The sequence below is a fragment of the Gymnoscopelus microlampas genome (genome assembly GCF_963454915.1).
Source record: "Gymnoscopelus microlampas genome assembly, chromosome: 7".
NCBI classification, from domain to species: domain Eukaryota; kingdom Metazoa; phylum Chordata; class Actinopteri; order Myctophiformes; family Myctophidae; genus Gymnoscopelus; species Gymnoscopelus microlampas.
In genome coordinates, this window is record NC_139944.1 from 29,652,622 (window position 1) to 29,715,341 (window position 62,720).

Below are 62,720 nucleotides of genomic sequence, written 5' to 3' on the forward strand. Positions count from 1 at the left end.
GGTCTTCGAAGATTAACCACTAGCTCGTGATTTCCCACAGCCACAGAATGAAGACTAGGATGAAGGAGATGCACCACCTCACCTCATGTCCTGATAGACATGGCATTGACACTGTTATGGTGAGACGTCTCTTTAACATTGTAGGAGCCATTTTGATGGTAGTATATTATTTCTTAGTTAGCATTATTATTTTTCGACACTGGGTGGCGGGCTCTAGTTTGAGCAGCACTACTTGTTACTTAAGAGCCCTCAGGTGCACTCATTAGTTAGATCATAGGACTGAGGACACAGGGTGGTTAGGAGCCACACCGTTTCTACCAGTAGTAACAAGAGCAAACAGACAGACAGACAGAACCACAAGAAATAACCCTGCATTCAATGGTATGTTCAATTCAATATGCAAACTACAATAAATGCACCTAAACCTGGATTTTTGGACTGGACTTCCATCTGTTATGTGTTTTACTTTCTCTACTGCGTAGGATCACTCCATTCACCACCTGTGAAGTAATGTGCGATTTTAAAACAAAGGAAGAATGAAATTGCCATTACAAACATTTCAAATCAAAAGCTACATATATATACTACATATTATTTAGCCCTACCTATAGTTTTCTTTTGTTCACAAAACCGAGAGAATAAAGGATTAGAATAAAGATATTTCGCTGTATATTGCAGGATATGGGCTTATCCTGCAATATACTATAGTTTAGCGTTATCAATGTTCGTTTCATTAAATCCCCCAAATTCTACCAACAATTGAACTGTTTCAACGACTGTGACTGAAGATCGTTGCTTTTATAACAGAAATGTAGACAATTGAACTGTTTAAAAACGACTGTGGCTGAAGATCACTGCTTTTTTAACTGAAATGTAGACACTTTAACTGTCTAAAAACGAATGTGGCTGAAGGACGCTGCTTTTTAACCGAAATGCAGACACAGGCTGCTATACAGTCTACTGCGACAAGGTGGCAGCGTTCCTCTGTGAGAAACCAATTAGACAATTTGTTTGTCGTTTTTTTTTCCAGATAAACATTTAAACCAGCCAGCAACTAACAGCATGGAATAAAATAATATTTAGGTAAGAATGACAGTAAGTTGCTCTGACGGATAAGCAAAGTTTCACTACTTTTGATTTAAATGTGTACGTGTTTGTAAACCTGTCTGTTAGTCCAGGCAAACTAGCGTTTCACATCAAAGTAATTGTAACAGAATTCTTTTCACCATACATCATTTCTAGTCCTAAGAAATCCTAGCTGTGTAAATGTTAAATTGGATGTCCACCAATTGTCAAAAAGCCATCTATAAGAGATGCACATGCCAAAATAAATGTAATCCGTTGCACTGCCATATGCATAGAATGTAGTTGCCAGGAAAAAAGCAGATTACATTATCTATCATTTTGCATTTTCTTCAAAACACACTTTGCTACTAGTGATTGGTGGATCCTTTCAATCCCACCCAATGCAAGATGCCTTTGCAGTATTATGAGTAGTAGGTGTTAATAACTAACTGTGCGAGATGCACCACCTCCACCTGTGTGGAAACAAACGCACACTTGTGCCTGTTTGTTCACCGAAAATTGTAAATCTATAAGGCGGTGCGTTGTGAGCTGATAGATTGGCTATTTTCAGCACACTACGCTATCGTACGACGAACAAAGTATAAAGTGGTGCTTTAGGGCACGGTCACACAACACTGTTATTCTACCTAAGAGGCCAGATTCTGCCAATGCATTTCAATGGAAATGGAACGGTTTGCTGCCATTTGCGGATTTCTGCCAAAAAAACGCTCCATTCCCATTGAAATGCATTGGCAGAATCCGCACTCATAGGTAGAATAAAGTGCGGTGTGATTGCGCCCTAAAGGGATATTAGGCTTTCAAAAGAATTTGTACTCGGTCTTTTGTGAACACCCTAGACAGTTTTTAAGTTGCTCGATTCAGTAGTTAGATATTTGATATTAATTTTATCAGACACGCCCCCTTCCTATACAAACCCATTGTAACTTCAAACTCCATTTTAACCATGTTAGATTCATCAAGAACACTTGTCCTTGGTGACTCCCTAATATGTGAGGGGGCAATGTTTTTTCGATTGTAAAAAAAAAAGGTGAAATAACCCTTTAATTCTGTGTGCAGGTCCTATCAATGCACGAGCATACACGGTTCCTAACATTACGCTTGGACATGGCGGAGAAACTCAGTCGATGGTCAGGCATCCACTGCCTGACCATCGACTGCAAGGGGTTTTATGCCATTGAGGAGCCGGACACAATCACGGAGTTCATATGTGTGCTCTGCAAAAAAATCAACTGCACCCGCTGCAAGGTAACACAGTCAAAACCTTAGCGTTAACTCCAAAGGGTCCATTTGGTTGCCGTAAGGGTCCTTTTGGGTCCATTTGTACACTCTTATGTGTTAAACTGTCAACTCTAGATTCTAATGCATACTGTATGTGTGCACAGCCGATGTGTGCATGGAACGGTGGAGAGTTGGATCCTGGTACTTGTTATTATGATGCTCTAGTCACACTGTTAATACCAACTAGCTGTGTTACCAACACAAAGAATAAAGATCCATGTTTTACAAGTTTTTGTGATAAAAAAAAATGTGCATAAGAAATTTGACAGTGCAAGTGTTTGTAGACCACCCATAGACCCCTTAACAGACGACGTCATACTGGCTGCGTGCAGCCAGTATGCGCGCAACGAAACCCATTATATCAGGTCTCGTTAGGACGCGTCTCACTAGCCAACACACACAAGAGGGGGTTGGGGTGTGCTGAAACCAGTGCACCCCGAAACAGGTTGGGAATTGATTGCGTGAAACAATCACCTGTGCGTCCAGGCTCAATGTTAGTAAACAAATAATTGGTCTATTGTAGGGGAGGAATTAAGTGTCATAAAAGCTAAATTTGGAGAAGAAGGGGTTATGGTAAAATAATTGGCTACTCAAAAAAAAGAAAATGAAAAAAGATAGGAACAACACAGTAAGTGAGTTGAGAGTCAATGTACTGTTTGTGTGGTCGGCAGGCCATTCATAAGGACATGTTCTGTAAAGAATACCAGGATTACCTGGTCTACCGAGCAGAGTCCGAGGATGACAAGGCGGCCAAGCAAACTATGGACATGTTGGAGGTAGGTTGACCTTTTAAAGGAGTATTTAAATCTGGTGTGAATCTTCTGTGAATGTGTGATGCAGTTCTTCATAGTTCCATTAACCGTACTAGCAACCCTTATAGGTTGGTCAGTGTGCCTTTTCAACAGGGAGAAGAACTCCTTTGTATGTGTTACGCTCTCCTGGTGAAACTCCTCAGTCAAATGAAAAGAAGTAGTTGGTGACTTTGTTTATTGGAGGAAACGCATGCTATTCTATACGCTTCCACATCACAACTGTAGGGGTTAGCAGCAGTGACATGGACTACATGCGTGTTTGGAAAATTGGGAATTGGCATAATGAATACATACTGTAGGGAGAAAAAAGGAAAAAGGATGTGAAACATTACTTTCATATTATGTGGAGAAACAATTACTGTGATATTGAATAAAGCATGAAAGCCATAACAATATCTTAGATTACATTCTCAGAGCTTGCTACTGTTAAGTTAGTTGTTTGCTGGTGTCCGAGCCACACTATACAATATAATACAATATTTTTTTTATTTGTACAATAATACCTGGTCTGTACCTATTCTTTGTGTGTGTGTGTGTGTGTGTGTGTATATATATGTATTTATTAGGGGTGTGCATGACGGACCAAAATCATTTAAGAACATTCTACTGGTACATGGATATTCAAATATTATAAAATGAAACCTAATTATTGTCTCCGCCAGACCGAAGGCTGAGACTATGTTTTGCACTCCGTCTGTGTGTCCATCCGTCCGTCTGTCTGTGAACAGCTAATATCCGGCACCGTTGGCCCAAACAATGTAAAACTGTGCACACACTCCCTAGATGCCAGAGCAGAACATCTGCCCCACATTTTTCAGATTGGCCTGTTATAGCGCCACCAGGAGGACGATTTTTGCAGTACACAATTGTTTACTATTATTTGTAATATTGATATGTATCACTGTAGGGTTTGGTGCAGAGTGGGGAGGCCATGAGGTGTCCGCGCTGCGATGTCATTTTGCAGAAATTCGACGATGGGTGTCACTGGTTACAATGTCTGTGTAAGACAGATCTGTTGGGCTACAAAACAGGCTTGCTGGGGACCAGGGGTAAATGCACACGCACACTTTACACTCATTTTCTGTAGACAGTCGCATGTACACATATAAAGAATGTTAGCTTTCTATCAACAGTGTAACGTGTGTGTGTGTGTGTGTGTTTGTGTTTTCAGGGTAAAGGAGACACATCTGCTGGCTGCAGATGTGGAGTCAATAATATGCGCTGTCACCCCAACTGCAAAAAAAACTGCCACTGACAAGTGGACCGGTAGGCAGCGGTTCCGGTAGGAGACTCTTTGTGTCTCCTACCGGAACCGCTGCCAGTCATCAAATTATTGGCTTAGGAATGCGACAAAAACACACTTACCTGCAGCACATACAGTATCATCTACATGGGGTGAGATGTTCTTTCCCCCACCTCGCAAGAGCGAGGTGTGTACCGGTGATGCAGAAGACCAGAAGCCCTGCAAGATCGAACACCCGGATGTCATAGCAGCACGTCAAAAAGTGGAGGACGCACGCCACGCAGCTGGTCAAGACCCGTCCGCAGAACAACGCGAGACACTGAAGGAGGCCAAACGACTTCTCTTCGCTGAGTATGACAAAATCAGAGGTGAGGAGCTGATGCAAAAGGTCCGCAGAGTGGAAGCTGGTCAGGGAGAACAGTACAGCGAATCATGGAAGGTGATCAGTGAGATGTGTGGAAGGAAAAGACCGAAAGAGGGACAGGTTGCAGGAAACAGCCCAGAAGAGAGTGACCACCTGGTTAACTCACTTCAGGAACCTTGGTACACACCAGACAGTGGAAGATGCCGAGAATGTGAAAAAGACTTACACGTTGCCTAGAAATGTTATGACATGCCCTGAATAGGGACACTAGGGTTAATGCTGTGGGTTCACGTGGTTGAGTGAAAAAAAACTGATACTGTAACCTTGACAAATGCTGCAATAAAAGTTTGTGTTTAATTGCTTTACTCAAGTTTCAGTTCAAGTTGATTTTAATATCGTACTGAAATGAATGGGAAACATCTGGGAAATGGTCAGCGATAATGCCAAGTATACAGTGAAACAGTCGATAAGCTAAATATGCCAGATCACTGGTATGGTCCACCAGGGCCAGGTGATGAGGACAAAATCAAACATCGCAATTTTTAACCAAATAACTATTGTGATGATGATGTATTTGTGACAATTGTTTATATAGATATATGGAATCAAAATTAGCTGATCTACAAACTCTTTCTAGTTTTATTCATTTTTTAAAGCATTATATAGGACTTGAGCGACTAAATCCAGGAAAAGACGATACTTAAACTCTGCTTTACACATACTAGGCCTACTCATACTGTAGGCTAATATCCTGTCCCCCATGTTTTATACTGACAGTGTACACATGTATGTTGAACCTGGCACTAGTGTTTAGCATGGCAGTGACTTGACCTGTTATAAGGTTTTGTTGTTTTGACCTTTATCTTTTTGCTAGAGTTTTTTTGTTTTGTTTCTAGCTAACAATATGATTTTTTTTTTTTTTGTCCCATTTGAGAATGGGATCTCATTCACAAATATATATATTTTAAACCGTTCTTAAAAGTTGTTTATGAATAGCCTCAGATTTAATTCATACTTTGAAAAGCAGCTAACCTAGACACATATTTTATTGATAGTTTTTGTATTATTGAATGAGGTTTTAAAGTTGAAACAGGTTTGTTTTTATTACAGGCGATCTAGAGGCTATAATGCACACTTGCCTAAGTGTCCCTTACACACTGTCATGTAGAAAGTTAAGTCACTGACACATTCGAGGATTATGGATATTTCCATACAGTTTAGTACAGGAGTATCTAAGCTACTTTGACTTGAGTACAGGGGTTGAGTAGGCTACATTGACCATCACCACTGCTGGACTCGCATGGTTGTTCATACAGCTCCTGTGCTACCACATGAGCTTTCCAGCCGTTTCTAGACAGCGTTGGCACCATGGAGCCCCTTTTGAATTGCACTGTACTTCAAATCAATAATCACGTATTGCCAACAGCTTAGATGTCCAGGCAGAATGGTTGGTTGGTTTGTTTGTTCCATGTTGACGATCGTGCTCTCCAACATACACATTTTGGGATGGGGGGGCAGGTGAAAACCAGAACTTTTAAGATGTCTTTATATAATATTACTGTACACACATTTAACAGTTCTAGATGTTTTTCAACATTACACGAGTTTGGAAACGACAAACAGCATTTTTAGTCTCTGATTTGAATTCATAGGACATAAGAAACGGTTAAGAGAAAAAAATAATGCCAGTGATGCCAGAAATAATTTTATTTTCAGCAGTCATTAATCAGTAAACAGGATCCACACAGGCTTAAAATCATGGCACTTGAGAAAATTTAAAGGGTGAATGATCACAAGAATATGCCTCCATTTACAGAGGGAGATTCACTGAAAGTCAGAGGCTTTGATTTTCCATAACGGAACAGAAAAAGCAATATTTGTAAAGAAAAATACTACAAGACCATAAATAAAATAAGCACAAATCAAATTACAATCCACATTTAGTTGCAGGGTTAAACACAGTTGAAGTATAGGTGCAACGGTTGAATTCCAAGTGTTCCTAACACCCCCAAAACACACCTGTAGACCTTGATCAAGTATAGAATGTAGATGCACCTGCGAATGGCTTGGTGCAGTATAATTGTTTGGCTAGAATTAAATATTTTGTTAAGATTTAAACATGTAATATTCTCCGGGGTTTAGGAGACAATTTGGAAATCAGCACAATATGCACCACAGCAGGTTATATCTTCCCTGGCAGTCAAACTTTAAAGGCTTAACCACACGAATGACTGAAGATTCCACAGTGTATAAGACAACATTGCATTGACATAGGAATTTGGCACACGCACACATCTTTTAAGTAAAGACAAAGGAACTGAAATAACTAAAAAGGTACACTGTGGATTAGCTCAACCCCACAAGCCAATACGTGATTAAAGGTCACTGAAAATGATAAAATGATCAAACTATGGACAAGATATCACGCCATGTTTCAGATGCAACGTTACAATGACAAAATAGTAAAATAGTGTATGGTGAAATGAGCAATGACATCTTATGATAAAAGCTCAGTCCTGGCCTTACTGTATATCCTTGCAATCTGATTCCTGACCAGCCAATAGAAACATCCAGCTGTCAGTGATACTGGCCACTGATCTGGGATGCAGGAAACATTTCACAGTAGGATCAGGGTTCATTGATCATGATAAAAAATATTGAGGGCTAAATGTTTGTTTTCAGACACTTGCATTCCAAGCTGGTGCATGTGTATGTATGGTATATAAAGGTCAGACAGTTTGTTTATATGCCCATAGAGCCAGCTCTTTGCATATCAATGAGCTTAATGAGCTCAAAACATTGATCTAAACGGTGACAAAACACAGTTCTGTCACAGTCTAGCATATAACAGTTATATAAATTCATATTCTGATTGTTATAGCAACTGGCAGCAAGTGTGACAAAATCCCAGATAGGGATCGCTCCAGATAAAATACATGTAACCTGCTTCCAATCAAGCACACTGCAAATCGAATAATGCATTTGATCATAAAGCATGTTTTAACCCTCGACTCGACTAGAGGCAATGAGGCTGTGAAATTAGCCCAATATATTTCACGATTTCACAAGTCAAATAACATACATGACCAAAGTTTGAACAAATGTCTTGTTGATTCTTAATGATTTATAAGACTTAAGAAAAGACTGGTATACATGTGGACAGGTGCAGTAGTATCCCAAATCTTTACTTTTAAGCTGGAGCCAGGAAATCACTCCTGGCCAGCATTTTGGCTTGTTTAAAAACAAACTACACCAAATGTTAAACATGTATAACCATTATATTTATCTACATAGTGTATATATATACACATTTATTATCAACATACCCTTTATCAGACCCTTTATTTTTTACATAATATTGAATCTTCTTATGTAGGCAAACAACAAATCAAGGCAGCAGAAAAGAAGAAGTTATTATAGGGATGAAAAGTGTTGAGCATGTGAGTTAAGTTGCATGCTTTATACCTCCCTTATGAGACGTCAGCAGTATAAATCTTGACTGGTGAACAGTTTGAGGATTATTGCAAGATAATCAGAAATGGTTTAGTTGAAACATTGTTCACAACAGCACCAGTCCCTCTTTACTGTACCACTGATGCAGACAGCAACATTTACATTTCTGATACGGTAACTACTGAAAATTGAGAATGTATCTGGTTTTGTTTCCATAGGAAAAGCTTAGAAAAACAGGACCTGATATTTTGAGCACACAAAGTTGTAAAATGCACTTTTGGAAGTCTGAGTGAGAGATCTTCATGAGTTTGAGCTGGTCTTTTACTGTGAATAACCAAGGAAAAATAGAGAGGAAAGAGGAACAAAATAAACCAGATTTAATCTCCTGCATTTGTGTGTGTGCACCCAAATGGGTCTTTATGCATATATTAGCAATGGCACCGCAATAAGTTTTGAAACTAGAAAAATACATCTGTATAGACGGATTTCCGCGCGACGTCATCACGGAGCAGAATGCGCAATCTGCGCATGCCTGGGGGTCAGTGGGGGAAAGGCGCGTTCGAAAATACAGCCCTGAGCGGCAGTGAGCGCACTGGCCAATACAAACTAATAGGCGAGTGTGCTCCGGTGCGTAATTTCCAAACGCACCCATAGGCTTCCCCCCGCAGCTGCGCGGTCATATTCCTCTCATGTTTACTAACAGGAAACCTCCCTATAGTAGATTATTCCAACACTCACAGGCCAAACACTACTCAACACTGCCTTAGGTGTTTTAGAATTCTATGTAAACGCTTTGTGGTCCATGCAACTGACTGTGACACGCAGCTGTCTCAAACCGTTATAATCACCCTTGACCTAGGCTGGTCACATGATGCAGGGTCTGGCCCTGGGATAAGGGGGGAAAGAACACAATTTACAAACCATGGCTCTGAGCAAGACTAAAACACTACTCTTTCGCTCTCTCTTTCACGCGCACACACACACACACACACACACACACACACACAAAACACATAGGGGGATAAGATTCTTATTTTTTGCTTCACATAAAGAAATGATTTAGCATATCAAAAATCTCTTTGGGCTCTGTAAAAATCTCTGCCCTGAAAGATTGGACAGGCAGCTAAGTCCCTTCAGTAGCAAAGAGTCAGTGTCTGGGACTTTAGTTTCATCAGATCTGATCCACCACTCCATGTGGTCTTCTGTCCAAAACACTACCCCAATCACACACCCCTACATGCTACACATGTATACAGTGCACATACGAATATAGATCGAACACATGTACACACACGTACGCACACACACGCACACAAACACAAACACACACACACACACACACACACACTCTAACTGAATAGTTTAATGAAGCAGCCCTGGCAGTAGGGCTTGTCGTTCTGCTCCTTGAAGGTGCCCTTGTTGAGCTGTTTGAGGCAGAAAGCACAGACAAAATGCTCCGGGTGGAACTTTTTGCCCATGGCTGTGATGCAGCGGCCCGTGATAGGCTTCTGACAACCAGAGCAGAGTGAGCCACGGCGCTCATGGTAGTGGGCCTCGCAGTACGGCTGGCCCTCGTGCTCAAAGAAGCTGCCGTTGACAAACGGGATGAAGCACTCCTGGAAAACACAAGATGGCCCATTCAGGTCTAACGCGAGAACGTCTAAAACCTAATGCTGTATGGACATTATAATTATAGTCATGCACAAGAACTTACACAGACTTTTCAGATCAGTGGTTCCCAACCTTTTCTGGATCAGGGACCCACTTGAAAGTCTCAACAGCGCTCGCGGCCCACCCATCTGACCACTTAACGGCAGCCGGGGTCAGTGCATACTCAGAGCGTGTATATTTTAACCATCATTCAATCGATCGTGTTCCGGCTTGCACAAGTGGAACCAACGCAGTACACTCTAAGTACCTATTTATCGCGATCACAATGATTACACACTCTTCAAGGTTTTAAAGAAAAAAATATCAGACATTGTTTTGAACATTAACTTTTTTATATTAATGTTAAAGCTGTACAGTGCAAATTAAAAAAAAACATTTTTAGCAGCCTCTGCTGGTCATTACCGTCACTGCATGCCGTTTGTTTATTACTGCGTTACCCAGAATTCCATTCGTTTTCACCGGAAGACGGAAGCGTTTCAAAAAGCGTTCTTTTAATTGTTTTATACGATCTGTGGATCGTTTCTCTTAGCCAGTGGAGCTTTAGTTACCGTGAGCTGTGTTTTCTTTTTCTGTTTTTTTTCGTTCTTCAAATCATACAATCTGTTAAAATCAGCGTGAGTTTCCTTTTTGTTATTAGCGCGGTAGTTCCTGGCCAAACAGGAAACCGGTGCAGTAGTTCCTGGCCAAACAGGAAACCGGTGCATTTCCGCTTCCCTTTTCCGGCCAGATGACGTCATTTTCGCTGGGCAGTCAACCCCGACCATGTTCAATAGAAAATATATAAATAAAAGGCTTTCGGGGGTGAAATTCATGGAGTGGGTGTTGTGAAACATTTGCCACTCACAAAAGATATACAATTTAACTTTAGTTTTATTGAAAAAGTTACCTAGCATTACTTTAAATTAACATTCAAATCTTATTTTTTGCCAATGATTTGGGGGCCCACTAACAAAACCCTCACGACATACAGGTTGGGAATGGCTGTTATAGATGGTAGGTAGACACATGAAGCCACTCACCCTGCAAACAAAGCACTCAGGATGCCAAAGGGAATTGAGAGCTGAGATGTAGTTCTCCAGGATGGCACGAGCACAGCCACCACATTTAGGGGCAAACATGTCAAAATAGTCCTTTCTGCAGAACGCCTTTCCATCCTTCTCATGGAAACCTACAGGACAGACATGACATGTACCGACTCTTTACATGGTTTTAAAACAAATCACTTTCAATTATATTTTCTGTGAAAGAAAACGTTAAAGGGATAGTTCGCCCCCAAAATGACTTTTTTTTCCTCTATGGATTAGTCACCCCATGGAGACTTGAATTCATGAATATTTTTTTGTTTTTGTCACATTCCTAAGCCAATAATTTGATGACCGGCAGCGGTTCCAGTAGGAGACACAAAGAGTCTCCTTTGGGTCGCCTACCGGAACTGCTGCCTACCGGTCCACTGGTCATAGAATTATTGGCTTAGGAATGCGACAAAAAAAAAAGAAATCCCTGAATTCAAGTCTCCATGGGGTGACTAATCCATAGAAAAAAACTTTTTTTTTGGGGTGAACTATCCCTTTAAAGCTCTATATTCTGATAATTTCTAGTGTTTGTTCAGTAACAGGGTCCTGTCTCTCCAGCTCCTTAATAAACAGGAAATACATTTTCAGATGAATTGCCAGTTTCATCCAATCAGGAGAGAGTACCCATTTATCAGCTTCAATTTCATAGTGTTCCAGTACTATGGGAATATAGTACAATTTAACACTTATTTTAACAACAGAATGTCACTTACTGCACTTTTAAAAACAACACATAATTCAACCCTGCAACTCACTCTGTTATCTACATCTCCCATCTCTTCAGCACAAGGCAGTTGTGGAAGAGAGAGCTAGTTTGATAAAGGGCCTCATCTCAGTTCAATCACGTGTCCAAATCTATTGTAGTTTTACCAATACACAGATATGAATTACGTAAGCATGGTTTGGGATCATGAATATGTTGCTTCAGAAGTATTAGGTACCTTCTGGTCCAAAGAACGCTCCACACTGGGCACAGAAGAAGTGCTCTGGATGCCAAGTCCTGTCCAATGCAGTCACCACTTTCTGTTACACAACACATTGACAGGAGTCTATGATTAGACACTCATTCATAGTTGAAAACACAATGGCTCTCTTCTGCTAATCTCTCAGGATCAATGAAGATCGATCGATCAGTCGATCATGATCTATCGATCGATCGACAGATTGATTGAGATCATCTATAGTATCTATCCATCCATCTCAATTTTGCATGACAGCTGCAATTCATAACATCCAGAAACAGTTAGAAGAGGTGTCCTACAGTATTTAATCTAATGGAAGGAACGTAACCCCCACAGCCAGGATAGGACAAGTGAACAGATTTGATTTAAACTTGGAGTACATATATTGTCCACAAATGCCAGCAGAGGGCAGCAGAGTTTTAAAGAGAGCGCAAGGACAGGCAGAGTGGGAGGGGCTGGAATGCGAGGAGTGTTAGCTCATGTTTTCCAGTCCTGATAGTATTTCCTAGCAGCTTCAACTGTAAACACACATACATGTACTGTACATGCTATATAGACTATAGAGCAGAAGTTCCCACACTTTTCAGCTCAAGACCTAAAAGATACAAAATTACAATATGCATTAACCACTTATGCCCTATTTGAAAAATAGGGCAATATTTTTGAAATATATATATATTCTTAAAGAAAACTGACAGAGAGAGATGAGAGAGAGATAGAGAGAGAGAGAGCGTGTGTGTGTGTGTGTGTGTGTCACTAGGACAGGGACGAGTGAGAAGGCAGTGACTCATGTTGGCCTTTCCCCAGGCAGGCTAAAGACCACAGTCTGCTTCACTTCCCCTGTGTGTGTGTGTGTGTGTGTGTGTGTGTGTGTGTGTGTGTGTGTGTGTGTGTGTGTGTGTGTGTGTGTGTGTGTGTGTGTGTGTGTGTCAGACAGAGAGAATAGAACGTTCACTAATACTCATATGAGTTAAGGTCAATTTATACCTCATCACACTACATGTTGCTTGTCTAAACAAAAGAAAATACAATCTTTTTGAGTGACATGCCATGGTCGTGCAACCAAGTATAAATTAAGCCTAAGGGTCCATGTGGACAAAAGCTACTTCCCCTCCAATGCCCCCAGCACTGTGTGTGTGTGTGTGTGTGTGTGTGTGTGTGTGTGTGTGTGTGTGTGTGTGTGAGAGAGAGCCTATGACTAGAACAGATACTGTCTTAGTTGACCGTACAGATTTTTCCAGGTAGCCATTATTCCATTAGGCTTATGAATAAATAAACCACATCATCCATTTCCTCTATGGTGCATGCATTACACATCTCTGAGTGTGCGACTGTGTGTGCGTGTGCGTGTGCGAGGGTTACTAACATCCAGTATAGGTCCATTGCAGTAATGGCATCGTGGGGAGAACAGGTTGTGATAATCTTTCTCACAGTATGGTTGTCCATCTCGCTCAAAGAAGTTCTTGGAGCCTATCTCCTCCTGGCAGTGGGTGCACACAAAGTGCTCAGGGTGCCATGTCCTTCCCATGGCAGTTACCACCTGGCAACAGGGACACACAGGTCATTAGGTTAACCACTTGCAACCTGCCATTCATATTTTGGCCAAGTCATTATAGGTAATAAAAAAAAACGCAGATCTACATACTCAAAAAATTGCGAATCGACAAGCTCACGTTGTGAGCTGCAACACATTGTGAGCTTGTAGAACGGCCATTTTTGTCACACAACACCTTCATATTCTGTATAAACCAGGCCTGAAGTGGTTTAAATGTGCAGGAAAAAACAAGACAACTCAGTTTGAAACGCCAAACGGCATCTTCCATGATGTTAAAAGCCTGTTTGTTTTCCTGTACAGGTTAAAAAACTACAGAAGGTTAGAAACATGGCAGGCTGACCTTGTACTACCCTGCGATATGAGCAATATAAGCAACACAGCTCCAGCTGGTAAAACTAATAATAATGGGTGTGTTAGATTTAGGTGTGCCAATGAGCAGGCATCGTCAGTAGTCAACAATATCGTCAATGCTTGCACATTGGCACACCTAAAACTAGGAACAAGTCCGTTTTATTAGCTGTGGCTGCGTTGCTTAATAGCCTGCCATGTTTTTACCCATCTGTAGTTAGGGAAACGCACTAGAAATCCATCCTCAGGTTTCATGAGGTAGAGCGGCCATCTTGGAATGGGAAGGTTTCTAGCTCCTCCTGGCTGCGTGTCAAAGGTCTTGTTCAGGCTGGCAGCCCGAATCAAGCCCAAATCTGATTTCCTATCCAGATTGAAGTCGGACTGGCTTTATGTAGTCTGAACAAGACTAAGGAATGTGATTCAAATCTGATTAGCAAAAATCAGTTTCAATGTGTTTTTTTTGCTGTTCAGTCTTGATAATTCCAATCTGGATAGGCCAAAAATCGGATTTGGTGTGCCAGTGCTGAAGAGTATTTCAGTACTACACTCAAATTGTAACTTCTCCCAATGAACAGGTTGGTACCTTGCATGTTTGACTGACTCCACCGCCACTGTGTGAATGTGTACCGCAATGGCGTGTAATGTGTATCTGTGCCGTTGCGTGTGCAAATGGGTGAATGTGGCTTTGACTTGGTGGAAAGACAAGAAAGACACTTAAACCATGCACACAAAACCGTGATTTTATACCTGCTGCAATTTCATGTGATTTTATACCTTTTGTTTTTATTTGTATTAATTAATTTATTCGTTAAACCACACGCATGAAACTGCCATTTTATATACAGGTACCTGCTGCTATGTTTGTATGCTGGATATGTTTTCCATATGCATGAGAGGCGTTTCTGCCTTCCGTAGTGCCAGTCTATTCATTGCTATTTTTTCTTTTTTTATCTTAATGTATGTATATTGGACTTTTACATTTGATTTCACTGTGCTTCCTGTTATTATATTTGCTTTGCGTGTTATGTGTTCCTTGCCTCTCAAGCCTCTTCCTCCCTATTCTAACTCTCCCTTTAACTGAAATGCTGAGAGTTTGCACACATACATCATAATTTCACCCACTCTATTCCACCTGTTATCATGTGACGTGACAAAGTTCCAAGTAATTTCCAAGTTAATGCCAGTGGAATTCAGTTTCAGGGAAGGGTTTCATTGCAACAGACCCAATGAGCTACTTTGTGCATTCACTTGGTTTAATTGGTGTTTTCTTAAATATAATTTGATGCCATACATGACCCATTCTTAGAATTCAGCATGCATATACTGGATATAAGCTATTAGGTAGCAGCTTACAGTCACAAGGGCTATAGAGCATTAGTACCGATGGTCATTATCACAATATGTTTGTCTTCCTCTTCTCGTGTGTCTTTAGACAGGCACTATTTGACTGACACATCAAAATCTCACATGTGTCATCTTTAAGATTTCACATTCATACATTTGCCAGTTGCCACAAGCATAAATTCATTAAATGCAGGAAGCCCTATTATGCATATTATATAAGCTTGCACTGTTTGGTAGGCAATCACATTAAAGCAAAAATTATTCATAGACTGGGGCCTGAAGCTATCAGCAAATACATGCAGACTATAAGCCTAAAGTGCATATTCATTCACCATATCCTGTTGAACTAGCATAAACTAGGACAAAATTATCTAGAGTACTTTTTTAAATCTATGGTGTTGAATTAAGCTTAACTGCACAAAAAAAGTAATATGTATACGTGACTGTATGTCACTCACCTGGCCCACAATGGGCTTCTTGCAGGCCCCACACACCCCCTTGGCCACAGTCTGGACTCCCAGTCTATTGAGGTCAGATTGCAGGCTTCCCAGCATGTTGTCTAGTTTGTTGGCTGGTTTCGGGGGGCCAGTTGGTGACGTCTTCCCCTGGGACTGGATCTGATAGAGGCGGAAGACCAAAATGGTTCTGTTACTGATGATCATGGCGGGTGGAGAAAAACAGGCTGTGATCATTCTGACACTGTTTACATGACAACACACCGAAGACGAAAATGATCAAACCCATTTTGGTCTCCATGTCTTTGATGATTGCTTTCTAACGTCACGATCTGTAGTATGGAGTATGTGTGTGGTAAACATTAGGTAAAGTGGTGCAGGACGTCTCAGATGGTATGGTTATTGGAGCTACATGACCCTTTCACATTCCACTGAGGGGAAAAAATAGCATCTCTATATGGTCCATATATTCTCACACACTTAAGTATATGTACACACACACACACACACACACACACACACACACACACACGGTCCAGCTTCTAACCTGCTCTTTAATCTATATAACATGGCAATGTCTGCTCCATAGGCATCCACCATCTTTAGTTAATCTGTTTTATTATTTGTTATTTGTTAGAAACAGATTTGACATTTCCCTTTCACAGAGACAAATGTGTCCACAAGCAAGTGGGCCCTGTTGACGGAAGACCTGGAGGAGGTGTAAAAACAGTGATGGTAACTGCTCTGTCATGTACCAGATTAGGTTTCGGTTGTGCTACAAGCCTCCCATTCCTTCACATGGCAGGATAGTTAGTATGGCTGGGGAAATAGGAGGCACTCCCTGTTCCCCCTATCCTCTCATCCAAGCCTTTCAACTCTCTACTGCTGCCCCTGATCTGAAAACACCGGCCTGTGGCGCCGCCAGACCTCAGGCTCAGAAAATGGAGAGCAGCTCAGTCTCCAGCCAGAAATGTCAGCCACGCTCGTAACCTGGACAGAATGGGCTTCACACAAAGCCTAAATGAGACTCACCGCTACCGTGTAGCATGACTGGAGATCAGCAGCTGCAAATAGAACCAGTCGTCAGACAGGCTCCAGCACACTCAAAATGCAACTCGAAACTCGAATGCTTAGATCAGAGCTAAATGAGCACCAAACACACTCATTCACCAGCACAGGACCATTTTGAAAGTTATTATACTCTAAAACAGAAAGACAACAGTTGGACAGCATCAGAGTTTGACACAAGGTGGTGAAATGAAAAGCAAAGGCAGGACAGCATGAGGTAGAGAGTGAGGGAAGAGTGACAGAGAAAATGAGAAAGAGAGATTTCGGTCCATGCCTGTATCGGTGGAAAGATGGGGTCGTACTCAGTCTGACAGCCCACCGACACAAAAACCTTGGGTGGGGGAGGCGGTGTGACAGGCTTGGGAGGGGGGCTGGGTGATGGGGGGGGCTGAACAGGGGGAGGAGTGGGTTCCTTAGGGGGTGGAGTAGGCTCGCGGGGGGGAGGAGTTGGCTCCTTCGGGGGAGGTGGGGTGGGTTCTCGAGGAGGAGGTGGGGTTGGAGGTGGAGGGGGAAGAGGAGGGGGTGTCTCCTTCACTGGGGGAGGTTTTTTGGGTGCTGGGGGAGACTGTGGAGGGGGGAGGACTTTTCTCTGCGGAACAGGTGATTCAGGGGGGATGATGATCTGGGAGAAACACAAGGAAACAGAAAGCAGAAAGACGAGACGCAAGAGAAGAGAAACAAGCACAGGAGTCAGCATTAAGACGACTAGGAATGAAGGATATGTTGAATAGGAGAACAGGCACCATTACCTGAACAGGTTAAACTAACCGCCAGTGATATAAGAAACTTATACAACTAAATAACATGATCAACCAACTTAATAAAATACTGCTATTAAATCAGCTGACCAAAGTCCAAATGTATTTAGCATCGAGTCATACAAACTTGAATGAAACTATCAAAAGCAGATATGATGTTGTCCCCGAGTGACCGATTGCTCCTGCCGTGTCTCAAATCTCTACCTTATCCACAGATGGAGGGACCCCCTCCTCCCGCGTTCGCTGTGGGTTGGACATGACGATTACCCCTTCCGTCAGCCAATCGTCTGGCTGCTGCTTGCGCCGGCGCTCCACTACACGCCCAGGGATGCCCAGTTTCTTCTGAAGTTCCTCGACGAGACGGTCCTGCGAGTTGCTCTTGTTTACGATGATGGGCCCCATTTTGCGTCGTAACAGTCCATCCCGGAACATCGGGTGCACATTAGAGGTCTCCTTGGTGCGGCGGATAACTGACTTAAGCTGGAGAGCGGACGATAAGGAGTCGTGGGTGCCGGGGATACGTCATTCACACTGATGTGCATGTTGGGTTGCAAGCACAGGCAGGACAAGCCCATCACAGGATCCCTGTCACTGCAAGTTCTGGCTGCTGAGCATGTTTGTCAAAATGCACTAGGTTTGGGAAAAGTTCCCTTATCCACTATTATTGTCACAGAAGCCTACTTCCATTCCAAATCCATTCGCTAGTATCTATAGCAAGGCATGCTGGATAATTGAAATCAAGGCAACATGTATTCACAACAAAAACTGAGGCGTTCATATCTCTTAGCTGCTCATGCTAAAGGCAGCAGAGAGTGGAGAATCACATTGTTATAAGGCTCTAGTATGTCACTGTGGTGAGCAATGAACATACTGTTTACATCATCCTTCTGTTGCATAAAAATGAAAAGCCAAGCCCTAATGAATAACACAGACACCTTATGCAAGTAGAGACGTGCAGACATCTTTCAGCAAAGCTTTTAAAATCAGTCATCATGATAGCCTTATAGCTTCTCTACTAGCATAGAATTCTGCCTCAAGCTTTTTATAGTCACTAAGCAATGGGGAAAAGGCACACTTCATGCACCACACCTCAAGCTACAGCTCCTTGTGTATTTGTAGCATCTGACCTCCCAAAATAAGCATTTCATCCTCTGACATAACATTGATCAATCTTGAAACCCCGTAATAATTGTTATTGGGGGTTATTGTTTCGGCCCCATTGGATGTGATTCTTGAGAATGGATCGACAAATATTCTGAGAACTTGTTGGGAATAATCATAAGGCTGCCCCAAAGAGATTATTAACTTTTGGGTCAAAAAGGTCAATAGTAAAGGTCACAATAAAGGTCAAGTAAAAAAATCAAGAACGGATGGGCACTTTTTCATTAAACTTGGTGGGAATGATCAGTTAGCTACCCTGAAGAGATTATTAACTTTTGGGTCCTGACCTTTGGTTAAGGCCAAAATGAATAATCTTAGGTAGACACAGCAGATGTTGAAAAAAGCACTCTACTGTCTTTTTAGTTTAAAATGCAATTAATATCAGGAATAATTAAGTAATGAATCTGCGTCACACTTCTTAGTGTTTACAACACTGTTGGTGTCAACAGCAGATTAAATGTTTTGCAACAGGTCTAATAATGGAAAAACCAAACGGGGCCAGGAATGCTTCCAATCCTGTGCCAGTAGCTTATTTTGGGAGACCCTAGATGCGCCTCCTACTTGGCCAGATGCAGATAGTCGCTCCACAGCAGACGGCTGCTGCGTTGGTAGGTCCATGATTACATCTGGCGTCCCGGGGCAGGTAGAGGGAGTCGGACAGTCGTCCATCCAGCTGCACTCAGTCATGGGTGTCAGTGTCCCATCTCGGCTAAGGCTAGGATAAATCCCTTCCTCCTCCCAAGTTCTGTCCTCATCTCCTAATACAGAGGATCCTGCATACATGGACAGTGAAGAAGGAGGCTGGCTCTCCATGGAGTGCTCTCCTGCCCCCTCCGCTGGTGATGTGTTAAAGGCCAAGAGTTTGTCCAAGGCATCGTCCAGTAAAGGTTCTCGGCATGGCCAGCTTAAACCCAGAATCTCGTCTGCCTGGTTTTCTTTAGGAACAGGGGACTGGCTACTTGGTGGTAGAGTGGTCTGTGAAACTGGTGATGATGTGGGATTGGTATTGGCTGGAACTGTATATGTTCTTCTGATAACAGTTGGACTTTCACTCCTTGGAACCATCACTGGACTAGCACACTTTGAGACAGTTAATGGACTAGAAATCCTGGAAACTGTCACCGGGCTAGCACATTTTGGCACCGTTTCTGGACTCCTGGGAACCGTCATCGGACTAGCACTTTTGGGGATTGTTACAGGACTACCTATCCTAGGAAGTGTTAGTGGACTAGCACTCTTTGGAACAGGACTAGAAAGCCTAGGAACGGCCACCGGACTAGCACTCCTCGGAACGGGACTAGCACTCTTTGGAACAGGGCTAGAAAGCCTAGGAACTGTCACCGGACTAGCACTCCTAGGAACTGGACTAGCACTCTTTGGAACAGGACTAGAAAGCCTAGGAACTGCCACCGGACTAGCACTCCTAGGAACAGGGCTAGCAGCCTTGGGGACTGTTAATGGACTCTTTGAAGGTGGAGAAGGGCTGGAGCACTTCATGTCCACTGGACTAGGACTTGTTACATGAACAGGGCTTGGACTTTTACAAACAGTAACAGGACTATTGCTCTTAGGGACAGTAACTGGACTGAGGTCCCTGGCAACAGTAAGTGGACTTGAGCTTTTAATAGCAGCGGTTTTAGTGATTGCTACATGAGTAGGGCTCTTGGTTCTAGTTTGATCGGGGGGCTTTAGCGGGCCGGAGACACTGAGGCTCTCCGCACCAGAGGTCACAGTAAGGACATTATCACCACTGTCATTGTGTTGGATCTCAGAATCCCGAGGGGTCTTGGAAGCCGTCACCGGCACGGCGGTAGCAGTTGAAGAAGCTGGGGCTGAGCCGAGTACAGAACCGTCTTCATCTATATGAAGTTCTAGTGGGAGAGGGCTAGAGGAGGGGCTGTTGTCACTGCAGGGCAGGGGAGCATCCACTACATGAGGGTTAATAGGTACAGCTGTCACCACTGTCTCAGCAGAATCAGCTTCAGTCACCAGTAAGGGGTCAGCCGTTTCCATATTCACCGACCATTGAGAGCCAGACTGGATAACGGGTCAAATGACCACAAAATACACATGGAGACATACACAATGGTAGAAAAGAAGAAAAGAACAAACAGATTGAGTCGGAAGAGAGTGGAAAGTAAATTTGTCCCATATACAGTATGCACATCGAGACAAGCTCCTCATCCGGCATATTTCAAAAGTAATATTAAATAAAGACCTAGGACCTGTGTGATGAAACAACTGTGTGCTGCCTCAGTAACTTAATATTCTCATTCTACCACATTCTCTCCACTAGTGCACAAAAAGAAAGGAAAAAACGGTATACTTCGAAAAAAAAAGGTGATACTGGAATTCTTATCTAAAGAGTGACAGCCGTGGCTATTCACTAATGCATGCCAAGTAATCAACAATATACACTAGAACTTGACATTCCACTTTCAATTTGAGAAACCTGATCCTGCATGTATGCCTTTGCTCCAATACATGTACCCTTCTTCTGAGCCATACTCACATTGCTCTGGACTTTAAAATCAGACAGGGAGGCCATTAGCTCATCCAGCTCTCGTGTGGCAGAGGAGGCAGACATTCTGGCTTGTTGTTGTGCTGGTGTTTCCTCTTGTGCATCTGTTAGTTCATCTGACAACACTAAAGGTGTGGGGCTACAAACAAACACAACTTGGTCAGTCCTCAGGGTCCCTTTTTCCATTTGTAACTCAGAGATATTTTTGTTTCGTTTAGCCTGTATCCTGTCTGAGTTCTCTCTCCTGATTGGATAAAATTGGTATCCTGACCTGAAAAGTTATTTTATGTTTACTTAAAGAGCTGGAGGGACAGGTAGACCCCCTGTTACCGAACAAACATCAGAATGTAGAGCTTTTTAGACCTGAGGCCGATTAAAAAAACGCCTGACATAAGTTTTCTGAAAAACGCTTTTATTAAAAAAAATCAAAAAAACTAAAGCATGTTGCTATATACATAGGAACATATAAAATTGCACAGATGCTTTACCGGATGAAAGGGTATAAGAATGTATAGGCTTGCCAGGTCTTCATGGGTTAAATTAACACATGAAGACCGGGAAAGCAACCACTTTAACCATTATTTTAGCTATTCAAAAATAGCAGATATACAAGCTCATAGCGTGGCTACGAGCTTGTAGATCTGCTATTTTTGAAAAATCATGAACATCTTTGCAAATCTTATATATATATATATTTTTTTTCTTTCTTTTTTTTTTCTTTAAAGCAAACATTTGTAACTCAAATCTTTGCTTCTGGGGGTCCCTGGAACTAAATATTTTGAGATGGGGGGGTCCGCGGCCAAATACATATCCTTTTTGGGTGGTCTTTGACATGAAAAAGTTTGAGCACCACTGATATTATAGCAACATAAGTGTTTCAGAAATCTGCTAGGACCTAGAAGACATTGTAGAACCGGCCTCAGGTCTTAATGGGTTAACAATACTACATAAAATAGCATGGAATGCATGCTGGCTTCTACCTGGGCGAGGGCACGGAACTCTCAAGCTCGTCTAGGAGGCTCTTGACGCTGGGTCGGACATCCTCGATGCCTCTGCCTGCGGCGTTGCGCTTGGGCTTCTCCATAACGGGCGGAGGGGCCGTGCCCGGCGGGGAGACTCCATTCTCGTTTACGTAGTGGCTGGTTGTGCTTGGAGGCAGTGGCGGAGCAGCCTCCTCTATGACACAAAAGATAACAACATGTTATTTGGCCGCGGTCCCCATCTCAAAATACTTTGTTCCAGGGACCCCCAGAAGCAAAGATTTGAGTTACAAATATTCGCTTTAAAAAAATATACATATGTTCAAAGATTTTCACTATAAAAAAAAAATAGCCAAAGTATAAAATATGGATAAAGGGGTTAAAATGACGCTTTATTAACAAATGTTTCTGGGGACCCCCTGGTAACCCCCCCCCGCCAGGACCCCTGGGGGTCCCCGGACCCAGGGACGTGCACAGATAGACTCTAGGTGGTGCTAGAGCACCTGCCCTTTGCCCTCTTGAACAAAAGTGCCCTTTTGAAAAAAAGACAAAAAAAAGTTGTTGTTTTTTTCTGTTTACAGCAGGGGTCTTCAACAGGGGGTCCTCAGAGTTACTACAGGGGGTCCGCCAAATCTTTATGTGATATGATTTTTCTTTTTACCATAACCACTCGAAACCTAGCATCCCTTTTCTGAGGAGAACTTTAGCCAAGAATAGCAGATCTACAAGCTCACAACGCCTCGCGCTGCGAGGCGTTGTGGGCTTGTAGATCGGCTATTTTTGGCAAAGAGGTATAGGTGTAGAGGGAAAAAAGAGCAGACCAAGTAAACAAAAAAAAGTATAATTTACTTGAGCACCTGCCCCTCAAAATGTCTGTGCACGCCACTGGAACCAATGCTGTAATGTACCTTCTATAGGAAAGCTAGGGGTGCTGTGCTGGACGGCATTGAGCTCCAGCAGCAGGAGGTCCAGCTCAGACAAGTTGCTGCCCAGAGGTGAGCTCATGGCAGCGGCCGTTGCCTCGCCGCTCTTCTGCTTGTTGGGGAAACTATCAGAAACAGCACAGAGAAGTAATCCTTATTATCAACGTTAATTCAAACCAGTGCTCATTTTGACAGCAAATGTTTGATTTAGTTTTAGTCATAGTCTTTTGAATAACATTCCATTAAGTTTTTAGTCATCTGAAATGTTTTAGCGTTAGTCTAGTTTTAGTTGACTAAATATCATACACTTTTAGTCGACTAAAGCTACAGTTAATTTAGTCGACTAAAATGTAACTTAGCAGGCCGTGATGTTGTCGTAATGCCTGATTTATATTTAGCTGCATGCCGAAAATAGCAGATCTACAAGCTCACAACGCGTTGAGCTGCGACACGTTGTGAGCTTGTAGATCAGTTATTTTCGGAACGTGACACCTGCTTGCAACCAAGCATAAAACGACTTCTTGTCTTAGTTCTAGGATCTCTTCTCCACAAGTCCCTCCTTAACATATTAGTCAAGTTTTTATTTGTTGACGAAATTGTCAATATATTTAGCCTTAGTTTTAGTCATCATAGCCTCATTTTCATTTAGTTTTCGTCAGTAAAAAAAGGTAGTCGACAAACATTTTTCGTCATAGTTTTAGTCGACGAAATCAACACTGAAACCAGGTTACCAGGTTTTAGTCAATGTCTCCCCTGTGGAAGGGGACCAAACTTCTACCGCTCCATCTCGGAGAGATTGCGCTTATGACCTTCAGGCAATACTACTTCATCAATTAGTAGGTGTCTTACCTGACACCAGGGTCTAAATGTAAGAGTAGAGACCACCTGCAACCACTGCAGATGTACTAATTATATTGTACTACTGTAGTTATATTGTATTAACATACTCTCTATGTTATACTACACCATTTCTAAAACTTGACCTTTATTTCAACATAATTCTACATTCATACCATGTCCCATATTGGCATTCCCATAAAAAGGGGAATGAATTTGTACTGTAGCTCACAGCTGATCCGCAGCAAACAGTGTTAAAAATTGATGAGAACACATAGTAAAATGACAAAAACATGTGAATATCAATTACATTTTTCTCAAATCTCAGAAAGATAACATTTTAGAGAATTAGGGTTGCTGCTAATCCACGTTCGTAATGTCCTACCTGTATACGTGGTCTTCTTCACTGAGGGTCTGGGTTGGACTGTTACTGTCCCGAGACCAAGGACTTATCTGAGCACAGCTGAGAGACTGAGAGGACAAGATATTATATTAGATTGATTGATTGATTGAATACTTTATTAGACAGAAATGTATACAGCACAAGGTACAGTCAGCCAGGCGTAGGCAACCTTAGGCACGGGTGCCAACATTGGCACAGGGGAAGGTAATCACTGGCACACTGGCATAAATCTGAGTCTTTTTTTTTAAATGCAGTCAATTAAATTAAATGTAATGTATTTTGATATGGCTGGATAAATAAAAACATGGCACTTCATGTCAAAAAGGTTGCCGACTCCATGGCTAAAAGGATAACACAATAAAGTCCATTGTGGTCCTACTGTATGATAGTATAATACCAGGTTTCCACCCGACAGAGATGATATACTATATTGAGTGCAAAAGCCATATAAAAATCCTTATTGACTGAATTATTCTTGTGAGTCATTGTGTTAAAGAGGTGGGTTATGTTTAAGGATATATAATGTAATGTATCATTGTCTATTATATTTTTTCATAAACTATTATTTTGTTTGAAACTAATATTTTTCATATGCATATTGCTACAGTTTGTAGAAGAAAATCGATTAAAAGAAATTAAAGGAAAGAGATGGGTCTGTGATCTACTATTGCACATGTCCATATGCCCATGAAGGTGTGTGTACAGTATGTTTGTTTTTTTCACCTGTGTTTCCTCAAGTCCGTTCAAGGCTTGGTCAGAAGGCGGAGGTGGTACTGGGGGCGGAGAGCAGTCTAGGTCCTCCTGGTGGCCCTGACCTCCAGTGGGGAAAGAGTAGGCCGATTCGTCGGACAGGAACAGCGGGCGCTGCTTGGAGATGTGGGACGTTGTGGACTCAAGGTCCGCCAATAAAGCATCTAGAGAGGACCACAAAACATAGAAACAGTTCCATCACGCTGTTTGCTTAACCCATTAGAACCGCATCTGTGTCATTTTAGATTGTACCGTTGGCTAATCAAAAATAGCAGATGTACAAGCTCGCAGCGTGGCACGAAGTGACGCGCTGTGAGCTTGTACATGAGCTTGTACAGTCGACCGTACATCTGCTTTTTTTTGAACATTTTTGCATTTTTTTTAGCACAAATCTTCTCTTCTGGGGGTCCCGACACAAAACATTCTCAAATCGGGGTCCGCGGTCAAACATATCATTTTGGGGGTCCTTGGCACAAAAATGTTTGAGAACCACTGATTTAGAAGACATTTGTAGTATCGGCCTCAGGACTAATTTTACCAATAATAACATATCAACGCTCATACTCATTGCCCAGTGGGGCAGGGGCGATATGGACAAAATCAAATATCATGGCATTTATGACCAAATATATTAATGATAACTTATATCATGATATAGGTTCATATCATATTGCCCAGCCAGCCCAACCGACCAGGTTGGACACTTTTATTGCATTATTGCCTCATCTAGCAGAGCTGCAAAACTTCTCATAGTTTTATATCTCAGCCTGTATATCAAGCTCAGTGATGTTATATACACGACCAAGACCAAATTGATTACAGTTTCTCTTAGTGTTGTGCTACTAGTGCTTCACACACACCCAACACATTAAAATTAAGGACCACAAAAGAGCACCGTCCCAGGGGGTTCAACAGTGAAAACACAAGTTATAACTATAATATGTCATACTAGCTCCAACCACAGGACCGGAGGACAGAGAGAGCCCTATAGGCCATGATTTCCCAGTCTATTTCTTCTGTGATCAGCAGCACAGACTAACTCTAACGGCATGGGAGGAGCAGCACAGTTGTAACTCATGTCAGCACCAGTCCTTTGGTTACTCATTGACCTCCGTTTGCCAGGAGTCTTTGTTGATGCCTCTCAAAGACAAGACTGCCTGTCACACCCACCAACTACTACTACACATTACACAATGAAGTCCTATGTTAATTATACTCTAGCGAGTATAAAAAATGTACCCATGGGTCCATTTGGGTCCATGTTTGTTTACAGTTTCAGAGCTAAATTCACACAGAGATTTTTACTGTCTGTAGGCTATATACGTGCAAACGGCTTCTAATATACAATTATTTATTATTCTGAATGAAACAGGGTACGATAACATCTTCTAGTTCAATAATTCTAACCAGTGGGAAGGAGGTGACACTTATGACAGTGTCGGGATTTAGTGAAGCACACACACACAGGCTGTATTACTGAACACTGGGTCTATTTTAGCATCACTCACCAAAGCAGTGTTTAGTTTCTCCTGCAGAATTTCACAAGCATAACGACAAGACTCTAAATGAAGTAACTTACTCGTTACTTTGTCTATGTCTCACACTTGAAGCAACTATTAGTACAAATATAATGTGTTTGCTAACGGAAGATTTAACAGAATGCTAAATAAGTATTAACATCTATGTACAAAAGTTAAGTTATTGCACCAGCATAAACGGTCAACAGTAAGAAGAAGCTACTTATCCACTGTTCTAAAAACCTCCAAACCTCCAAGGTGTGAAAGGAAAACTGTAAAGTTACAATGGTAAAGCTCCATCTCAACAACACAACACGGTTCATCTAACTATTAACAATATACAGTAAGTGGTGTTGGCTTCATCTCTCAAGCAATGCAAACCAAAATAACAGCAAAACAATTACTTTCTGAAGTGCAACAAACAAGCCCTGCCGTACCGAAACTCCACAGTAGCATCCAGAAAGACAACACGTCCGTAGAAGCAACAACACACCTGTGAGACGTAGCCTAAGCCTACCTGTCAGAACCAGTGTGTATATCCAAAAAGCCCAGGGAGGAACATACCTGTCAGAACCAGCAGATAGATACACAAGCCCAGGGAAGGTGGGAATAAAAGCAGAAGGAGCGGGAACAGACTGTCTGCCAGGCAGGAACTGCCTTTCTTAACTCTACCATCAGCAGAGGGGAATGAGAGACCAGGGGGACGGAGCTGAACGGAGGGCAGCAGAGCGAAGGGGGGAGGGTGGGGGCAGGGGTAAAAAAAAAAAAGTGAAGAGGGGTTAATTTTAATGGCAGTAGGTTTAGGGTAGGAGGTTCACCTTCCGACACCCTGTCCCAACCTATCTGCCAGAGAGCAGGAGGAAGAGTCGGTACTCACGCAAACGATGAGCGAATGTGGCAGTTGTCTGCGGCTGCTGATGTCCAACTTTGGTTGTATGGGCACCGCAACACAGCCAGAGTCACACAAGCGGTTGTCCGTTGTGAAAGAGGTGAGGAAAGCAAACAGGTAGACGAGGACTCTTATCGAGTGTGTCATGCCCACAAAGGGAGTGGTATGTCAAAAGTCTGAGGGTGTAATCAGACGTCTGTTGAAGCCATGCTTTGGCTTTCATGACTCATCCTTCTGGCACGCCTATGGTAGACTTTTATTTAATTTAAGTTGAAGGTATATTTATTTTATCTACATCTAAATAGTCCATGTACTGTTTTTTTCTTTTTTTTTTATAGTCCTGGTCACATAATGTAGCATGATGGTTGTGTTATTTTGAGGTGACCTCACAGATATGCAATTTCATCTATTCAGGATTCTCGCAATCACAAGTAGGAAACTGGCAACTTTGTAGTAATAATTATGTAAAGTATACATACATAATTGTTATTAGCAATTATTCTATTAATTACTTTTGCAAAAAGCAAGCGTGCTCTATTAGCTCAGCTCAATGGTAAACATTTTAGTACTTGCGTGGGAGACAAGGGTTCGAATACCCACAAGACAAGAAAGTTACAGTTACAGAAATGGCTAATCTACATGCTCAGAACGCAATTCATTGTTGTGACATGTTTTGAGCTTGTATATCTGATATATATATATTTTTTCCAAATCAACTTTTCCCCCTCAATATTTCTTATTTGATTAAAATGTATTGTTTTTATAATAAATTAGTTCCATTAAAGGTAGGGGAAGTGATTTGCTTTGGTTAAAATAAGTGTTAAATAGCTCTATATTCTGATAGTACTCATTGCTATAGAGTGTTTGTTCAGTAAAAGGAGTCTCCTTGTCTCTCCACCTCTTTATTAAACAGAAAATGCATTTTCGTTTCAGTTTCATTTCCAATTTTATCCAACCAGGACAGAGAACTCAATCAGGATATAGATTAAACAAGTGAAATTGGAAGTGATGACACTAAGAAATGAGCAGACAAAATTGGAACTGGAACACTATAGAAATTAAGTTTAAAAATGGGTACCTTCTCCTGATTGGCTGAGATTTTGACACCTACCGAAAAATGTATTTTCTGTTTATTAAAGAGCTGGAGAGACAGGGAGACATCTGTTACTGGAAAAACACTCTACAGCAATGATTACTATCAGAATATAGTATTTTAACAAAATACTTTTTGTTTTAACCAAAAAATATCACTTACCCTACCTTTAACTCTTGCATCACTTATCTACACAATGTATACATTCGTATCATCAGAAGCAGCGTGGACCCAGTAGAGAATAACCTGACAGAGGATTCTATGAAAACACCTTAATCAAAAAGCAATGTTATCTGTATTTGCTTTAAATTTGTTTTACCTCGTGAAAAAAATGTCTTTCCCTCACTAACTTGCAAATCGTGTTTTGAAAGGTGCGATGCAAATAAAGACATTATTATTACTATGCTTTGGCCCCTGGCCGCAGACAGAAAGGAGACACAGCAGAGGAGGCTGAACACCAGATCCCACTTGGACTGCTTTGACGTTAGCATGGTTGACATGGTTAGCATGGCTAGCATGCCAGCTGACAGGGTTTCACAGCAGAGGTTTCTTTCTCCACATGGACACCGGGCAGGACAGGCACATTCCACAGACCTTCATTATGGACACAGCACAGCCTCCTGTTTACACTACAGCAGCCAGATAGCTGTGTGTGTGTGTGTGTGTGTGTGTGTGTGTGTGTGTGTGTGTGAGACTATACAGTATGAGGACCATTTTCCTGGTCCTCGCCAGAAAAATTGCTGTTTTATGGTTATAAAAAGGTTAGATCTAGGCTTGATTGATACTTTAGTTGTGCGATGGTGTCGCACAACCAAAATCCTATTTACAAGCACAAAACACGTCGCAGTGCGAAGCGCTGTGAGCTTGTAGATCGGCTATTGAGGTGTGCAACAACGGCAGGCAATTAAACTCAGGCTTCAGGGTTCGGGTTAAAAATGTCAAAAAGTGGGAAAAACAGCATTTATAAAATGACTGTCCTAAAATGTTGATGTCCTCACTAGTATATTATACAAACGTGTGTGTGTGCCTCTCTATCTCTCTAGAGACAAAAAACAAAACAAAAAACACTCCCATAGATGTGAGGGAGAGAAATAAAAGACCCCAGCATCATTATTCATACCAAGTATGGTGCGTTATAAAAGCTGCTACTGAAGAAGGCACACATCAAAGAACGTCCGCCACACAGACAAAAAACACAGATAATTATTCACCTACTGAGACTGTGAAGAGGCTTTAACTGGGCTTAAAACCATAGGTGTTTTCTTTTTTTTAAACTGTTTTCAAGACTTGAAAACTGTCTGCAAACAACTGGATAAATATACCAGAATGAATCCCAGGTAGCCCGTCCTTCATCCGGTTCCCTCTCTGTGAGTTCTTTTAACTACTATAACTTTGTTGATCGGGATACCACAGGAGTCTATACTTGGTCCACCTCTACAACAAATCTCTTCGCAGAAAATAGCAGACCTAAGCTTGCGTTGCGACATGCTGTGAGCTTGTAGATATTTTAACTAATATGACATGCCCAGTATAGGGACTACAGGGTCCATGTGGTTAACTCAGAGAGTGTAAACATTGACCCAAATTGACCCTTTCGATCAGTTTTTACACGTTCAGAGTTAAATGAACACAGATGACTTTACTCTGTAGCTTTGATTACATTTGATCAATCTATTTTGAGTTTACATTACACATTCAATTGTGTTGTTCACGTAAGGTCAGATCATTACTGCAGCGGTGCCAGTGACAAGTTCAAGCAACAGATGTTTGTCCAGATGGCTTATGTAACAAGAGATTAATCAACTCAGCCCTTACAGTTCAGCGAGATTCATGCAAGCGCAAGACAATTCAGCGCTCGCAAACACAAGTCAATGCACAACCCTGAAGGTGCCTCTAGGGCACATCAAATATGTGTACATGTTTTGTAATTCTTTGGTGCGGGAGACATGAAATGACTTGATGCTGCTATGAGGCCCTATGTCAAACCAAACAAGGACACGACCGAGCTAGACTGACAGGGACTCTTTCCCTGGTACAACCTGATGAGAATATGGGCTTAATGTCTGCACAGTGCACTCTCACCAAAGTAAAAGCACACATTTTGACATGTCTGTCCTAGTGTAGATGGTTAAATACAAGCTAACGGAAATAACATTCATCCTGGGTCCGTTTCATTTAGCTAGCTGTACCAGCATTGTCATTTCCTGTACAGTTACCTTCAAGGCGGCAAACAGAAACACCTCAAAATGAAACAGACCCCCCACTAATGTTCTTGGCTTCAGCTGTGTCTGCTGAAAAAAGGTCTGTAGAGGTTAGAGATGCCTTTATTCATTGAACACTTTATGAGCCAGGCATGCTCTGGCCCATCCTCACACTCTAAACACATCCACATTGCAATTACATGAAGTCTGCTCGGAGGTGTGTCCATACTCACTGCCAAAGGAACATGCAACGGCACAGTATTCTATCCACGGCAAACTAAGTTTTCCATGTCAAGGACCCCCAAATTGATATAAATTTGGCCGCGGACCCCCATCTGAAAATGTTTTGTGCCAGGGACCCCCAGAAGAGAGAATTTGCGTTCTTTTTTTCCCAAAAATAGCAGATGTACAAGCTTGAGGCTCGAGGCACGAAGTGACGCGCTTTGAGCTTGTAGATCTACTATTTTTGAACAGCTAATATATAAATGGATAAAGTGGTTAAAATGATTGTGATGCTGTATTAACAACTTTTGCTGGGGACCCCTAGGAACGCCTCCCCCAAGGACCCCTGGGGGTCCCCAGACCCCACTTTGAGAACCACTGACCTAGATCCCCAGTGGTTAAACATGGAACTGCATACTTTAATTACTGCCGTCGTGAATGAGGAGGAAACCTTGTCTGACTAGTGGCTGCCTGCAAGTTGGAGATATACACGTTCTCAATTTTAAACTCCAGTTAAAATCGACCATCCTTTTTCGCTGAAAAGAGAGACCTTTGAAGATATGTTTGATGAGGGAATATGGAGCACAGCTAATTTAATTCAATGATATCCCATCAAAGGGAGCCTTTCGGGCAATCTAAGTGTGGTGTGAACCTCTTTGCATGATTTCCATTTGGCAAATGTTCGTTTTGAAGTATTAGAGTGAGAGCTATGTGTTACGTAAAGCCCCCAGAGACCCCCTGGCTGGCAGGGGTGAGAGGAGAGATTTGAGCCCTTAGACCCCCCCACCCACCCATCTAAAATAAGAATCCTAAACCCTTAAATCTAACATACCCTCATCCATGCTCAAGCACAAACCTGTATGAAATCATAATAGCTAGGGGTGCAACAGTTAATCAAACTAATCAATTTAATTGATTATAAGAAATAACAGATAATCGATCATTTCATAAAATAATTGATTCATAATCAATCCCTATTTTGGGCAAGTCATTTTAGGCAAAAAAACGCATGACATTTTTGAATGACACCATTGTGCAACAAAGTATAAAGTTGGGCGTAACTGATTAATCGTTTTGTTGATGTATACAAAATAAAATGTCTTAGATTTCTTTTTTAACGTGCTGGATTATTATTAAAATAATGTAACAGTTGCAGTCCTAAACACAACCCTATCATTCAGGATACTTATTGTTAAGCTTATTTATACCCGTCAACAGTCCAACACCTAAAATGTTATTTTGTGATGACTTTAGTTAATCCCCCGTTTGATAGCCAGATATTTTTGCTGCATGTCACTGTCCTGCTCTCTCCGTGTTTCCTGTCTCTCTACACTCTTAATAAATGATGAAAAAACAGCCAACATTTTTTTTATACTGGGTTTAATTGACAAATCTTTCAAATGTGAGTGCCAAGTTCAATATAAAAGTCGGGAATGTCTTTAAATCTCATACTTACTAGAAAGTGATTATGTTATTATGTTTCAGTAAATAAAAATACAAATAAAATATTTTCGTCTCACAATATCTCGCATAACAAACACCAAACCAACCGATTTATGGACTATGGGGGACACCCTGATTAAATAGCTGCAAGACAGTGTGAAGGGATAGCGAGGAGGACATGTGTGGCACAGATATGTTCCCTGACTAAAATCTGGGTTGACGCAGATTGAGGATACTCCCTTCCTCCCTTCCCAAATGAATGCCGTGTGTTTTAATTACATGAACACTTCTCCACATGGGGCTCATTATGAGAGAGAGAGAGAGAGAGAGAGAGAGAGAGAGAGAGAGAGAGAGAGAGAGAGAGAGAGAGAGAGAGAGAGAGAGAGAGAGAGAGAGAGAGAGAGAGAGAGAGAGAACATAAAAGGGAAGCAAAACGGATGATGAAAAAGATGGAAGAAAATAGACTGAAGAGAGGAGGATATTGAAGGGAAAAGAAGTGGGGGGTTGGAAAGGAAACCAGTTAGCAAGCGTAAAATGTGTGAGCTGAGAAGTACAGAGCACTTAAAGCTTCTATCCAGGACTTATATTAATGAATAAAAGGTTATTTCACCCAACCTGTGTGGTACAGTATGTTAATGCAATGTAACTAGCAAGCATACTGTACATCTGCAGTGGTTGGAGGTGATCTCTCTACTCTTCCATTGAGACATTTTGACCATGGTGTTGGGCAAAGACACCTACTGGTTGACAATGTTAACGTTATTTGAAGAATGGGACACTTAGATGTGCTGCCATCTTTATTGTAGTCCAGACGTCCTTGCAATTAACTCTCTCCATCGGAAGAGACATAAAACATATGATTATAGCTTTAACAAACTTTTTTTTCTATTTATATCAGCCTTGTTGAATGCTACTTTCAGATTACAATAAACAAAAAGAATGAATGAGATGAAATTAGACCAAGTGATCCTGCATGTGTACTGCAAACGTACTCTTGTGAGGTTTGGGCCTAATCATTTAAACAACAGAGGGGAAAGCCTCCATTATCCCTGACAGGATATCCTGCCATAACAACTCTGCATCCTTTTCACTGCACAACATGCTTCCTGAATCCCACCGTTAAGTCCATCACTGCAGACTACAGCAAGAAATGATTAAATGATGTCTACACTGAACACAAACTACTCCATCAAAGCATTTTCGCTGCAGAGTAACCAATGATAGTTGAGGCCTACTGGTAGCAGCTCACTTAAGTATATGAGCTCTACTGGGAGCACATTAGTCTAATCGATGTTTGGTTCTTTAGACCTACCTCATGGACAGAACCTTGTCAAACCTGGAGAGGGCAGTGTTGAGTTGTTGTGTATGTACTGGCTGTGTGTGAGTGCGAGTGTGAGAAAGAAGGGGGAGAGAGAGAAGAGAAACATTTTGCATCCTAGATGGGCATTATCTGTGAGCTACATAAATGTCACAGCATTTACAGACACAGGCTCAGTCACTGGAACCCATTATCACCAGCGCCACATGACAAGCATCAACAATGCCAACAGTCTTCTTTCTGTGCATCAGTGTTACCTTTGGCATCTGCCTTCCATTTCTATCCTATCTGCTTTCCTTCCTCCCTTTCATCTCTCCTTCCCTTCTTCTCTTTCCCTTCTTCTCTTTCCTTATCTGATGGGCAGCAAGGTGCACAGGCTGGCTGACAAGAATTCCAGACGTGCCACAACAACGTTAAATACTTCCATATCAAGCATAGTATGTGTGAAAAGAGAAGAGGTGGAAAACAGATAAACGTAGAACTGAAGGAGATTGAGAGATAAGACAGTGAAGGAGGAACAGGAGGCAAGACAGAACATATGGGGGGCAGAAACATTTGCTTAATGCTCTAGAAGACTGTTCTTTGGAACACAGGGAGCAGCTCAAACCCTATTTTATACTTTGTTTTTCCACCGAAAAGGTTTTTGTTGTTTGGGTTTAATTTTTTTCACTTGAAAATGTGTTCTTTTTGGTTAGCAAAACGGTTTGCGGTTTAGTAATAAGACTTTCTCTAACATTTTGTGAGACAGGAGCTGGAAGCAGGTGAAGCTGAAATGACAGATCTTTCTGATTTGTAGCAACCTTCAACCTGACAGACCGCCACAATGACCAGCATGCCCTTCTGCATGTACCAGAGAAATTCACAACCAACACACACACACACACACACACACACACACACACACACACACACACACACACACACAGTCTGTGCTTGTTGTCATTTTCAGCACTTAAGTGGGTCCAGCTGTTTCAGAGATGACATACATACACCCAAAAACACACCCACTTCTTTTTTTACTATAAATCTTTACAGCTAGTAGCCCCGAAGACCGAAACATACTGTATAGATGCCCCTCAACACACATTTCCACCACCACCTGCAAGCACATGTGCACATACAAGCACACACACACATGCGTGTGCACAAAACACGCATGCACATATGCAGAACAACACACTTGCATACAGGTGTAAGTAGGCTACATGCCATGGAGTGAAACATGTAGGCCTCCTATAAATACCTCTGCGACCATGACCTGTAAGAGCAGAGAGAGACCCACAGTAGATGATGGATAGCAGCACTGGTCAACACGGCACAGACCACCCAACCACTGATGAGCTATCCACTGCCATAGAGGAATTTCATGTCATATTTTTATCCCACATCATTACACACATGTCCTGTACTATGTCACACTGTTCTCTGCTGTATCGTATACCGTTTCCTAGGCTGAATTTCCCCTAGGCTTGGACGAATAACGCTTCGACCGCTACCAATGCTATTAAATGTAAATAGTACGACCACAGGTCTGGCAAATAATTATGAATCAACTGCTTTGTTACTGTATATAATTGTGACATATACTCTTCTGCCACAACATCAGACAATATTCTATATTTATTATTGCCCTTTTCTTCTTTTCTTTCATCTTTTCAATCAATTTCATCGGTCAAGAATGTGCCTGATAACCTGATATGTAATAGGAATATGACAAAAACAAATACATTGATTTAATCAATTACACTAGTGCTAGTTTATCCCCTTTTCAATATTTGCTTGTCTTAATGTAGTTAACCGAGCCATTCTACTTATACATCGAGTTGGCAGTGCCCAGGATCGAACCTGAAACGTGTCCAAAGCCAGGTGAGTGCTCTACCGACTGAGCTACCCGGTCACTAAATGGGCAGCCCCAAAAAGCCTGTTTATCTTTGGCAGCACAGGATAATTATCCAGGCTGAGACATGAAAACTGGATCAGAAAACCCTGATAATTACATTGGGAGAATTAATTACATTTTACACATTAGCTTGCTGCTCTTATCCAAGAGGGGAAAAGGAAGCCTTGAGAAGCTCAAGACAAGACGTCTACGACTATTATGATAAAGAGAGATATATATATGTGCATGCGTGCATGAATGATTTCAAATGTGCTATGGTTCAGTGTCTTGCTCAAGGACACCTAAACGGGGCACACAACTATTAAAAGGCACATTTGGTGTTAAGGGGATTGAACCTGCATGGGATTTTTGGGTCACAGGACCAGTCACTATCTTCTAGGCCACTAGCCTCCAGAGTTTTTGAAAAACTAACATTTCTGTAGAGAACCAGCACCACTGCTACTGAGAATGTAGCCTATTACACTTGAACCATCTAGTCTTAGTGAAATGGACCCGAGTTTCAACTGTACTTGGACCGCTTTTACTCATCCGTCTACAGCAGTAGTTCTCAAACTTATGTCAAGGACCCCCAAAATGCTATGTATTTCGCCGCGGACACCCCCATCTCAAAATATTTTGTTCCAGGGACAACTAGAAGCGAACATTTGAGTTACAAATGTTCGTTTTCAAAATATATGTATATATTCAAAGGTTTGCACTAATTTTCACGAAAAGAAATAGAAGATCTACAAGTTGTATATCTGCTATTTTTGAATAGCCAAAGTATAAAAGGTTAAAGTGGTTAAAATGATTGTGATGCTATATTAACACATTTTGCTGGGGACCCCCTGGAACCCCCCCAAGGACTCCTGTGGGTCCCCGGACCCCACTTTGAGAACCAATGGTCTACAGTACACCAAATCTCCCCCCCCCCCCCCCCAAAAGAAAATAGCAGATCTACAGCTGTGAGCATGTAGATCTGCTGTTTTGGGTGAATACAATAGGGATGCTAGGGTTCAAGTTGTTAATTACAGCATCATGTCATGCAGCTTCAATGAGGCTTGGACAGATTGTACTTTCATACTCCATGTTAACCACTTAAGCCCTTAAGTATATACCTTGCAGTACGACAAATAGCGAAATAGTTGATGTACAAGCTCACAATGTGCCACGATGCTTGAAGAGTTGTTATGAAAGTGTATACGTATCTTTTATGTATGGCATCCCTATTTGCCCCAAATCATTTTACCCACCAGGTTTTAAGTGGGTAAAATGATCATATGTGCATATAGTAGTGTAAAATCATACACTCATATTATGCTGACAGACATACTTTAATGATCAAAGGAACATCCGTGTGTCGCATATACTGTAAGGTTAGCTATTCTTAGTAAAACAATCGCCGATCAAAAGGATTATCACTAACTCATAACAGAATAAACCTTTTCAAATCCGGTGCACTTACCTCCTGATAAAGGCGCTGTCACATAGTTAGTTTCTGTTGACTGTAGAACAGTCTTGTGGTTAACACTTCATCTCTCGTTTAGCTCCACCCAGACAGACGGACAGGGTTTCTCAATAACATAATTTCTGGCCTAACTCTGTTTTACGTGGAACATACACTATATTCTGGTTCTTCACCGCCGAACGTAGCGAAGCAGGCAGGATACCAGGCTAGAGAGAATCCTCTGGGGGTTCAAAACTATATACAATATTATTTGATTGATCAAACTTATATTTCTTATTGACATAATGTTTGCTGTGATATTTCTGTGATCACAGAGGGATATAAAAGTGATCCCAATGCTGGGTGGTGGTTGTTGTTTTTTTACAACCCAAAATCCAAATCTGATCCACATGGATAGGGATTAAACGTTCTGAACTCTTCCGTCCTAACGATGACTCTGATTAAGAACTAGGTCTTTAGATTCTGATGAGTATAAGGAAGATATCAACTTCCGGGAAATATAGATAGAGGTAAAGTGGGCAGCACGTTTTTTTTTTCCCCTCACGCCTCACCAGGAAACTGGTTGCACTTAATATATCTAGTGTCCAAGAAAGGGCACATCAGCTGTTTTCCTCCAAAGGCTGTCAGCCAGTCTGACCACAGGGTCCAGATTCTATCTATGCCAGTCCATCAGAGTATGGCCTCTACTCTGCACCATTAAAAAGAAGAAAAATAAATAAATCACAAAGGAAATCCTGTATCTCCAAAGAGCCAGCCCTATCAGGCCTTACCACTCAGTCAACCTAACAAGATAGCAGAATGAACGTGCTCTTTTAACATTGAAGCCACAGGCTTTCACTTCTAATGATAGTATCAACCTACCTACCTTTACAGGCCAGGCTTCAATCAATGGTGTCTTTGCATCAAACCCACTAGCTAACCAGATTGCATTGTCTACCATCTTTCAGTCTACCAAATGCTTTGCCACGTAGTCAAGCTGTCTGAAAGAGCGACAGTTTGGTCAAACATAAGCTCTCCTGTGAACTACTCACAAACCACACACAGGAATGGCAGCCATCAAACAATAGACCAAAAACTGTTCAAACAATTGCATGATAAATGTTCGACGTTACAGCGATCTTTGTCGCTGCACTAGCAAATCCTATGGCTGGGGCGGAGCCTGTCCAGCAGGGGTTGATGAACAGGAGCATTGGGACAGAGACACTACGTCTTCCTGGCAGGTGGTACAACAGCAGGCAACACAGAAATGTGTGTGGTGTGTTAAGGCATAACAACAAATTGTGATAAAAAAAGGGGCAAAAATAATTGGCAACTAAAAAAAAAACATTTAAATAAATAACAGCCAGACAATGAAGATGGACCAACCACCATTCAAAGATGAGGTGGAGATATTTTTTGATAAGTCTTAATATTAATAATCATTCAAACTAAAACGATGTTGCCACCTCAACATCTCTCTCGATTTATGGTCCCATGTTGTCTATCTCTCAGCACAGAAAGTACATCTGTAGTGTTTGACATGAGTGGCATTACTCTATAAGCAATATCACACCGACTCAAGTTGAGGTGTTCATTCTGTCCATTATAATTTAATTTGGCATAAGAGTAGACTGGGCAGAACATTATTGGATTATTATTCAACATAGTGTAGTAACTACTAAAATTAGGGTTAACCCATTAAAGCCGGGAACACACGAGTGCCACTCAACAAGCTTGTAGATCTGCTAATTTGTTTTAATCTTGGAAAAATTGGTGCAAATCTTTGAATATATATATTGTTTAAAGCAAACATTTATTGATTAAAATCTTTGCTTCTGGGGGTCCCTGGAACAAAATATTTTGAGATGGGGGTCCTTGACATGAAAAAGTTTGAGGACCACTGACAAAGAAACAAAGGTTTTTCAGAACCACAGTCAAAGAAGTATTTTCTTCATAAATCCCCCCAACAGCCACCCCACCTTCATCTACCCCACATCACAGCGCATAGAAAGGAAATAACACACATATAGTTTGCTTGCTTGGTTTTTCCTGTGGTTATTTTGGGCTCTAGCAAGCAATGCATGCAACAATGTTGCAAGCGTAAGTGAAATGAAAAATGACAAGAGATGCTCATGTATTTAGTCCACTGACACTGATAGCAGTGGGCCATTGTTTTACAGCAAACATAATGCACAATTAGCATTGTTAAAATCATCCACATTGTTCTAGGCCTGATGTTTTCACATCCATATCACGATAACTTTTGCATCGATTAATGATTGATTATGAGCAAAAATGTATATATAGTGAAAACAGCAGATCTACAAGCTCACAATGCAACAGCTATTTTCACTATTTTTGTATGCCACCTTTGTGCAAAAAAGTGTAATATAGGGCTTAATCAGATAAATCAATTTAGTTGATTATACAATATTTCGATTTATTGATACATAAAGGGGGGAAAATTGCTTCTCGATTATTTGAATAACCTACAGTACTACAGTAAATGTCGGTTTTGATTATTTTCGGTTAATTGCCCAGCCCCACCCTGTTCCACCACTGGGTCAGACTTCTTCTGCATGTCTCAGGGTTGGTATGGGTCATAGGACCAGGGACAGGCCACTCTTTGTCCCCCTCTGGCAGGACAATCAGAGGAGGCGGAGGGATAGAGGGAGCAGGAGGGAGTGATAGGGGTCTGGAACGCATTCCGTCCACCCAAATTATTCCAGTGATAAACAATCAGCGCTGTTTGAGAGCCAGAGTGTGTGTGCGCGTGCGTGCACGCGTGCACGCGTGCACGCGTGCGTGTGTGTGTTGCACCCCGACTACACTCTACCCTTATAAACCTGTAGCAGGCTAATTCTCACCCAGCATCATGGAGTTGTCATTAAACTGACTGAGGTTAACTGAACATCAGGCCTTTTGAATGATCCTCTTTAACGAGCCACGCGCTGATTGTCCAACTAAAAACCCAAGCACTCTGTAATTTAGAAGCGCACGCGCGCACACACACAGTCTTGTGCTCACTCTCTCTCTCCTCTCTCACATGCACACGCTCACGGTCTTTCTCCCTTCCTCGTGCACGCCTCATCAAAGGGCTGCATTGTGCCGTCTTCCTTGCTTTATTTCCCTAATAGGCCAGTACCAATACCAACTGTCTGTCAGTGACTGCTATTAAAGGCTAAGCCAAGGCCACAGGAGACCTGTTTGGCCTAAACCCCTCCACTGATCAAACAAAATCCATGTTATCTGAACCCTCAATCCATCCAGTCAATTAGGGCAGCCTTTTGTTTACGCTTTGGACATTCTGCACATTTTCCATGCAAATATTTGAATACTTTTTAACTTGTTAGCCTTTAAATCAAAGGTCTTGATGGTGAAGGCGAGATTGCGATCTCTGCAAAGGGTAAATAAATACGACGTCACGTCTAGAGAGCTAATCATATCGACACAACAGGATGCTGCACTGTCATCTTTTTCATTTTAAACCATGACAAGACAGCTCACGAAAGATGCATTGTAGTTGATAATCTAGGCATGTAAAAACATATTTTTCAGCAAATATCTTTTGTTACACCAACATTGTTCTTGTGAAGTAGATTTGTTACAAGTTGCATCAACGTAGGCATTTAATGCAGAGACTGTAGCGCCTCAAGAAGCTAGGATCTCAGGCAAACCAAGAATCTAGCATCAGTCTAAACAAGCTATTGAAATAATCTGTGAGTTGAAACAATAGGATACTAGGAAAACAATGAACCTGCTAGCATCCGTTTAAATAAAATTAACATTGTGGTTAGGAAAACAAACTTAAGTAATCATCAATCGAGGCAGAAGGTGTCAGGAAGGGGTACAGGGAGAGTGAAGTGCTAGGGGGTGAGGTGGGGTCTGAAGAGGTGTGTCTTCAGATTACGGAAAAGGGTTGTTTTTGTTGTTACTGGTGAAGATTATAAAGATATAAGATATATCCGTTGAGAGACAAGGTTGTTCACCTATAAACAACTACACAGGAACCATGTTAGTGCGAGAGATTCACTGAGGAGGAATTAAGAAGAGAAAAAAGGTTTTACATGCATACATTTGATCGACTACAGTACACACAGCAGGTTCTGTCTCCAGGAAACAAAATGAAAGTCATTAAGAGGATGTGAAACTTAGGCTTCTGTAGTTCTGTTGATGACTGTCCATGCATATAGTGAATCTTAGCCGGCTGGTTGTGATGCAAGAGATTCAACTTGGTCCAGTCGCAAGCAACAAGTTGCAACTCATCTCTGATCAAACAGAAACGCGTTGCTCACACGAATCTGCCATTGTAATGTTACATGTTGTCACCGCTCTCTCCGTCTCTCATTCTCACACCCAAATACACACTCATTCTCACACCCAAATACACAGTCTAGTGATGCGTGGGTCAGTCTTTTTTTTACCACATGCACCTGTGTGTGAGAGAGAGGGAGTGAAAAATAGACAGAGCGAATGAGAAAAAGGAAGAGACTAGGAGAGTGTATAGCTATTTAATATGTTATAAATATATTAGGTGTTATGGAAACGGCAAACAATCTCCGATCACCACCTTGATGTTGACCATCACTGTCCAGTTTTAAGGACATCTGCTGTTTATTATATCCCATTATCCCGGAGGGACTGTGACAATACCATTGCTATGGAAACGGCTCAGCACCCGTGTGGACTGTCCAGTTTTATAATGTTGCAATGCATACCACAGTTTTGGGGATTCTGTTGCGAGTGGTTGCAAGCTGCAACTTGTCTGGAATCTTTAGTCTGAACAAGGCTTAACTGACGCCAACAGGATTGTTCTAATGAAGCATTTTTGTTCATAGTGGTGACACATTTAAGATGGCTATGGCGATTCAGCCAAAGGGAACAACAACCCTAGACACTAGTCACTGTCACACAATACTAGCCAAACCACCCACAAGCAGCCAGCGGCAGCCGGCAGATGCACCTGAGCGCATATTGAAAGCAGATACTCTCCTTTTCAACTGTGTGTGCACGTGTGACATGGCTGTGTAATGATTAAAATATTCAAAAGAAATATTAAAATCGTTCGACTACCAACGTGTTGAACCAACATGTGAATAGCCTATTCAAATACTTGAGGCCAGCCGTACCAGTCAAAATTGCACTGAAGATTTTTTGCCAGAAGGAAACACAAGCTAAAAGATTATTTAATGCAAGTACAGTACATTCTCCCAAATGGTCACCAGGCATCAAAACACTTCCATTTGATTTGCATTTCTGCAACTGCAGTAATCTATAAGGATAGCTTTGGCTTCAAATGTATACTTGTAGGTCAGTCTTTCTTTGTTTGTAAGCATTGTTTGAGCTTCCAAACGAGATAAACAGCACAGAGCTGTCGATCAAGAGTCAACCAAGCAGAGGGATGTGAATTTAATAATTTAGTGCATTGGTTCTCAACGTGGGGTCCGGGGACCCCCAGGGGTCCTTGAGTGAGTTCCAGGGGGTCCCCAGCTAAATGATAGATTAGGAACCAAATACACCCTTATGGGTCTGTAACTCAGAGAGTGTACAAATGGAATGTGTACACTCTCTGAGTTAAATTAACATTGATTTTACAATATAAATTGGGGTCCGAGAGATATAGAAATGCCATTAAATGGGGTCTGTAGCCTAAAATGCATGTCAAACAGGGGGTCCTTGAAATTAAAATGGTTGAGAATCACTGCTAGAAAAATCTTCTCTTATGGGGGTCCCTGGCATATCTTTTCAAATGGGGGTCCGCGGGCTAATAAGTGCCAATTTAGGGGTCCTTGACATGAAAAGGTTTGAGAACCACTGATTTAGTGCACACTCCTTTGAGGTATTTTTTGTCAGTGTACATATTATGATAAATGTGTCCTCTGCATTTACTCATCCTATCCTGTGGGCACTATTAATACAGCACCCGGGGAGCAGTTAGGGGTTAAGTGTCTTGCTCAGGGATACTTCAACACTCACCGACCAGGGGGGAATTCAACAGGGAACTGAATTCATCAACTCAGCAGGATGATAGAAGGCTGAATACAGCTCTAGGCAATACAACAAATATGACAATTTTCAGGATATGTCACAAGTAGCTGTAAGGATAACTTGTGATAAGCTGCGACCACCTCTCAAGATATTGGGCCGACATACAGTACAGGCAGACAAAGTACAGGCAGACCAACAGAGTTGCTTAAATGCTTAAAAACCTGTTCCAGAAACCCTGAAATTGCCTCGAGCCCTCGACACAGTGGAGTTCATATTACAAATCAGTCATTTCCCTCCTGTTCAGGAAACCAACAGGACTGACATGAGGCATGTCGACAAGGCATCTCATGACTAAGACCTTGGCCTGCAGCAGTCAGCATCTTCGTCACTGCTACTGAAACACAGGTCACTGGCAACATTTCCTGTCTTGAACTCGTCTCTCCAGCTCGCTAGATGTTGGTCAGTGAAAAGGCTTCATTGAACTTGGCTGGGAACCAAAAGTAGTAGTACAAATGAAAACTAGCACATACATCTTTACAGTAAAGTGTGACCGCATCCAGAGCCATTTATTTAATGACCAAGTCTACATAGTCTCAATCTGAACACTAGCGTCCCTATTGTGGGCATGTCATAATATGCTAAAGAAATAGCAGATCTAAAAGCTCACAGTGCATGGCAATGTGAAATACTGTGAGCTTGTAGATCAGCTATTTCAAATAGATTTGATGTAGAAGGGGCCAAGGATAGACCCCTGGGGGACCCCGGTCAACGATATAGGGTTTAAGTGGTTAACGGGAAAGTGCATTGCCCGTGATGATGTCGATGCCCGCTGACACGAAACGACACTATAGTATGTGTATGCCTTGTGTTGAAATACACTACATGTTTTCCCACACTACATACACACCTCCTCACATCAGAACAATGGGATTTAGGTTTAAATCAAAACCGGTCTCTTTAAGCATAAATATCAGTCTTTTCATAGGAGGTTATCCCTTCACTTGACGAGTTCCACTTCCCTCATTGACCATTTTCACATGGTAGCCATGTTGCACATACATCATACTCTGTCACCCCCCCCCCCATCCCATCCCATGATGTATGAGAAAAATGGCTTCCATGTGAAAATGCTCGAGAGCAGACCTAGGTGCTAGACTCTTACTCATCTAATCTATAATTAAACAAACTTAAACATTAAGAGGGTTGTTCCATACTAGGCTATGTGATGTTGGACCCTGTGAGAGATGACATGGTGTTCAGCTGTGTGCAATGCTGTGGCTGTTTAGTCAGCTTCCCCTTCCAAGCTAACCCTCCACACCAGCAGTCTGCGAGTTGGAGCATGTACAGTGTGTGTGTGTGTGTGTGTGTGTGTGTGTGTGTGTGTGTGTGTGTGTGTGTGTGTGTGTGTGTGTGTGTGTGTGTGTGTGTGTGTGTGTGTGTGTGTGTGTGTGTGTGTGTGTGTATGTGTGTGTGTGTGTGTGTGTGTGTGTGTGTGTGTGTGTGTGTGTGTGTGTACACCATATGCTTCAAAGCCTAGTAGTAGCATTTAAATTGGACAAACCCTAGACTTGAGGCCAGGGTTTCTTTCTCTCCTCTAGGGCCTAGAGCTTGCAGATTCTATAATTCAGTGCACGGTGTGAACTGATAAGACATACATATTCTCATGCTCATGAGGAAGTTCAGTGTATATTTTTAATAAGGGGAACTTCGGTTGCTGCTATACCCGCTTCTCATAATGGATAATGACAAGAAAAAAAGGAACGAAACCGTTAACATTCAGTATTTCATTATTCTAATCTAGCCTCAGCTCTTTCTAATTCTAAATACAACTGTGTTTGATTAAAATGTAGAGCGTCGCTAATTATTCCACAACTTTATCCTTACTGATGCAGAAATGCATAAAAATTGCCAAAGGCATTAAAGTCATCTATTGGTGAAAAACAACTCGCAAACAAGCTCCCCAGGGGGTCCAACATGCAGGAAGGCACACACGGAGGCCTGGAAAGGATGTGCTGTCATCAGAGAGAGAGAGAGAGAGAGAGAGAGAGAGAGAGAGAGAGAGAGAGAGACATACAGAGACGGACAGAGAGACAGACAAAGACAGAGATACAGAGAAAGAGAGAGAATGACTCATCTTTCCCCAGGTTATTGTCCTCTCTATTCCATGTGTGCTGCTGGTTCTCGTTAAGAATGGGAAACTACCGTGAGACAGCGATGTCAACTCTCTCAATGTCTGTTGTTCTTAGAATAACTGACTCATGCACACATGTGTAAAATGTCCACATATTTTAAATTAAGAGAGAACTTAAAGTAAATACCAATGTCAAGAAAATCTACACCCAGATAACTACATCAGCTCACATTTGGAGAACATCGGCTACTCCCACTGGCTGTATGACACTTCAAACACTGGGGCTTTTAGCTGCCATGCTGCCGACGAGAGTCGAAGGAGTCACTTCAGACTTTATGATCTTACTTAAACTGACGGGTTGGAACACTTCAATGAGAGAGAAGAGAAAGAGAGAGAGAGAAATATTCACAGAGAGAAAAGAGAGAGATAATGTGGATCAAGAGACAGACTTGGGAGGGAAGTCAGTGAAAGAAGGATAACTTAGGAGTGTGTTTGATATGCAGGTCTTGTTGGTGCAAGCCCAGTGCAATGAAGCAGGGAGGGGCAGAGGGGTGCTTGGCAGCCCAAATAACTCTTGAGAAGGAGGAGGTCAAGGCAGGTTTTAAAAAAACACCACATCTTCTAGTCAATGAAGCCTTCAGAGAAGCAAGGAGCGGCAAGCCGGCAACTCATATAAATCTGTGTCTTGCATGTAGAATGAGCCAACCGTATATCAAAATTCCAACATGTAGCCTACTTCTCCTGACACAGCCTCTATGGCGCAAGAGGCAAATGTTTTACAACTGCAGGCCACTGAGCAGTACAATGTGGCGTGTATCCAAATCTTGCCACGGCTAATCAGCTCTCCCATTAACTCAGTCAGCTTTCAGTCTGTCAATAGATCACAGCCTCCAGCTTCCTATGTGGTGCACCACAGGAATGGTACTGTATGGAGGGAGACGAGGGAGGGTGGGGCAATGCAGTGGGTACAAGACCATACAGTTTGGCTGAGCACCAATCCTTGCATGGGATGTGGCCCAATCCCAAATGTCTTGCCTGCACCCAGGTCCCTAGGCCACTGCTGGATGTGGTATCCATCCACCCGAGGATCGAACTAAGGGTGCAACAGTTCATCGAACAAATCAATTTAATTGATTATAAAAAAATCTTTATTTTTAAAAATTGCAAGAATAGCAGAACTACAAGCTCACAACTCATTGCATATCTGCTTGCTATTTTCACAATATCGCATGACACCATTGTACAATTAAGTATAAAATAAGGCTTAATTGGTTAATAGGACTAATGGATGTAGCATTTTTTTGGGTAAATGTTGATAATATATATAAAACAAATAGCAAATAACATGGTTCTCGATTATTAGATTCAAAAATGGAAAAGGTAATCAATATAATAATCTCTAAGAAGATAATCGATCGTTGCAGCCATAGATCGAAATAACAAACAAAGATCTGTGTGCATTCATGTTGTGTGTGCATCTCGGGAGAAAGTGACCTGATAAGTGAACACACCACAGACAATCCATTATACTGCAAGACATGTCTGACAGTTTTGACAGACATGCGAGAAAGTGCAAGAAACAAACAGATTTCGAAATAGATAAGTATGGGAGAGGGCAGGGGGTTTGGGGCAGAGAGAGAGACACCAAGAGGTCAGTGGGGGGTCAAGGTGTTGCTGGCTCGGCACTTAAGGACTCTCTAGCAGCTAAAAATACATATAAAGGCTACATTCTTCTCCCTTGGCCTGGGGGTAGATGGATCCATACCTCACTTCAACTCTCTTTCATCTACACACCATGTCATTGACTGCATCTGGGTCATCTTAAAAGAATGTTTAACTCCTCTTCCCTTCCATGTTTCCCCTAGGATGAAGTTGTAGTAGCAGTGGTGGTGAACAGCCACGTGCAGACGCAAAAAAAAGGGAACAAAAATTGGTCCTAAAAATGTATTTATTATTATATATATATATATATTTTTTACAATGTTGTTGATATTTGTGATACACATAGTTATTTTCATAAATCTTGAGACAATTCATATTTAAACTCATAATTATGTGTATTGTAAAATGATGTCACAAATATTAAAGACATAGGATTCCAATTATACTAATAATAATAATAATAATAATAATAATAATAATAATAATAAATAATCATTTACAGAAAATGTTAACTGTGGTGCTCAAATTTAAGCTGTGGTGCTGCACCACAGTTAAATGCATATAGGGGAAACACTTATGTATTAATCAATACAAATTAACTTTTTTCTCCCCCAAACCCAATTGTGCACATCACTGAGCATAGGGCAGCTAGCATTGGAGTGGACAGAGTCCATCCATGGTCTACACTTCATTTATGCTTGTATATGCCCCATCGTGTCGTGACAAGTTTATTCCAAACTCACGACAGAATTTACTACCTTGTGGTATGGACATAACGCTGGCTTGTGCAACTCCCTTTTTTAAGCGCCTACCTTAAGGAAAGCCCTTCACTCATGTAAGTTGAGAAGGTATCCATAAATATTGACTGGGTATAGAATGACAAATATTCTTGGCTCAGTATCTGAAATACTTCCACTGAATAAAGGATTTAACCAGAGTTTGGCTAGGTTTCCATTAAACTGCATTAAATTGGATAGTATTTTTTCTTTATTAGCAGATTGGTAAACACTTGGAAAATCACTGTTGTGATGGACTGCGCCCTGTAAAAATTCAAGCAGCTATATAAAATGTATGGGCACCTACTGTGCTAGTATGCTCTTCTTAATATTATCAGCTACATGTAAAAGCATCTGTGTAGCAAGTAGCTTTGGTCTAATACATAGTCAGAACTGCTATCACACGAGAGACACACGAAAATCTGTCCCTGCAGTGGAATGGCAACAAAAGGTAAACATGGCAATTTCAGTGAGCAAGTCTCAATGCAGTTCACTTGGTGGCAATCCCCTTTTGCTGCACATCTATCATCTTTGACTGTACGAATGTATTCTGCTGCATGTTTAGCATCATACGAACATGACTCCTTAGTTGCGTTTCACGGATGTCTGACTAAACTTAACCTTACAGTTGCCAGGGAGTCCTCACTCAAACATAAGTGTGCATTCTGTATGATATCCGTTTTTCCCTTCTATAGCTTTGAAGTGAGAGGCACTTCAAAGCAGCTTGTCTTTAATATTCAGAAAACCTAATGACAAAATCTATGGGGTGAGGGTGTGCAATTAGCCTGCAATAGTCCATACATTCATTGCCAAACATCTAATAAATGATTTAATAAAAAGAAATACAGCTAAATAGTAATACATTTACCCATGATCTCCATTATTTTGGTGGTGGTTTGACAAGCAAGTGACTAGAATCTGGACTACCTATAGTAGTAACATGTGTACACCAATAATGTGTAGAGCTACAGGCACCCTTTCTCTGTCAACACAACTTCTAGCCTGAGGCCATTCATTTCCTACTACTCTAATCACTAAGTGAGCCATAAGCCAGTCAGTGGTGGAAAAAGTAATACTTTTTGTTTACTTAAGTAAAAGTATCAATACTGCAAAGAAGAAATACTCTGTTACAAGTGAAAGTCTGGAATTCAAAAATGTACTTGAGTAGTACAAGTACAAGTACAAAAGCATTGGCATCAAAATGTACTTAAAGTACCAAAAGTAGAAAGTACTCATTATGCAGAATGTCCTGTCCCACAAGTTTTCAAACGTATAAAATGTATACACATCTTTTGAAAATAGCAGATCTACAAGCTGTAAGATATGTGAGCTTGTAGATTGGCTATTTTCAAATGGCCGAAATGTATAGCTTAAGTGGTTTATGCATGTTTTGTAATAATAATCAAAATCTACAAAGTAACTAGTGACTATAAAGGTTTCAAATAATTGTAGGGGAGTAAAGTATAATGTTTTCCCTGAGATGTAGTAGAGTAGAAGTGAAAGTACTGAAAATTGGAAATACTCCAGTAAAGTAAAAATGCCTCAACATTGCACTTATAAGTACAGTACTTGAGTAAATGTACTTAGTTACTTTACAGCACTGGCCATAAGCCATTGTGTTGTTGGTCTTATTCCTGCAGGTAGGAGCACACCAACCAGCAGTAACATAACAATTCAATCTTTAATTCAGACCCAGGGAGATCCATATCGCAATTATACAACACAATTAAAGTAACCACTGCTGGACAGCAATAATCTGAAGCGAGTATCAGTAGTAGGTAGATCAGCACAGCAGCCACCATAATGGCTGAAGTTTCACCCTATCTCTAGGCTATATTCGACCAGAATGGTCTCTAGAGAATAAGAATAACTTCACACAAAACCACAAGTATCAGTTTTAACACAGCTGCAGCAGGGAACCCGGCGGTCCATTACGTTATACTCGGATACGAGCACAAACGGAAAACAAGCACACGTCACACGTCCACAGCCTCAAAGCAAAGCACTCTCACTTTAAAGATGTTAGATGTTGAAAACACCAAGCTGAAGCTAATCATCTAATGAGGTTCCTCTCTCTCTCTCTTATGCGTCGCTCAGTCGCCCAGTCCGCATGCAGGGCCTGTTTGTCCAAGAACCATTATGTTGTGGTCGAACCTAACCTTTATACGTTATGTTGTCAAACTAAAGCTGCTGTGAACACGCCTGAAAGACTCGGGCGGGTTTTAACAAACCACAGCTAGCAGCTCACACAGCATGCCCATGTTTGTCCAGAATGTGAGACATTTTGTGGAATCCCTTCGGATATAATATGCGAACTTACCTAAATCATCCATGGCACCGCCGGAAATCGTTTCAAGAGAAAGGGGAACCCGGGATCTCTGGTCTGTTGTTACTGGGAACAGTGGGGGGCTGACTGGCCGGGTTCTATGGCTCTAATAAGCAGATCCCAAATCCCAGATCTCTCCACTGAATGCGGTTAAGTTTTCAAGTTCCCTACTCCTCGATGAAACGGATCCGTCATCAGACACACAGCTCGCCCCCATCCGGAGCCTCCAACAAGTTTACACATCATCATCCAGTCTGTCTGTGACTGTGGGCGGGGCGACACCTAGCGGCCATTATGCACATTTGCGACATTTCTGGACAGAAAGGGGTTTCAACTTTGAATACTTTATTAGAAGTTTGCAGAAAAAAAGCACATGAAAGTACAGTTCCACCACTTCTAAACTACACTAGTTACAAAGAACAAATACTCAAAGACGCACCATTGTGAGTTGGGGAGACTATTGTCCTAATATGCAACAAACTAAGTTTGACAAACTAGCCTACTTTGGAGTGGGACATTCTGCATAATGAGTACTTTCCACTTGGTACTTTAAGTACATTTTGATACCAATACTTGCACTTTTACTCAAGTGGATTTTGAATTCCGGATAAATGTAGTACTTCCACTATCGTTTTGTGATTTTGGCAAAGAGCAATATGCACAGCAGCCATATTGGATAGAAATTGGTCCTCTTCCTTACTTCCTTCACAGGTGTTACCATTAATGATACTAATGAAGGTTCTGTTCCATTTAGTGTAGCACAGTGGTTCTCAAACTTTAATTTCAAGGACCCCCATAACTCCGAGAGAGTACAAAATGGAACCAAATGGACCCGGGAGGGTCCATCTGGTTCCATTTGTACACTCTCAGAGTTACACCCCCGGACCCCCTCAAGGAACCATGAGGGTCCCTGGACCACACTTTGAGACCCACTAGTGTTTCCAGTGAGCCAACATGCACAATATCAGCACCCTGACTCTGTTTGACCAGAATGGAACAGAGCCTTCATCATTAGTATCATTGGTAACACCTGTGAAAGGAAGAGGCCCAATTTCCTTCCAATATGGCTGCTGTGCATAGAGCCTAATGCATGGTGCTGTTAGTTAGTGTGAGCAAACGTGACACTTTGAACCAAACCCCAAAGCATCATTCAGGACAAACCAAACACATGGATGAGATAGTGGTATCATCATCACCTGACCCACACATGCATGGTTCTCAAAGTGGGGTCCGAGGACACCCCATGTCATGTGTCCTTGAGGGGGTTCCAGGGGGGGTTCGGGTTCCCCATCAGTTTAACCATTCTAACCCTAGTTTATACTTCGGCTATTCAAAAATAGCCAAACTTCAAGCTCACAACACATTGATTGTGGTCTTGTAGATCTGCTATTATATCTGCACAAAATCTTATGTAGGCCCGCGGCCTAATACATATAGACCAGTGGTTGTCAACCAGTGGTCCTTGGGGAGGTACCAGGCCAGGGGGTCCCCAGCGAAATTAGTTAACATAGCGTCACAATCATTTTAACCATTTAGCTTTGGCTATTCAAAAATAGCAGATATACAAGCTCATAAGTGCCACGCTATGAGCTTGTAGATCTGCTATTTTTGAAAAAATCTTGAAAATGTGTGCATATCTTTGAAAATAATATATGTTTTTGAAAGCCAACATTTTTAACTCAAATCTTTACTTCTAGGGGTCCCTGGCACAAAACATTTTGAGATGGGGTTCCGCGGCCAAATGTATATCAATTTAGGGGTCCTTGGCACGAAAAAGGTTGAAAACCACTGACCTATCATTTGAGGGTCCGAGTCCGACCCGCATGCAGTGGAAAAACCTCCTCTGCCATTTTAATTCAGCAGAATGACCACTAGAGGGCGGTCGTGTATTGTGGTCAAGATATAGCTGACACACAAGTCAATAAATGATTTATTCTTTCCCTATCCTTTATTTAACACGCGTGAATCACATTGAGATGTCCTTCTCTCTTTCAAGTGGTCCCTGGGGCCTTTTCAGCAAAGCCCTTCTTGACACAGTCATATATAGATACACATACTTGGTGCCCAGTACAACCATTGTCTTGTACTGCAGGCCACTGAACCTTGCTCAAGGGCACTGCAACAGTGGGTGTTGGTTCATCACTTCCTCTCATAGATTTTCCCTGCCATTCCGGGGAATCAAACCAGGAAAGCGTGCTCCTCTACTAAGCCTATTCTTGGAGGACATTTGAATCCCGTTTTATATCAGTCACAAAACTATTTTCTAGTTTTAGCATAGAATGTAGCCAACATAATATTAAGGTTAACACAATAATTGCATCTTTAGAAGAAAAAAAACGGTAGTGTTGGTGTTGCTATTGATTCTATTTACATGCGTTTGTATGTTTCTGCCCCAGAATGATACTATGCCTGTGGAGCTGGAGAACAGCAGATATGATGAGCAGTGTAATACAGTCAGCGGATAGAGCTGGGGGTGAGTCCTCTCCTACAGCATTTTCAACTGTTTTATCTTTCTCATTATTATGTTTATGAGTTTCTGATGTATTGGGTGGCAGCTCAGGAGGCTCAGGAGGAAGAGTGGCCGCTTGGGAATCTTGGGAAGGTTCCTGGTTTGATCCCCAGCTCCCCCGGGGTTGTGTCGAAGCGTCCTTGAGCAAGACACTTAACCCCTAACTGCTCCTGCTGAGCAGGTTGGTGTATTTGACACATTATTATTAGAAAGTGATAAGTGTGCAGCGCCTGGTCAGTTTTCTATGTTGCGGTTTCAGTGTTGTACTACATTTTCGGTTCAGCTGGAAGCGCGCCACAGCCTAGCCAACTCCCTGGAGAAACAGCAGCGTACATTGTTGACCTTTTTGCCAAGATGAACTGTGACCCCAGCATCCATCACTCAGTGAAACCCAAATCAATGATGACAATGTCACACAGTTCATCAGTAGGTGGAATGGACTAATTGTAAATCCCTCCCTTTAATGGAGCTGGCCTAAGGATAAATGCACAGACAAGTTCCAGTGGTTTTACTTTAAGTAAAAGTATCAATACTGCAATGTAGAAATACTCCAAGTATCCAAGTAAAAGTCTGGAATTGAAAATTTACTTGAGTAAAAGTACACAAGTATTGTCATCAAAATGTACTTAAAGTAGAAAGTGCTCATTATGCAGAATGTCCCATTTCACAAGTTTTCAAATGTATAAAATGTATACAAATAATTTGAAAATAACAGATCTACAGGCTCACAATGCGTCGCATCGCGACGCATTGTGAGCTTGTAGATCGGCTATTTTTAAATGGCCGAAATGTATACAGGGCTGAAGTGGTTAACGTATGTTTTGTAATAATAATTGTTTTCAAATAATTGTAGTGGAGTAAAAGTACATACTACTTAGATACTTTACACCACTGCGGCAAGATAATGTGGTCCTGGCAGTGGCTCAGGAGGTAGAGTGGCCGCTTGGAAGGTTCCTGGTTGACTGGGAGCCCTGTGTAAGCCACAGTGTGCTGACTTTTACTTTTTGATTTGCCTCGATCCCTGGCTCACACTGGGTTTGTGTCAAAGTAGTCTCTGAAGCCACTACAACTCTCACACAATCTTTGAATGTGTGACAGGAGTTGTGACAAGAAGCTGTCATCTGTCATTTCCGTTCATATAAACATATTTTTGAATTTCCATTTCTGCTAAACCGGAAAGCTAGATAGGATTAGAGCAGACTAATTTGATTTAGGCCACAGTAGGACTTATTTACGACACTGCAAAGGCGAAACATAAACGGGGTGTGTGTGTGTGTGTGTGTGTGGGGGGGGTTATCCGCTTTATTTTCTTCACACTTTTAAGTGCTTCTGAAGTACAGACTGTTAGGCAGAGGCATTTGAAATATTGTGAGAGAGCGTGTCCTTGAGCAAGACACTGAACCACGGCAGTTCCCGATTAGCAGGTTTCCACTGCCATTGTTGGTGTGGGAAAGTGTGAATGTTTGTGGGAGAATGTAATGCACATTGTAATGCCATCTCATGAAGGCCTTATTGTAGGTCAAAATGTTACCTCTGTTTTCAATATAACGTGACTAAAAAGGGTTTTAGCTACTGTGAGCAAGAGCTGTGCCTCTTCCATGTCCTGATTGGTTACTCTTGCTCACAGCCGTTTGAGCAAAATCTTCTCTTGTCCTACCGGAGACTCTGCCGGTCATCAAATGATTGCCTTAGGAATGCGTCAAAAAACAAGGTTTCACGCCACGGGTTAGCCTTCAATGATAGAAAATATGTCATTTTTTGGGTGAACTACTCCTTTAACATCAAAGTGTCTTGTTTAGTCTCTTCAAGTTAATTCTTGTATTTGTTATAGACTGACATGGAGCCATGGAGCCATATTATGCTGTAGTAGCTAATGAACTCTGATGTTTCAATACTTTTCCTCTGTGCAAAAAGGCAATCAGATCTATGTAATATAGCTGAAATGATACATCCGAGCAGGCAGCAAATCCTCCGCTATAATTACTCTGCTATAATCTTCAATCAGCATTGAACACAGCAGTCGACATTCAACATGATCTCAAAATGTGGTCGTAGTTATTTGTGGCCTCTAAACCATGTTTTGTGTCACAGTAGGGGAGCAGATATTGGACTGTCTGGCAGAGTTTGTGTGAGTGCATGTGGTGCAGAGACAGCAGACCAAATCCCTACGTGCCCCCTCTACAAAAACAAGTGGTGCTTCATCTCCAAGTTTCGCTGATCAGACACTGTAGACACAGCCATCCTACTATTCAGGTCTGGGTGTTAACTCAGAGTGTTGTACAAATCTAGCCAAATGGATCCCTACACTTTATGAGTTATAAATGGATAATTGGACACTGATGATTTGACAGTGTACTATATGTATATATTTAAAGCAGCATTAGTCCCATGTCTAGCATCAGTGATGCTGAAAACAGAAAATTAAAGTCTGCACCCACTGTAGCGCCCTTTTGCAGATAATAATCATGTACAAGGTACGTTTTGATTTTGATTACTATTTTCATATTCAGAGTGGAACGTATAATGGTTTGTTAGAATCAGACTTGTGCTATTGGAAATTCACTGTCCTCATAACATTTTATTCTTATTATTTCCCTCTTTTTCAAATTAAAAGGGGAAAAATAACATTAACTTCATGACTAATGCGAGTCCATTTGTACTGCACCTAAGAGACCACAGTAACTACAGGAATACCAAGAAAATGATCATTGATCTGTGACTGTAGGTACAGTTAAGGTCAGGGTGTTAATGTACTATTTCTCCCCTGTGTTCCACTCCGTCAATGGCCATAATCTATTCCCAGAGACTGTTAAAACAGGGAGGATGAGCGCTCATATGTCTAAGTTGATCCAGGCACTTATCCCTTTGCTGCCAAACCTCCCACCCATTTCCCTATCCAGAAACAATGCTTTACTCTGGGGCTGACATATCAGACTGCCCTCTGCAACCTCTTGCCGGGTACAACCGGGGATTTGCGTCCTCCTGCCAAGGTCTCTGAATGCAATGGGTTAGCATGGGCGAGGATCACGTTGAAGCATCCCATTGTGTGTCTGGAGCCGTAACCCATGGTGTAACCTTACCCTCTTCAAATCATCACTGCACTAAAATAACAACAGGGCTTTGTCTTACTAAACCCCCTCTCTCTAGGTAGCCAAACATTTGATGCAGGCAGATGCACACCCAAACACAATGCATGCTCATAAAAGGCGTCCATGTTCTGAATTTATCTTCAGGGGATACTAATGTACTCCCTATTCTCTTAAGTGCAGACATTGACTACTGTACATGGAATTTGAAGTATACGGCGGGGCATACCCATGTGTTCTACCACTAATCCTATTGTTCTAGAATCAGCAGAGAGAGGATCACATTCTCTACAACACTGGTGATCTGCCCCCCCCCCCCCCCCCCCTTCTCTTACTAGTGGCACATCGGACGAAATGTTCCAAACATCAAAGTGGAACATGTATTTCTACTCCCTACAATCTTTTAAAAAATGTATATATATATAAGGTGGACATGCAGAAACATAGATGTCCTCTATGAAAAAAATGGTTTTGGATTTATTGAACAAGGGCGTATCATAAAACATGAGTAATCCATTCAGTCTTGGGTGAATGTAGAAAAATGATGGTACAAGGCTTTGTCGAAATTTTGTCCATCCTCTTGGCTCGTGGCTGATGGTTTAGAGAGAAGCAGCATATAAGGCAGTAAGGGAGTTGTATATAGAAACAATATAGATGAGTAAGTTATAGTCCGTATTGCCTTTGAAGGCAAGGGGCAGGTGTCAAGCCACAGATCGGCTGGATATGCGTTGTCTTACTCCTGGTCCTTCTCTTCTCCATGGGTAATGATATGAACCAGGTTCTTGTAGTCCAGGTTCCCTGCTACGTCAGGGGGGAAGGCAGCGAACATCTGCTCCATCTAATCAATACAACACAGATGTTAAAATCGCATTGATCATGTGAACCATGCCTCAGAAATAATACATCCAGTGTAGCTGCATGTATCATTGCGGGTTATAGAATGTCTGTCTGATGTTGCATGAGTACTGTACATTAAGCTGAGGTCATTATTGCATAATTTGGATTGTCTCACACACTGAGCAATGTGGGTAATTATAAGAGATTGATGTGTGATAAATGAACTTACTTCTTCAGGAGTGAATCGGTCTGCTTGTGTCGTCAGCATCGATGTTACGCTGGACAGAAAATGAGTGATAATAATTATATACAGTTGAAGATACATTAACACCATTTCAGGCTTATAGAGTGTGTCATCTTTTGCACTGCAGACTGCAGTATATAACACTTCTTTGAATGAGTCAAGCATGTGTGGGAGAAATGTGTGTTAGGCAACTTACTAGTCCTTCCTAAGCACTCCTTTCCCTTCAGGGTCAAAGACTTTGAAAGCATTTAGGATGGTCTCCTCTGGGTCGGCACCTAGATGTGTTCAAATGCTGGTTACAATTGTGGAAACGCTGTAAATGTATTGGAGGTTCTTCCCTGGAAGTTTCAAATCTAATTTCCTCCACAGATTTTCTCTTGCTTTCTGTCCTGATACCTTTCAGCTTCTCTCCAAACATGGTGAGGAAGACGGTGAAGTTGATTGGGCCAGGGGCTTCTTTCAGCATTTCATCAATCTCTTCCTGCTTCACATTCAGCCGCCCTGTAATATGAAGCATTCTGTAAAGCCTGATTTTTTTTCCTTCGTATGACGGTGTAAAGATCAGGCCAAAAATAGCCAATCTACAAACTCAGTGAGCTTGTGGTTCTTGTATTCAGTTCTGCTCCATCAAGTTTTATTTCAGATTGACCGTATGTCTTCTGTATTTCATATTATATTTCTCATTAGAGGTTGATCTTTGAGGACTGGTCATTACAACATATATCAACACACATTTTATACTAGATTCAATTCAGGTGGAAAGTAACTACTGCAGTACTACTACAGTACTGTACTCAAGTACTGTAATTAAGTACAAATTTGAGATATTTGTACTATTTTCTATACTTTTACTTCTACTCCACTACATCTCAGAGACAAATATTGTACTTTCACTCCACTACAATTATTTGAAAACTTAAGTTACTAGTTACTTTGATTACTGTATTATTACAAAACATACATTAACCACTTCAGCTCTATCTAAACTTTGGCTATTTGGAAATAGCCGATCTACAACTAGCCGATCTACAAGCTCACGCGTTGTGAGCTTGTAGATCTGCTATTTTCAAAAGATTTTTTTATACATTTTAGACATATGATAGGGGGCTTGTGAAATTGGATATTCTGCATAATGAGTACTTTTACTTTTGGTACTCTGTTTATTTTGATGCCAATACTTTTGTACTTTTACTCAGGTAAATTTTGATGACCGGACTTTAACTTGTAACTGAGTGTTTCTACATTGCAGTATTGATTCTTTTACTTAAGAAACCACTGTAACCCACCCAGAGCAGCGAAGGTGTCCCTCAGGTCATTCTTGTCGATGAATCCATCTCTGTTCTGGTCCATGATAGTGAAGGCCTGACGTCAACACACAATAAAACATTCAACCCACTTAGTCAGAATGAAAATATATATCCGTTCACATTCCCCTGTTCTTCCTCTGAGTTCCATCTTTATTATAGATGGGTGCATTTTAGTATTTATAACCTGACAGTCCCCATGGGTTTAGACTGGCATTCAGGGTATGTCCAGCAGTTTATCTGAAGCCTAATCACTGATGACACAGCCTGGAGTGTCTGGGCACCAGCCACCCTCATACCGTCATACCACAGGCCTCAGTGCATTCATGCCAGGGACCACACCACAGACAGGTGGGAATATTTGGACAATGAAGAATGAAGATGACAGATTTGTTCCATTTTATGACTTGCATGAATATTCATCTATCTATCTATATACTGTGTATACCGGTATTTAAACCAAAGGGGCAATGATCAGGGGTCATCGCCATGCTGGCTTGTGGTGGACATTTGACAAAATTCTATTTTTGCCATGGACATACAATATAGACAAACACATAAAGAGCTAGCCCTAAATGACCATTACAGGTCTGTAACTCTGAGTGTGTACAAATGGACATTTGTACATACTCAGAGTTATGGGGTCCTTGAAAATACAATGTTTGAGAACCACTGCACTCATTAGCTAATGTGCCATACAATACATAGTGTCATAGTAAATCAGTGGCATACATATTCTGAAGAAAACCTGGAGACTGGCATTCAGTAATTGGGTGTTATAATCAAAATAAGAACATTATAATGGTGTGTAAAAACAAAATCAAACATTTGGCACAGACCAGGCCAAGTCTTGCCACGGTACGGACATATTGATGACCCCTGGCAACGATAGAGCTGTTCCACCCTCTCAAATATATTGTTAGTGAACAAGAAGAATTATGATTTAGTGGTATGGTAAAATGCCAAAGAACATCAAGCTGTGAGCTGGATGGTCTTTCTCTCACCTCCTTGAACTCTTGGATCTGGGCCTGCTCAAACATAGAGAACACGTTGGAGTTGGCTCCCTCCGCTGTCCTCTTCTTGGCTTTCTTAGGGGCCTTCAGGCAAGACAAATGGAAATTAAATAGATGTTGCGACCAAATGGACAGAAATACGTTTGATATATACGTTTATATGAATAAGCTACATTGCATTGCATTAGTTAATTAAACAGTAATTATATTGCGCCAAGACCACCTCATTAGCCTCCTGAAGGTATGACTGTTATCAGTATGTGAGCTAAATAGCAAATAGGCAATCAAATGAGCTCTCTACTACTATGAAATTCACACGAAAGACACACTGTTATGCCTAATTTATACTAAGTCATATGATGGTGTTGCTTGCAGAAAATAACAAGATATTCATAGTAATGCTGCCATGCAATTATTATAAATTAGGCTAGGATGTGTTCAAGGATGTGTACAGCCTGCACACAATTTAGAATCAATTAAAAATCAGAACAATACAACTAATTAGTAATCACTGAGGTCTTAGAAGGAATAGCTTACATGTAAAACTACACCTTTTGCGATTAGCATCTTGAAACATTTAGTTTCCAATTGCTTTCATTGATTTAGTTGATCCAAACATAGATTCAAATATAAATTATATAAATCTGCAGATAACGTTGACAGTATTTGATTCAATAGTGTTCCAAAAGCATCTCCAACAGAGGGTTGTCCTGTCTGTAACAGTCAGTAATAGTTACACTTACCATGGCTGAGACAGGCAGGGGAAATCAGGAGGACGATGATGACTCCAGTGAACAATGGGGAGCATCGTGGTGGCCTTTTGTAGCCCCCAATCCTCAGCTCTACTGGATGATATTTATAAACCATGCCCTCTTTAGGAAGTGGCAGGTAAATTAGACCCACTCTTCATACATGATGTGTACACAAACCACAGACAGACATGTACTGTGAATACAGCCCTCCTCTTGGGGCCTACAATCCCCAGGTTGACATTGGCTCAAAGGGCTGGTTTAGAATATCAAGAGGCTCGTTAAAGGTTAAAAGACCGTAGAGTGCTTTAAAAGTCTCCCCCCTCCTGTCTGTCTTGTTGGACTATTAGAGGTATCAAGGGCTGGGAGTGAAAAAAGATTACATCTACTGGACTGGACACCCAAGCCTCCCCATCCAGTTGTTTAACATTGATGGTTTTACTTCCTGTGATTGAAACTTAAATAGCCAATGAATCAGGTAAGGCTTCTCATTGTGATGTCTTTAACAATACTAACAGTCCACCTGTGTCCCTGTCCTTTGATTTGAGCTGATATGAGATGTAACACAGCAGTTACCAGCTCGTTAAATCTAATTTATTGACCTGTCAGCGGAAGTGCAGTGGCTGCCACTCTAAAAGTTGATGACTAGTCACATCGCTCACATGCTTATCTGCATGAACGGCATTTACAACTCCCACCTTTCCCTGGCACTGGCATGGAACACTGCAGCACCCTATAAATCTACAAATATCTACTGTACCTGTATGCCTCAAGTTATAGTTGTTACAGAGGATCAGTAGTAGCATGTCAATTTAACCAGATTGAGTTAAAGGGATAATTCACCCCCAAAATGACTTTATTGAATTGAATTCATGGATATTTTTTTGTTTTTGTTGCATTCCTAAGCCAATAATTTGATGACCGGCAGCGGTTCCGGTAGGAGCCACAAAGAGTCTACTTTGTGTCTCCTACCGGAACCGCTGCCTACTGGTCCACTGGTCATCAAATTATTGGTTTAGGATTCAAGTCTCCATTGGGTGACTAATCGGTAGAAAAAAGTAATTTTGGGGGTGAACTATCCCTTTAATGCCTATCAGTTGATAACTACTGTCACTAATACAAATTCTGGTACTTGAGATTAGATTTAGAAATGCATGCCTGGCAAATATAAGGTTTTGTTTTTGTTCACAATGCATCACGTTGTGATCTTGTAGATCGGCTATTTTTGGTTAAGAAGTTAAACCTATGGATACTGGTAGCAATACAGTAGGAGTGACAACACTGACCCTGTGAACATCACCTTGTAATGTGTCAATTTAAACTGCACCATTCACAAGTCCTCCAGTATGGCAGTTTCTCCCTGGGTAGAGAGAGAGTGGTAGACTGTGAAACTATTGACTGTCAGACAGAGGGGCCTTAGATGCAGCAGTCTAAAAAAAGAGTGGCGCTGAAAGCCTCTCCTCACTGACTCCAACATGTCATCATCTTCCCTCTGTGTGTCACATAGAGTTAATGGACCGCGAGCAGATCTCACAGGCGTCATTTCATGACATTGTGCGCACAAGATCAGCGTTGGCCTCGTTATCATCTCTATACCCAGTGGTGGAAAAAGTACTCAAATGTTTTTACTTAAGTAAAAGTATCAATACTGCAATGTAGAAGTACTCTGTTACAAGTGAAAGTCCGGAATTTAAAATGTACTTGAGTAAAAGCATAAAAGTATCCAAATGTACTTAAAGAACCAAAAGTAAAAGTACAAAAATGTTTGAAAATAGCAGATCTACAAGCTCAGATGCGACGCGTTGTGAACTTGTAGATGGGCTATTTTCAAATAGGCTAGGTATAAAATAAGGCTCAAGTGGTTAATGTATGTTTTATAATGTAAAAATGTCTTTCTGCAAAGTAACTAGTAACTAAAGTTGTCAAATAATTGTAGTGGAGTAAAAGAACAATATTTGCCTCTGAGAGTAGAAGTTAAAGTACTGAAAATTGGAAATACTCCAGTAAAGTAAAAAATACCTCAAAATTGTACTTAAGTACAGTACTTGAGTACATGAACTTAGTTACTTTACACCACTGATACCCAGTGTGGTGCACACTACACAGCATCAGTGAAGATTCAATTCATAGCATGGGCCCATTAATCTGGCCATGACCAAAAGAAGTGCTGTACCTTGGACAGCTGCCTCTTTCACTGCCTTCCTTTTAAGCCTGATTGATGCCTATACGACAGTGTTGCACACCAAAAGTAGCAGATCTACAAGCTCACAATATGTTGCCTCCGTGACGCATTGTGGACTTGCAGATCTTCTATATTCAGCAAGCGATGCAATCGTACGATGGAGCATAAATGAAGCATCAGATTCTCAGTTTCGGTGCCATGTAGGCCAGTCATAAATCACACTTATCACATAATCGCCCTCGCAATTATTTTGCTTTCCATTAATCTGCATATATTAATCTGTTGAAAAATGTTGATAAATATTCAAATAGCTGATCTCCAAGCTCATGTTGTTTTTCTTAGAGCAGATATTTACACTTTTTTGAAAAGTTTTGGAAGTATAAAATAATTAAATATTATGGTCTGTTTCGCACATAGTACATTATCTATTTTGATAATTAGTACCGGTGATTGTCAGTCAGTAAGTTATTTGTCATCTCTGCCCGCTGCAAGTTTTGCTTAGAAGGCACACTCCGTATTCCGTTCCAATGTTCAATGTCAAAAACACAATTAACCCATTCAATCCTAGGACGCATCTCTATCATTTTACATTTCTTTGGCTATTCAAAAATAGCAGATATACATACCGAGCGCGCCGCGCTATGAGCTTGTAGATCTGCTATTTTTGAAAAATCATGAAAATATTTGAATACATATTTTTAAAGCAAACATTTGTAACTCAAATCTTTGCTTCTGGGGGGGGTCCCTGGAACAACATATTTTACAAATGTTCGCTTTAAAAAATATATATTTAAAGATTTGCACAAATTTTTACGATAAAAAAAAAAAAACTAAGTAAAATGTCTGTGACAGCCCTAGT

At 41.4% G+C, this 62,720-nt stretch overlaps 2 protein-coding genes across 3 annotated transcripts; both read right to left on the minus strand.

Annotated features, from left to right (window-relative positions):
- Positions 1–6,475: 6,475 nt before the first annotated feature.
- Positions 6,476–50,137, minus strand: LOC311048370 (paxillin-like). Of its 2 annotated transcripts, XM_084061624.1 has the most exons (11): positions 49,932–50,135; positions 25,019–25,209; positions 24,278–24,363; positions 23,041–23,180; positions 22,133–22,328; positions 21,144–21,291; positions 15,648–15,806; positions 13,309–13,482; positions 11,922–12,003; positions 10,927–11,075; positions 6,476–9,852 (listed from the first exon to the last, which is right to left on the minus strand). In XM_084061624.1, exons 1-11 carry the CDS (start codon positions 49,942–49,944, stop codon positions 9,586–9,588), a joined length of 1,605 nt encoding a protein of 534 aa, XP_083917750.1. In that variant the 5' UTR covers positions 49,945–50,135; the 3' UTR covers positions 6,476–9,585. The 2 variants fall into 2 exon arrangements, with proteins under 2 accessions (XP_083917750.1, XP_083917749.1); XM_084061623.1 differs by lacking the exons at positions 6,476–9,852; positions 10,927–11,075; positions 11,922–12,003; positions 13,309–13,482; positions 15,648–15,806 and adding exons at positions 15,839–17,334; positions 17,675–17,950; positions 19,193–20,668 and having other exon boundaries at positions 49,932–50,137.
- Positions 50,138–55,987: 5,850 nt separating this feature from the next.
- LOC311049096 (myosin regulatory light chain 2, ventricular/cardiac muscle isoform) lies at positions 55,988–59,733 on the minus strand. The gene is made up of 7 exons (XM_084062555.1): positions 59,674–59,733; positions 58,922–59,014; positions 57,900–57,975; positions 57,010–57,114; positions 56,810–56,888; positions 56,599–56,647; positions 55,988–56,370 (listed from the first exon to the last, which is right to left on the minus strand). Exons 1-7 carry the CDS (start codon positions 59,674–59,676, stop codon positions 56,266–56,268), a joined length of 510 nt encoding a protein of 169 aa, XP_083918681.1. The 5' UTR covers positions 59,677–59,733; the 3' UTR covers positions 55,988–56,265.
- Positions 59,734–62,720: the final 2,987 nt, after the last annotated feature.

Excerpts from the sequence above, each read along its gene's own strand:
- LOC311048370 (XM_084061623.1), bottom strand. Across the intron at positions 24,364-25,018 it reads ACGGACTTGAGGAAACACAG|TCTCTCAGCTGTGCTCAGAT; the intron begins GTGAAAAAAACA and ends TTGTCCTCTCAG. Across the intron at positions 22,329-23,040 it reads CCCTAGCTTTCCTATAGAAG|AGGAGGCTGCTCCGCCACTG; the intron begins GTACATTACAGC and ends TTTGTGTCATAG.
- LOC311049096 (XM_084062555.1), bottom strand. Across the intron at positions 57,976-58,921 it reads AGATCCAAGAGTTCAAGGAG|GCCTTCACTATCATGGACCA; the intron begins GTGAGAGAAAGA and ends TGTTGACGTCAG. Across the intron at positions 56,889-57,009 it reads GTTTGGAGAGAAGCTGAAAG|GTGCCGACCCAGAGGAGACC; the intron begins GTATCAGGACAG and ends GAACACATCTAG.